Source organism: Anolis sagrei, chromosome 2 (assembly GCF_037176765.1).
Source record: "Anolis sagrei isolate rAnoSag1 chromosome 2, rAnoSag1.mat, whole genome shotgun sequence".
NCBI lineage: Eukaryota > Metazoa > Chordata > Lepidosauria > Squamata > Dactyloidae > Anolis > Anolis sagrei.
This window is the reverse complement of record NC_090022.1, coordinates 168,074,939-168,135,886: the sequence shown is the minus strand read 5'-3', so window position 1 is coordinate 168,135,886 and position 60,948 is coordinate 168,074,939. Positions and strand designations below refer to the sequence as shown.

Below are 60,948 nucleotides of genomic sequence, written 5' to 3'. Positions count from 1 at the left end.
TTCTGTGGTAAATAAGAGGAGACAGTGTTTATCTTGTGAAAATCTGTATTACAAGAGAAAATCTAATTGATCACTTTTGGGAGCACAAGAGAGCTCATGTGAGATACAGAGAAAGTTTATGCAATGGCAATAAAACAGGAGTGAAGAAAAACTGTCCTTCAGGGCATCCTGAGACAACGCCTCTTTCTTTTATTCTTACTTGAAGACCATGCTTGGAGACATGCAGTAGGAAGGAGGTTTGAGCTTAAGAAAACAGAAGCAACATATCTGCTAATGGGAAAGTATACCAGGGTTGTGTCTATTTCTGCTTTGACATTCTTATCTCAGGTAAGTCACACTGGATCCTCACTTGTGTAGACTAATCTAGTGGAAAACCAGAAAGAAATGAGGATTGTAAGATGAATTCAGGTGTATAATATAGACTATACAAAGAATATCCTCCTTATGAAGAGGAAGGAGAGGAAACGCAGTTTATGAATCTGGCTACTTTGTGATGGTAGTGTGAAAACAATGTTATATTGTAGCTCCGTTAAGAAAGAGAATGGCAAAGATTTGACAGTGGAGGAAGTGATGAGACTAAAGTTGGAAATAAAAATCAGTGCAACCTCTCCACACCTTGACTCTTTTCTCTTCAAAGGTTCCTTGCATGCAAATGCAGAAGAGCTGTACAAATGCTGACAAGTGAGTATATGTGTGTGTGTTTGTGTATATGCACACATAAAATGTTATAAATACAAAAGAAGATTGTAAATATATATGAATGAAATTTTACCCCTGTTTTGGACATTTGAGAAATTTGGGGATGCGCTTTTGTCAATTGGCTCAGTATTTCTGGGCATGTAGAATGGACTGAAAATTTCAAAACTTATTTTTTCAATCAGTAGTTGAGTGTGAGATCTTCCCCGAAAACTGAGTACACAGATTCCTTTTGCCAGCTCTATTTTCTGGAATGTTTTAAGGGGATACACAGCATCACATTTTCAATGTGCAGTCAGCGAGAACCAGTAGAGAAGAGAAACACAACCATCTTTTTTTACTTATTGCCTACATTTTTGTTTGGAAGGATGTGGGGCTTCTGGATTTTGTTAGAATCTTCATTCTACTCCCATCTCCATATCTGAGCAATAGCATTTTTCCTGGGGTTATCATAACACCAACAGTTCATCTACCTGGTAGAATTAATGATACTTGAAATCTATGAATTTGAGAAGAATATTTCCCATTTTCAAAATTTCCATCACAACTTCTTTTCGTTTCCTTTGAGCTACTTCATGTATGTCAGATGTATCACTTGGTGAGTGCAGCATCTTCATACCATGCACAGAAGAGTTAACCATGAATAGCCATGTAATGGTCTGGATGTCAAGAAGGACTTATGAGGAACAATCACTAGTTTTCCATTCCATCTTTACAGGTGTTTCACCTATATAAGGGATGCATAACACAGTGACTTGGTATTCGTTAGCTAATCAAGTATGTCTGCCACAAAAATTAATGACAAGTTACTTTCTGTAGTTGCAGTTCCTCTATCAGGCTTAGCAAGGTCAGCTGAAGCTGAAGAAAGAATGTTTTTGGCTTAGAATGGCTGGAAGATTCTTCCTTTGTTGCTTAGGATTGGATATTTTTCTCCCTCGTTGCCGGGGAAAACCAGCCAATACAATTGATATTGTATGAATTGAGTTAATGTTCTGTTTATCTGGGGGATTCCAGAGGGCAGCCTTATATATATATATATATATACACACATAGACATACATAGACATTCATAGAAACATACAATCTTCAAAATTCAGCAGGAGGACAGCAGTTGTGATGGATTGCTTAAAGCAGTTAAAGGATGTGAACTAATTTTCCTTTTGTCTTGGGTTTTACTGCTGCATTCTGCTTAATATCTGAACACTATCAATAAACTATCAATAAACTCCATGGAAGCCTCCTAGACCCTGAAACAGTGTCTGACTGCTGTCTGACTGCTGTGATAGATTGGATGAGGGCTAACAGATTGAAGCTTAATCCAGACAAGACAGAGGTCCTCCTGGTCAGTTGTGGGGCCAACCGGGGTATTGAATCATAGAATCATAGAATCATAGAATCAAAGAGTTGGAAGAGACCTCATGGGCCATCCAGTCCAACCCCCTGCCAAGAAGCAGGAATATTGCATTCAAATCACCCCTGACAGATGGCCATCCAGCCTCTGTATTGGGTGGCAACCTGTGCTCGATGGGGATACACTCCCCATGAGGGCACAGGTCCGCAGCTTGGGGGTCCTCCTAGACTCAACGCTGTCTCTTGATGCTCAGGAGTCATCAGTGGCCAGGAGGGCCTTTGCACAATTTAAACTCGTGTGCCAGCTGAGACCATACCTCGTGAAGTCTGACTTGGCCAGGATGGTCTATGCCTTGGTTACATCCAAATTGAACTATTGCAATGCGTTCTACGTGGGGCTGCCCTTGAAGATGGCATAGAAGCGCCAACTGGTACAACGGGAAGCAGCCAGGCTCATTACTGGAGCAAACTATAGCAAACTATAGGGAGCATACAATGCCCCTTTTAAAACAGCTTTCAGCTTCACTGGCTGCCAATAAGTTGCCGAGCCAAATTCAAGGTGCAGGTTATGACCTATAAAGCCCTGAATGGTTCAGGGCCCGCATATCTTCATGATCGCATCTCCCAACCGGTGCAAACTTTAAGATCTTCCGGGGAGGCCCTCCTTTCACTCCCACCACCATCACAAGCATGGTTGGTGGGGACAAGAGAGAGGGCCTTCTGAGTGGTGCCCCCCTCCCCGTCTTTGGAATTCCCTTCCTGGAGAAATAAGACAGACCCCATCCTTCCCCTCCTTTTGTAAGAGCCTGAAGACCTGGTGGTTTAAACAAACTAGTCCTCAGACGACTAGTCCTCAGACGACTAGTTCTAGCTCTGCCCCAGACACTGTTGAAATTGACCATATCTTTTTCTCCCAATTATCCAGTTCACATTCTTCTATTAGGCCCTGGAAATGTACAGCCATAGACTACCTAATTTCCCGGGCCCTCTAAAATCGCACTAGCTCGGCCCGGCCTTTTAAACTGCCTTGAACAGGCAGGATTATTTAAATATATGTGCTATTGTGGTTTTTAATGCTTATATTGTCTTGTTAATTTGATGTTTATGCTGTTTTCTTTGTATGTATTGATGATGTTACTTAGAAACTGCTCTGAGTCCCCTCAGTGTGGTATTTAAACAAAGTTTTGTTGTTGTTGTTGTTGATTCATTTTAATGGAGCTTCAATTTGTCTGGAAACTGTGTATTGGGCCCCTGAAATCATTACAGCCACCACAGCTACGTTGCCATATATTAGATGCTACCGCAAGAGATTTTGTATATGAATCACTTTGGGAACCAGTTTGTTGTTTTTCATTTTGCTGAAACAAAAGGTTAGAAGTCATGAAATAAAATGGATAACATTTACAGGACTTATAACATCTATCCAAAAGCAAATAAAATTTTCAGTAAAGCCAATCTAAACAATTTGGTTACTTGTCAAGTCTCGAGTGAAGAAAAATCATGCAATCTCTTATCTGAATATGAGCCATTTATTTCTGACAATAATATTTTCTCAACTTCCTTTCACATTTGAAGCTGTTCAGACACAGAATGGGTGCAGCTCTGGTACATCTGGTAAGTTGGAGAGGGTGAGCATCTGCATGTATAGCTTCCATTTGTGATGCTTGTTTTGGTAGGGATGGGATGGGCACACAGAAAATGGGCATGAAATGGTGATTGTGAAATTTCAGATGAACTCTTAAGACATGGTGGGGGTGGCGGGTGGGAATAATGAGTCAATAATACACTCCCATGGACTTTTTCTAATTGTGGATAAGTAGGTCATGTAGTAATTAAGAGTTATAAATTTGGCTATGGATTGGCTTCCTTCTTTTTGAAGGTCAAAATAAGTGAGGCCTGGTGCTGAAGTCGAAACAGGTCATTGGTATTCCTTGCTTCTTTGATTCCAAATTTTCTTCATGACATGCCAGAGTTCATTTGGTTCTTTCATAGTTTTTCTCTCCTCAATTACACTAAGTAACACAATTTTTGTTCCTGGGTTATTAATGTCATTTCCAGATTAGTTCTACCATAAAAACATGGGGAAACTACAAAAACTTGAGACATCCTGTAGCACATTTTGCTATAGTTATTCAATGAATATCTTAAAGAGTCTCAATCAATTCAAGATAGTTTATGGCAGTTACAAAAATGAAGCTTCAAGGGTATAACAACTACTTTCAAAGTAAGTTCTGCACAATTAAACAGGAAATAACACTTTCAAACCAGGAACAGACATTTATTTCAAATTTTGTTACATAGTGTTACAAATATCAGTAAAACACTACACAGAAATATTCATCATGCATCATGAAGGGTACTTCTTTGTAGTGACTTACTAATATATATCTGTAATGTGGGTGGGGAGGAAGACAGAAGGTGCAAATGAACGGAAGGAACTATTCAGTCCTGAAACCTTTTTAGACATTCAAGTAAAATGAGAATTTCCTCAAAAAGGAAAGCGAAGAAGTGAAATTATATGTATAGCTGTAGAACATATTTGAATATCTCAGGTTTTATACTGACACTTTTTAGTGTGCCTTCATAGTGTCAGGTCTACTTCAATCTTCTTACTTTCCAGGCTTGTCATTGCTATTTGTGGACTCTTCCTCTTCTGTGGCATAGCCTGCCTCTGTGTGCGGTGTTGCTGTCTTAAGTGCTACCATGCAAGAGAAGAAACAAATCATCCACCCTATGAGGTCACAGTCATTGCATTTGATCGAGACAGCAGCACCCTTCAAAGCACCATAACTTGTGAGTGGCATAACTGTGTTCAACCCGGAGACTCAAACAGGAGAGTAGAAGCAATCCTGGAAGGGAGAGGTAGTGGTGGATGGTTAACTCGCAAACTTAGCAACGAGAACTTCCTTTCATACAATCATAGAATTGGAAGAGACCCCAAGGGCCACCCAGCCCAACCCCATTCAGCCAAAATAATCTGGTCAAAAAAATCTTTGGACACCATACATTTTGATGTAGTTGGAAGGCATTTGCTACTCTGCCTTCCACAATAAAATGTTTCTGACAGAAGGCAGTCTGGTGTAGCCTCCCTGTGGCTAGGAGTCTCATTATATGGCGGTGCAGAAAGTCTTTGGATAGCTCCTTTGGAGCCTGGAAGAAGACCAGAGAGTGATTCATTAACATAGTGACATAAAGTGCATCTACACTGTAAGATTAATACAGTTTGACACCATTTATGACTATGGCTCAATGCTGTGGAATTATGTGAGTTGTAGTTTGGTGAGGCACCAGCACTGTTTTGGCACAGAAAGTTAAAGACCTTGGCAAACTGCAGCTCCCAGGAGCCATGACATTTAAAGTGGTTTCAAATGGCAGGAATTTTAGTGTAGATACACCTATAGAAGCTATCCTCTCACACTAGCTTAAGAACATTTAATAGGTATCTGAAAGTAGTTTCATTTATCAAACACTATTATTATTTTACATCTTGGGTTGAATTTTGTTGGCTATTTTGGACTTTTTAATGTGTTTGGTTTGCCATTTACTTACAAAACATATTGGTGGTTTTTTTTTTTTTACAAATCTTGTTGAGCAGTCTTATATAATTGTACTGTAATTGTAATTGTGCAGTTTAAAACAATCTGAATATTGAAAAAGCCCTTCCCTTGATTGTGGGTCAAAATGCTGTCTTTAATGCTTCTGTTCTTTTCTCTCTATTTTCAGCCCTCCAATCAGTGCTTGGCCCTGCTGCTATGAGAATACTAGCAGTAGCTCATGCTCAAAGTGCTGTGCAAGCAAGATCTCAAACTGCTGGAACAGAGACACCACCAGTGTATGAAGAAGCCATCCACATGAATAGATTCACTGTGGCCAGAAGCAGAGAAAGACCCCCTGAACTTCAGCCAGTGTCAGAGGAGAAATCGACAACCAATGTCCATGAAACCAAATGAGTATAGCCAGTAGGGGTGTGCAAATGTTCTTTTAAAATTAGTTTTTCAGATCAAATTTGTTAGATTTGTGCATACGAATCAATATTAGAAACATGCAGGAAAGGTGTGTGTGTGGGGGTGGGGGGCAGATTTAAGAATTGAGACACTCACCAATCATTTTTGTTAAGATTCTGTAATGTTTGGATGTCTCCTGAGGTCAGTTTAATTTTCAGTATAAGCATTAAGCAACATTGGTAAAGCCAAGAAAATATAAAGTGTTTTAAAAAACCAATCCTTTATCTTTCGCCCTATCTCCATAAGCAAATATACTGGGGGCGGGACTAGCAAACTTGGGTTCTACCCAAGTTTGCTAATCCTGCCCCCAGTATCTTTGCTGATAGTCAGAAAGAGACTTGGCAGCCTTTGGGGCGAATCTTCTACAGACTCTTCTATTTTTGTAGTTAAATGTAGTGTCATGTAATTTTGAATACTGTAATTTTCTAGTTATACAGTGCAACAAATAATTTCATGAAGAATGCAATGTACAAGTTCATAGTAAATGTGACAAGAAAAAAAACCCTGAAATATGTGTTTCTTCTCTATCCTGTACACTTTACACTGACAGATGCATCATCCTCATTTTGAAATCCAGCAGGACATTCCATGAGAGCCATGCCATGTCAACATGTTTTCAAATTTTATGCCCATTTTCTTTTCCATTTGGAAAAAAATAATGAAAACTATCAAAATGCGACCAGTTTAATTCAACAAGATATTTTTAAAACTTGGAATGAGTAACTGCAACCACTCAATTTTAACTACTGTAATGAGCAATGGGAACAGTGACTATTTAAACCTAATTTTCCAAGTCCTGAGAAATGTGGCTGGAGAATCTCAAAGAATACATTCAAGTAGGTAACAGTACTGGCAGGAAATAGTGTTGTCCTCCACACAAGACAAAAATTATTATTCAAATACAATGTTTTAACTGTAATATTAGTTTAATTAATTATTAGACCATAGGTCTTTCACATACTGGACAAATAAATAAATACATTAAAACCAGATTATTAATACAATATAAAATACACCATTAAAACACAACATAAACCATTAAAATGCTACATAAATCAAAGGCGAGCTGCACCCATAAAATACTACCAGAGGCGGCCCTAGGTAATTTTCAACGGTAAGCAGACAGTATTTTGGCGCGCCCCCCCCCCAACCAATCACTAATATATATTTTCTGTTTGTCATGGGAGTTCTGTGTGCCACATTTGGTTCAATTCCATCATTGGTGGAGTTCAGAATGTAGGTGAACTATACATCCCAGTAACCACAACTCGCACATGTCAAGGTCTATTTTCCCCCAAGAGCGCCTCAAGAGCGCCCCTGGGCAAAATCAACTATACTGCAAATGCTTACTTTGCATAATGGGTTGAGCCGCCCCTGAATACTACATATGAACTAGCTTACGCATAGTTAAAACTGAATTTTACTTCATTTCTATTAAAACTTAAGCAAGGAACACTTTTGATATAGACCACACTATGATTAGATAAAAGCACTCCCAGAACAGTTGACTGCAATATCAGAAACTAATATTGCTGCCAGTATTTTTAGTTTTGAGTGGGGCGGACTAATTTCCAGAACTGCTTCAGAGCACATCAATTTCTGGCCGATGGGTATTGCATGTATACGAGACTCAATGTAATCTATGACATGCCACCTGCCCAGAATTCAGAAGTGATATATGACCAATTGTCTCATTGACAGCTTGATCTACAGGAGTGCTCTGCACAAGAAATGAGATCTACATGTCCCCAAACGTTGCTAAATGTTATTGCTCACACTAGTAGCCCATGTCTGGCTTCATATTGGTAGGCTAAATTAAGAGATCTTTGGACTAACACCCAAATATCTACTTGTAACTAGAACTGTTAGCTCTAGAACACCATTCAGGATGATATCCTTCAAACCTATCTCTTGGGATGTTTGCTACTTTGCTTGTGAAGGTGGAATATGGGCAAGTGGAGGAGGAAGGTGACTAGTGTGGGCAACAGTAGAAAGCACCAGATTTGTGATGTTCCTTGAATAGAACAGAGGTTTGCTTGTGAAGAAGATTTTAGTGCTTTGAGATTAGAGTATGCAAAAAGGGGAAAGGAAGATAGATATTCACATGCTTCAGTTGCTGTTTTTAATTCTTTAGCCAGTCAGAGAGACTACTTAGGTCTTCCAGTGATTCAGCTGGAAGGGGCAACATGATTCTTCAAACTAAGAATTACTGTTAGGAATTCCCCCTTCAGTTCCTTATTTTTTTAAAAAAATGTTTTAATTAAATGTCAGCAAAAGCAGACATCACCAAAAGGAACAAAGATAAAAGATACACTTGAACCAAATAAACATAACAGAATCAAATTAAATAATAACGAAGATACTACTTCCATGTCTTGTTTAGATTTCCTTTCCTTTGAGGTAGAGATTCTTTCTTAATCTTCTTGTATTCCATTTGGCAAAAAGAAAACTTAAATGCTTCAAACTACAAGAAAGGAGATTCCATTTCCTAACTGTGAGAGCTGTTCAGCAGGAGTGTGGTGGAGGTGCCCTCTTTGGAGGCTTTTAAACACAGGCTGGATGGCCATCTGTCGTGAGTGCTTTGAATGCGATTTTCCTGCTTCTTGGCAGGAGGTTGGACTGGATGGCCCACAAGGTCTCCTCCAACTCTATAATTCTATACTTTTTTTAAAAAATTTTTTTTATTAAGGTATTTGAAAGTAACATCCAGGCCCATAGCCAGGATTTCGATTCGGGGGGGGGGGGCTGAATTTCTTTCAGGGGGGGTCGGGGGGGCTGAGTTTTGGGGGTGGGCTGAGTCTGAGTGAAAGAGGGTCTACCCTAGCAAACCCTTTGTATCGTTACCCCAATACCCCCATGCATATGGGATATATTGAGTATGGTGATCAGATCATGATATGAATAAACATAACAGTTTAAATAATGCACCAGTAAGGCCTTTTCGTGAACCACCATGAGAATTTCGGGGGGGGGGGGGGGCTGAAGCCCCTCAAGCCCCCCCCCCCCCCCCCCGCTACATGCTTGGTAACATCAAAAGAGGGAGAATAATAAAAAGAAGATAGTAAAGTAGGAAAGTAAACAACCCCCCCCCATTCCCCCAGAATCAACTCTATGATTCTATATTTAATGTTATTTTTATGTTCACAGAGACTACTACTGCTTCTTTATTTCTCCTAACTTTAAAGACTTCTTTTTTTAAGTCCTTTTTATTTCCTATATTTTGTTTACTATTCCCATAAATTCACCATTTATATTTTATTTATTGGTAATTTGTTTCAGAAAAAAATCTCTAAGAGTTGTTTTTTTCTTTCAAATTATTCTTCTGTATTCTTAAGGTATTTTGCAGGAAAAAATAATTTACACACACACAAAACCTTGCAAAAAGAATGAATTTGCGCAGAAAACTGTATTTTAAGATAAGCAAGATGGCATGCAAAACAGGTTTTCACAGAAACATATTTTTAAAAAACCTCAACTTACTCCAAAAATGGTTGCAGTTAGGCATTTTCTCGTTGGGTGTCTTGATGTGCTGAGAGAGAGAGGATCCTTTATGACAACTAGACAACTTGACAACTATTTTTGACATTCTAATCTATTGATTAGATTGCCTGCATCGTGAAATAATGTTGAGGCAATGCCCTTTTATGAGTTTGTGTGGCAAACATTCAGACAGAAGAGGGCAGAAGAACAACACCAATAACAACAACCGTAACAACAATAATAATGATGATTATGTCCTATTGATTTTGTTTCATGATTGCATACGTTGAATTGAAACGATGGGATACATACTCAAAGTAAAATTCAATATGATATTAATAGTCTCCTTTCTCTGCTGTTCTGAACTTTTATATTTCCTCAACATGATGCTATTTTCTGCATGATGAGCATATCAACATGTAAAGAAAACATTAAGCCATTTCATAAGTGGGTGTCTGTTAGGGTGGCCCAATCACACATCCTTTAAGGCAGTGGTGCATGACCCTCCAGATATTTTGGACTTCAGCTCCCAGAATTCCTGACCAATGGACAAGCTGGCTAGGACTTCTGGAATTTTGAATAACAAACACCTGGAGGGCTTACAAGTTGTGCACCACTGAATTAGGATGAGCTGGTCAAGAGCCAATATGCCATCTGAGGACAGGACCTCTAAGAGTTATTTAGACTGTGGTGCCCAGAATTAGACACAGTATTCCAGGTCTAATCAAAGAAGAACAGAAGGACAACCATTACTTTCCTTGAGCATAGTCTAGATCAAGGGATTGAGATGCAAGACCTCAATCATGAAAACCAGGTTGAAAGCATCTGAGTAAGAATTAAGGGAACAAGGACTGTAAAAGATATAGTTGTGGGTGTCTATTACAGACCTCCAATTCAAATGGAAGTACTGGATGAAGCTTCCTTGACCAGATGACCAAACATGCAGAAAGAAGAGACATAGACATAATAGGGGACTTCAACTATTCTGATATTTTTTGGAAAACAAACTGCCAAGAGTCCAACCAATTCCTCACTTGCTTTGCAGACAATTTTATTGTTCAGAAGGCAGAAGAGGCAACAAGGGGATCCACTATTCTGGATCTGATCCTAACTAATATTGAGGTTCTGGTCAATGGAGTGGAATTGGTGGGATCCTTAGGTGGGAATGACCACGTGCTCCTAGAGTTTGTGATACAAAGGAAGGATGAAACTAAGAGAAGTCAAGCATGCATTCAAGACTTTAGAAGAGCCAACTTCAGGAAATTTAAGTAAATACTGAGCGTGGTTTCATGGACAGGAGTACTAAAAGGGAAGGGAATTAATGATGGGAGAAGTGTAGAAGTGTAGAACAACAAGAATGGATGTCCAAAGAACTTTTATTTGAGCTAAGATCTAAAAGAGACATGCACAAGAAAAGGAAAAGGAAGAAAATCACAAAAGGGGAATTCAAACAAATAACCAACATATGTAGAGAAAAGGTTTGTCAGGCTAATGCACAAAATGAGAGAGAGATTAACAACAATAAAAGGGGGGGTCCTTTGGTTATGTCAGTAGAAAAAGGAAGAGAAATGAAACAGTAGGGCCTCTGTGAGGAGAAGGTGGTGAAATGCTAACAGGCGATAGGGAAAAGGTAGGGCTGCTCAACATCTTCTTTGCCTCAGTCTCCCAAAAGGAGAAACAATGCGCCAGGAGAAGGGGGCAGCAGGAATGCCAGGAGAGGGCCAACAGCATGGTAATGGCAGTGCAGAATAAATCCACTATCTAATTAATTTGCCACAAACCAGGGATTTCCTGGTTTGTCGTGAATTGTGAGTTGGCCAGAATGTCATCTGGACAGCCCCTTTTTTATTGTGGAAGTTTCCGCAATAATGGGTCTGTTTGGATGGGTGGGCCTTGGATTATCTCAGTCCACACTGCCATAAATTCCAGTTCAAAGTAAGAAATGTGATATTTTATTCAGCTGTGTGGAAGGGGCCTTAGTTGCTGGAAAATGGAATTGTATGTTTATATTATTATGAGTTATATATAAAATTATAGAATCATAGAGTTGGAAGAGACCTTGTGGGCCATCCAGTCCAACCCCCTGCCAAAAAGCAGGAAAATGGCATTCACAGCATCCATTTTGCAACAAAAAAAAATCTCAAGCAATATGCAATTAAAAATAAATGCTATACAAAAAGCAATAAAATTAAAAATCTATAATCCATTTTAAAAGCTGGTTCTCTTTCAATGAACCATGGGCCCCTTCCACACAGCTGAATAAAATCCCACATTATCTGCTTTGAAGTGGAATATATGGCAGTGCGGACTCAGACAAGCCAGTTCAAAGCAGATATTGTGGGATTTTCTGCCTTGACATTCTGGGTTATATGGCTGTGTGGAAGGGTCCATGGAAAGTGACACCACTAACCACTCCATAAATGAGTACCTAAAACTAATTACTTCTAAGATCTGCTTCACTCTGCGCCACCCCCCTGGTTATTAATCTATTTGGTCTATCTATTATTGCCTATTACTTGTATGCAATGTAATTTCTAGCAAACACACATTTTCTTGACTTTTGTAGGCGTAGAGTCTTGTTTTTCAACTGCATGTTCCAAATCCTGTTTGTTCCAGTCAAAGCTGGATATACCTCTCCTCCCTTGATTAAGTGTTTCTTGGAAGCCTTGAACTTAGTGACCTGAAGGAAATGGAAAGACAACTGGGCCTATGAACATGCAAATGATGAATTCAAGAATGCCTTCAAACTAGGAACAGACTTTCCCAGCATCATGCAAACAACCATTATTTGCCCTGTGTGGCATAGAGCAACTTAGATAATATACCACTTTACTTTAGCATGGGCACCACATAGACACTAGATGTCAGCCATGTCCCAACCTCAAGAGATTTCAGACTTTTTGTGCATTTTTCAGTTCTTTGATGATGGTGTATTGTATATTGTGTGTGCATATTTGCCTTTAAGTCACCTGCCAACCTACAACAACCCCATGAATTTCACAAAGCTTTCTTGGTCAAGGCAGATGGTATGCCAGTTCCTTCCTTGGCATTTGGGGCACATCTAGGTTAGTGTGGCTGTCAGTCAGCCCCTCGGTGTATAAACAATGCATGGAGATGATCTGGCTTAATCTGGAGAGGAGGCAACCTTAACACAACTTCCTCCTGGATTAAGCTAATTCAGAGGAAAACCTGAATCCTGAGCTGGGATTTATGGGTTTTTTCCCCTCTAAAAACAGGAGAAAGCCCGGCAAGTTCTTAAATGGAAATCTGAGCAAGAAAGCTGGGCAAGTTCTTAAATGGAACCAGCTACTGGGCCACTTCTTCAATGGACTCAGTTGATGGGCAACTTCTTAAACAGAACCAGCTGCAGCAGTCTTTGCAGCTATCCTATAATCCAGGTATGGGCAAACTGTTTTATGGCATTGAATTTTGCCCTGTAAACCACCTTGAGTCGCCGGAAGGCTGATAGAGTAAGTAAGTAAAGGAAGTAAGTAAGTAAGTAAATAAATGTTTTGGACTTCAGCTCCCAGAAATCCCAGTCAACTTAATGGCAGTTGGGAATTGTGGGAACTGAAGTCCAAAATACCTGGAAAGCCAAGGGTTGCCCGTGCCTGTTATAGTCCCTGGACTCGGGTAGCCTGGAACACAGGATAGCAGTTGCCTCCTGTCCCTCCACCCATTGCCAACCACAATACCCCCACCTGCTTCATTCTTGGGGTGTGGAAAGACAACCATATTTGGAACAGTATGTGAAATTTACACAACAGGAACATGGGAGAGGATCTGCCACTTTAAACAAGTAATATGATCAAATAATGTAAATCAAGGAGGACGCTCCTTTTCTCACCTATAGTATGCGTTCAAAAACAGGGCAGAAATAGGGGATCTGTGGTTGCCTAGGTGACATTCTAACTTCTAGATAATGAGGATATAGCGGGGGGAGATTTTCTTCTCTTCATTTTCATCACGTTATAGGGAAGAACCATGGCAGTATGTATGGTATCAGATTGCTATCTGTGGCAGGTGTTAGGAGCAAGACAGGTCAAATGCAGAAATAAACACACACCTTCATCAGAGTATATATGTGTAAAAATTGTCAATGAGCGTGTTAGCCCCATATTGTAGTCTATGAGGCTGAACCCTCTTCTCCTATCCTTAGAGCAGGATCATAGAATCATTGAGTTAGAAGAGACCACAAGGGCCATCCAGTCCAGCAAATATTGGACTAATTAAATATTGGAGTAATATCAGGGTGAAAGCATTTCCTTGAAATTTATACACATTTTGACCAGAATCATGGTGGCAACTTTTCCTAGAATAAATGCATTGGATCAATTGAATGCATCATGTTTATCCACAACTCAGCAATTGGTCCTATAGATCTATTCTAGACGGAACTAAGCAATTGGATCTAGGTGTGGAACATGGCTTCTTATGACGTCATCATATGGGACTAGATTCAGTGGCAAATGCCGATCTGGTCCTGGTCACCCACAGAGCCGATTGACTCTGATCACATGTGATGCCAGCTCCGTGAGTGAAGGAGGGTTGAACCGGCATGCCACCATCCTGGCAACATGGGAGGCTTCCTGTGTTGCTATTTCTTCAATGGGGGAAGCAAGGCACACCACGCTTCCCCCTGTGTGAAGAGCCGCCAGAGGAGCCTGGTGAAGCAGGGTGCAGTGGCTTCCTGACGTGAGTGATTTATGACATTGTAGTTAGGACTATATAGGAGGCCAGGAGTAGAGGCTCTTGTATTCCGAACAAAAAATCCCTCCCTGTTTCTATGTTTCCAGGATTGTAGATGTGTAACAGCTGACATTTCAAAGAAAGAAGGCGGCGGGGGGGGGGGGGGGGGAAGGTCCCACAAAGAACAGGTGGGAGGGATGGTGGCCATTGCCTAGCTTAAAGTGTGATTTCCCACTACCTCTGAGGATGCTTGCCATAGATGCAGGCAAAATGTCAGGAGAAAATGCCTCTAGAACATGGCCATAAAACCTACAACAACCTAGTGATTTCAGCCATGAAAGCTTTCGACAATTGAAATTGTTTTCCTTTGACCATAACATGACTCATGAGAAAAGAGGATAATGACTGCTAAAGTGGAGGGCAGGAGGAAAAGAGGAAGGCTGCATTCCAGGTTGTTAGATAAGTCATGTCCTGAGTCTGAGCAAAATGGGTGAGGACAGGATGATTAGGAGAGCTCCCATTCTTAGGATTCCTATAAGTTGCCATGATTCATAACACAGCTCAACAACAAGAAAAATGTATTGGTGTCTTGGTTTTTTAGGCCTGTTCCTAGAGTTATTTGGAGCAGTGATTCAGATACATTTATTGAATAGACAGCATCAGTTGGCCATTACCCAGGGGACACCCAGATGTTTTGCCATTCTGTGGGAGGCTTCTTTCATGTCCCCGTATGAAAAGCTGTAGCTGACAGACAGGAGCTCACCCCACTCTCCGAATTCAAACTGCCGACTTTTTGGTCAGAAGTCCTGCCAGCACAACGATTTAACCCAGTGGTTCTCAAACTAAGGCCCGGGGCCCGGATACGGCCCTCCAAGGTCATTTACCTGGCTCTCGCTCAGAGCCAACCTAAGTCTTGAAAGCACACAACAACAACAATCCTATCTCATCAGCCAAAAGCAGACCCACACTTCCCATTGAAATATTAAAAAGTTAATATTGGTTAAAATTGTTCTTCATTTTAATTATTGTATTGTTTTAAGAGTTTTTGCACTACAAATAAGAAATGTGCAGTTTGCATAGGAATTCATTCATGGTTTTATTTCTCCAAATTATAATCCGGCCCTCCAACAGTTTGAGAGACTGTGACCTGGCCCTCAGTTTAAAAAGTTTGAGGACCCCTGTCTTAGAATGTATGTCATGATGGCATACATTCTGTATCTCAAAAACTGGAGCTGATAGGAGAAAATTGGTGCCATTTTGGAAATCAGCAGGTCAAATATACCCAGGAATGAGGTTACTGTTTGAGTCACTGAAATGTAAGTGGGCCAGAGAAGAGGAGGAGAAATAAGAAGATCTTTGGGATCTCTGGGATGCTTTTCTCTGGGAAGAAGTATATCCCGCTCTCTGGGAAGAAGTATATCTCTGGTGGGAATGAGAGAGAGAGAGAGGGCCTTCTTGGTGACTGCCCCTCAATTCTGAAATTCCCTTCTGCCAGAGAAGTTAGAATGGCCTACTCCTGGCTATCCATTGGGCAACAAGGTAAAATCTCTTTATTCACACAGGCTTTTAAAGAATGAATTTTTAAAGATCCAGGCAAAGGGTGCTGTGGTTTTAGCAAGAAGAAGAAAGAAGAAAGAAGTAGTAGTCGTTCATTTTTCTATCCTGCCTCCATCTCCCCGAAGGGACTCGGGGCAGCTTACATGGGGTCAAGCCCAGGGCAAAATACAATTAAAAACAGAACAATGGCCAGTTAAAATAGCATAAAACAGCATAAACAATAATAAACAAACAACAGCAAACTAATTTTTGGAGGAGGGGGGAAAAGGGAACTATTCAAACTGGTTAAAGGATAGAGTGGTTCAAAGGTGGATAGAAACGTATAATAGCATAGGAAATAGCATGGAAACAGAGCAATTTAACAGGATCGGTTCAGCTTAACTCATATATATATATATAGAGAGAGAGAGAGAGAGAGAGAGAAATATAATATAGGAATTCAGGTCAAGATTTAGGTCATGATACAATCATTTGTCATAGGGGTCGTCAGTTTCAACAGTTTGTTTTCAATTCCATCAATATTTAATTCTATTTTAAGCTTTGTATATTTTTAGGTTTTAAATTATACTGATTTTACTGGAAGCCACTATGGGCCTCTTTCTTTTAGAGAAAAAAAAACCAGGATGTAAAGAGGAAAAAGAAGAGGAGGGGGAGAGGAAAGAATAGGAAGATAAAAAAAAGAGAAGGGAGGGAAGAGCAAGAGAAGGGAGAGGAGGAAGGAGTAGAAGAAGAAAAAGAAGGGAAAGGAGAAGAGGAGAGGGAGGAGGAAAGAGAAAAAGAGGAAGAAAAGGGAGGGAAGCAGAAGGTAAGGGGGAAGGAGAAAAAGAGGAAAGGAGGGGGAAGAGGAGGAGAAAGTAAAAAAGAGAAGGAAGAGGGGGAGAGAGGAGGAGGAAGGAGAGGAGAAAAAAGGTGGAGGGGGAGGAGGAAGAAGAGGAAGAGGGGGGAAAGAAAAAAAGAGGAAGAAAAGGGAGATAGGGAAGCAGAAGGGAAGGGGGAAGGAGAAAAAGAGGGAGGGGGAAGAGAAGGAGGAAGACGAGGAAAGGGAAGAGGAGGAGGAAGGAAATAAGAGAAGGAAGAGGGAGAGAGGGGAGGAGGGAGAGGAGAAAAAAAGGTGGAGGGGGAAGAGGAGGAGGAAGGCAAAAAGAGAAGGAAGAGAGAGAGAGAGAGGAGGAGGAAGGGGAGGAGAAAAAAGGTGGAGGGGGGAGAAGAAGAAGAGGAAGAGGGGGAGGAAAGAGAAAAAGAGGAAGAAAAGGGAGGGAGGGAAGCAGAAGGGAAGGGGAAGGAGAAAAAGGGGGAGGGCGGAAGAGGAAGGCGGTGAAAGGGAAGAGGAGGAAGGAAATAAGAGAAGGAAGAGGAGGAGAGAGGAGGAGGAGGGAGAGGAGAAAAAAGGTGGAGGGGGGAGGAGGAGGAAGAAGAGGAAGAGGGGAGGAAGGAGAAAAAGAGGAAGAAAAGGGAGGGAAGCAGAAGGGAAGGGGGAAGGAGAAAAAGAGGAAGGGGAAGAGGAAGAAGGGGAAAGGGAAGAGGAGGAGGAAGGAAAAAAAGAGAAGGAAGAGGGAGAGAGAGGAGGAGGAGGGAGAGGAGAAAAAAAGGTGGAGGGGGAGGAGGAGGAAGAAGAAGAGGAAGAGGGAGGAAAGAGAAAAAGAGGAAGAAAAGGGAGGGAGGGAAGCAGAAGGGAAGGGGAAGGAGAAAAAGAGGGAGGGGGAAGAGGAGGAGGAAGGGAAAAAAGAGAAGAGGGAGGGAGAGGAGGAAGAAGAAGAAGGAGAAAGAAAAGGTGGAGGAGGGGGAGGAGGAGGAAGAAGAAGAGGAAGAGGGGAGAGAAGAGGAGGAGAAGGTTGTCAAGGCGACTACGCAGGGCAATTAACAAGGATGGAAACGTCTCTTGAAATGCAAACAGTGGTTAAGCATGACCTTGGCAAATACACTCGAGCGGCTTATATTTATTTTTTAAAAAACAACTTCAAAACAAGCAAATCCACAGAAATCCTCGAGAGCCCTGTCATCCTATGTCGAGGTCGTTGTTTGGTGGTGGTGGTGTTCCGAGGCTCAGCCTTGGGGCAGAGACGATCCCCCGACCTGGGCAGGCGCAGGCTCAGCAGGGACAGCTCATTGGCCAAGATGCGTCCGGGCTGCACCAAGGAGCCTCGCCTAAGCCTCCCTGCGTCACGCGGCGGCGGCTGTCTCGACGTCTGTCTCCTCGCGCTCCTCCCTTTTGCGGCGCTGCCTAGACCCGCCTTTACGCAGGAGGAGGGAGGGGGGCAGGGGGGCGTGACAGCCGCATGTAGGTCGCCTCAGAAGACAAGCCATCGATCGAGAGGGTTGCTGCTGCTGGGTCATCCTTACAAAACATCCGATGAAGGGAGCCTCATGCGGGCCTCCATGGGCTGGCAGTGGGGTCGTGGGGAGCCCCTTCTAAACAACCTCCCCTCCTTGGCTTTCAATTACAAAGGCAACCAAGGCGTTTCGGCCCCGTTGTTGTGATGAATACCCCACTTTTTCTCTCCGTAAGGAGACTCCAAGAGACTTACATTCAGGCCCGTAGCCAGGATTTTGTTTGGGACGGGGGGGAGGCTGAGTCTGAATGAGAGAGGATCTACCCCAGCAAACCTTTTGTATCGTTATCCCAATACCCCCATGCCAGAGGCGGCCCTAGGTAATTTTCAACGGTAAGCAAACAGTATCTGGCGCCCCCCCCCCCCAACCAATCATTGATATATATTTTCTGTTTGTGGTGGGAGTTCTGTGTGCCATATTTGGTTCAATTCCATCATTGGTGGAGTTCAGAATGCTCTTTGATTGTAGGTGAACTATACATCTCAGTAACTACACTTGCCGCACTTGCTCCCTTGCCTGGCCCGCTTTGGGTCCAGAGGCATGCCTGAAGACCCCGGTGTGTGCACCAAAAGTCACCTCTTCTCCTGACTTTCTCCTCAGCCATTGGGACCCAGAGAGGGAGAGGTGGAGATGCCCACCTTTCCTGAAGGTAGGTGCAAAAACAAAGGAGGGAGCGGAGGTGGGAGATACCTCCAGCCGGAGGGGCTCTCTCTCTCTCTCTCTTGGTCCCAATGGCTGAAGAGAAAGTCAGGAGAAGAGACTTTTGGTGCGCACGCTGGGGTCTTCAGACACTCCTCCAGACCCGAAGTAGGCCAGGCATGGCGGCTCCGCTCCTTGGCCGACCTGCGGATTGGGGAGAGGAGAGGAGGCGGGTGGAGCGCCGGGGATCAGGAAAGGGAGCCGGTCATGGGGAAGGGATCGAATGCGGAGAACAATTGAGCACTGGCTCTGCTTGTGCACCCGGTGGCCAGGTGGAGCAGGAAGAAGAGGGGCTAGGCGAGGCTCAAGGGCCCGGCCCCTTTGGGAAGAGGATCGCCCGGCAGCGAGGCAAGAAAGCCGAGGCTCCCCCCGGACTGCTAGGGCTATTGTGAGCTGAGGGGGCGCTCCTCAAGTGGCAGTCAAGGGGCATTTACAGAAGCGCCTCTGTGCCCCTGGCAAAAAAAAGTGTTCTGCGACCACTTACTTCGCGTAATGGACGAGCCGCCCCTGCCCCATGCATATGGGATATGAATAAACATAACAGTTTAAATAAGAAATGTTATTTATTTACTTTCATTAACAATATGTATAGAATAGAATCGTAGAATCCAAGAGTTGGAAGAGACCTCATGGGCCATCCAGTCCAACCCCCTGCCAAGAAGCAGGAATATTGCATTCAAAGCACCCCTGACAGATGACCATCCAGCCTCTGTTTAAAAGCTTCCAAAGAAGGAGCCTCCACCACACTCCGGGGCAGAGAGTTCCACTGCTGAATGGCTCTCACAGTCAGGAAGTTCTCCTCCGTCACAAGCACGGTTGGTGGGGACGAGAGAGAGGGCCTTCTCGGTGGTGGCCCCTTGCATCTAGAACATCCTTCAAATGCATTCAAATGAAGTCCAAGAAGTCCAAGTCCAAGAATAGGTAGAGAAGGAAGAAGAGAGAGAAAGGAAGGGAAAGAAAGGTGGGGGTGGGGGGAGGGAGGGAGGGAAGAGAAGGAAGGAATGAGAGAAAGAAGAGAAAGAGGGAGGGAAGCTTAGCCACAGCCACGCGTGGCGGGTACAGCTAGTAAATAAATAAACAAATAAATAAATGGACTGTCTGCTTTCAACCGGATTAAAGGGCAGTGCAGAAGGGGCCCAAATCATCTGATGCGGCCCTCCCGATGCTGGACTACAACTCCATGCCTTGGTCACCTCTAGATTGGACTACTGCAATGCACTCTACGTGGGGCTGCCCTTGAAAACGGCTCGGAAATTCCAACTGGTCCAACGGGCAGCAGCCAGGATGTTAACTGGGGCTCCTTACAGAGAGAGGTCAACCCTCCTGTTCAAGGAGCTCCACTGGCTGCTGTTTATTTTCCGAGCCCAATTTGAGGTGCAGGTGCTTACCTACAAAGCCCTGAACGGTTTGGGACCATCCTACCTGCGTGACCGCATCTCTTTCTATGAACCCACACATTCACTTTGTTCATCCAGAGAGGCCCTGCTCGTGATTCCGCCTGCATCGCAGGCGTGCTTGGTGGAGACTCGAGACAGGGCCTTTTCCGTGGTGGCCCCCCGACTCTGGAACGCCCTCCAAAAGATCTTAGACAGGCCCCTACATTGGCAGTCTTTAGAAAGAACTTGAAGACCTGGCTGTTCCGATGTGCCTTCCCAGATTAGGAATCTCCAATACCAAGTCCCAGAAGCACTTTAGTAGAACTAAGATTGCTGCACACCGCACACTGCACTTACTTTATAATCCTACATACCTCCTGCCACATCAGCACTTTTAATCTTGTACCCATTACTCTGGACCGGCCCAGTTTTATAGTGTCTTGATGTATTGTTTATTGCTTGTTGTTAATATTGTTTAACTGTTTTTAATTTGCTTTAGGTGTTGTATTGTGTTGTGTTTTGAGGCCTTGGCCTATGTAAGCCGCATCGAGTCCTTCGGGAGATGCTAGCGGGGTACAAATAAAGTTTAATAATAATAATAATAACTCGTTTGTTTCCTTCACTATGAGACATCATGACTTACAAAAGAGATGCATCATTTTTTGGAAGCTTTCCTGATTCTAGTGTGGCCTTCACCCAAGAAACGTATCCCCCTTTGATTCAAGCAGGAGCCTGCCTCTCCTTTGATTCCACCCCCTACACCCCCCCCCCGCGCAGAAATGGTGCAGTCCCAAAATGCGGGCGGCAGAGGCCGATGCGGGCTTTTAGCTCGGTGACGTCACAATGCCCGGCTTGAACCCTGGGTGTTTGTTGTGAATCTTGTGATCAGCTGAGCGAGGGAGGGAGGGAGACAGAGAGAGAGAGAGAGAGAAGCAAGGAGGCCGCCGTCGCGAAGGGGTTCTGAGTTCGCCTGAGACATGAAGTTCCAATACAAGGAAGACCATCCTTTCGAGTACAGGAAAAAAGAAGGGGAGAAGATCCGAAAGAAATATCCAGACCGGGTGCCTGTGAGTGGAAGGGGGGGGGGGGGGGAGGGGAACAGGCGGATGGGTGGGCGGGTCTATATTTTCAGGGTGTCTGTTGTCCTTCAAAGAGCTCCACTGAGACCGGACGTCGTTGTTGTTGTTGTTGTTGTTGTCCTCTAATCCCCCTCGCGCCCCCCCCCTCCGTTGGCCGGGGTGCTGCTTGGGAGCCGAAAGGGGCGGAGCTCCGTTTCCCCCTCTCCCCTTTCCTAAACATGGAAGCGGGGAGGACAAAGGCTGGGGGACGAAGTAACCTTTAGTAACCCGAAGCAGGCGCCCCAGGAGGGCTAATCCTTGGCACTGTGGCAAGTGTTGCTATATTTCTGTATTTCCCACACATACCTACTGCTTTTGGTCAGCAAACAAGTAGCTTACGGCTAGACCGCATCCTGGGGATGTTTGCTTCCGGTTTTTTGGTAGCATTATAGCCCTTCTTTCTAGCACAGCATTTCTCAACCTGGGGGTCGGGACCCCTGGGGGGGGGGTCGCCAGGGGGCGTCAGAGAGGTCACCAAAGACCATCAGAAAACACAGTATTTTCTGTTAGTATGGGGGTTCTGTGTGCCAGGTTTGGCCCAATTCTATCGTTGGTGGAGTTCAGAATACTCTTTGATTGTAGGTGAACTATAAATCCCAGTAACTACAACTCTCAAAGCTCAAAGTCTATTTTCCCCAAACTCCACCAGTGTTCACATTTGGACATATTGAGTACTTGTGCGAAGTTTGGTCCAACCACCATGTCAGACTACACAGAGAAGCCATTGAAATCCACAAGCATGTGGACAATTTCAACAGAAAGGAAGAGACCATGAAAATGAACAAAATCTGGCTACCAGTATTAAAAAACTCTAAAATTATAACAGCTAAACAACAGAGAGGAAAAGCCAGGCACAGATTAACACCTCCCAGCAACAGATTTTCCCAGACTCAGGCAGGCCTTCAAATGCTAATGAAGGTGATCAGCTAAACATTCACACCTAATTGCAGCAGGGAAGAGCTCCTTGCCCCACCCCAGCCATTCCACAGATATATAAACCCATTTTTCCTACTTCCAACAGACCTTCTCAACCTCTGAGGATGCTTGCCATAGATGCAGGCGAAACGTCAGGAGAAATGCCTCTAGAACATGGCTCTATAGCCCGAAAAAACCCACAAGAACCTAGCAAATCCACCATTGTTTGAGTCCACAGTGATTTCTGGATGTAGGTGAACTACAAGTCCAAAACTCAAGGTCAATGCTCACCAAACCCTTCCAGCATTTTCTCTCGGTCATGGGAGTTCTGTGTGCCAAGTTTGGTTCAATTCTATCATTGGTGGAGTTCAGAATGCTCTCTGATTGTAGATGAACTATAAATCCCAGCAACTACAACTCTCAAATGACATAATCAATTCCTCCCCCCCCCCCCCCCTCCCCAATCTCACCAGTATTCAAATTTGGGCATATCATGTATTTGTGCCCAGTTTGGTCCAGTGAATGCAAATACATCCTACATATCAGATATTTACATTACAATTCATAATAGTACCAAAATGACAGTTATGAATTAACAATTAAAATAATGTTATGGTTGGGGGTCACCACAACATGAGGAACTGGATGAAGGGGTCACGGCATTCGGAAGGTTGAGAACCAGTGTTCTAGCAGGTTTGAAATCAGGATAATAGAAGAGGCCTCATGGGCCATCCAGTCCAACCCCCTGCCAAGAAGCAGGAAAAACGCATTCAAAGCCCCACCAATAGATGGCCATCCAGCATCTGTTTAAAAGCCTCCAAAGAAGGAGCCCTCCAACACTCTCCGTTCCACTGCTAAACGGCTCTCACAGTCAGGAAATTCATAGAATCAAAGAGTTGGAAGAGACCTCATGGGCCATCCAGTCCAATCCCCTGCCAAGAAGCAGGAAAAACTCATTCAAAGCCCCACCAACAGATGGCCATCCAGCCTCTGTTTAAAAGCCTCCAAAGAAGGAGTTTCCACCACACTCCAGAGCAGAGAGTTCCACTGCCGAGCAGCTCTCACAGTCAGGAAATTCTTCCTAATGTTCAGATGGAATCTCCTTTCCTGTCGTTTGAAGCCATTGTTCCACATCCTAGTATCCAAGGCAGCAGAAAACAAGCCTGTTCCCTCCTTCCAATGACTTCCCCTCACATATTTCTATATGCCCTCATCATGTTTCTTCTCAGCCCACTCTTTAAGCCACTCCTCATTGGGCTTGTTCTCCAAACCCTTCATTTTAGTCACCCTTCTCTGGACACATTCCAGCTTGTCAACATCTCCCTTCCGTTGTGGTGCCCAGAATTGGACACAGTATTCCAGGTGTGGTTCTCACCAAGGCAGAATAGAATAGAAGGGGGAGCATGACTTCCCTGGACCTAGACCAGGGGTCCTCAAACTAAGGCCCGATGGCCAAATATGGCCCTCCAGGGTCATTTACCTGGCCCTTACTCAGGGTCAACCAAAGTCTGAAACAACTTAAAAGCACACAGTAACAACAAGAACAACAATCCTATTTCATCAGCCAAAAGTAGGCCCATATTTCCCATTGAAATGCTAAGAAGTTTATAGTTGTTAAAATTGTTCATCTTAATTATTGTGTTGTTGTTAGGTGTTTTTTGCACTACAAATAAGATGTGTGCATAGGAATTCATTCATGTTTTTTTTTTCAAATTATAATCCAGCCCTCCAACGGTTTGAGGCACTGTCACCTGGCTCTCTGTTTAAAAAGTTTGAGGACCCCTGATATAGACCCTAGACTCCTATTTATGCAGTCCAAAATTTCATTGGCTTTTTTTGCCACCACATTTTTGGCTCATGCTTAACTTGTCCACAAGGACTCCCAGATCTTTTTCACACATACTGCTGCTATCAAGCCAGGCATCGTCCCCCATTCTGCATCTTTCCATTTCATTTTGTTCTGAGTTGTCATTTGTAGCACAGTAGTAGAAAATCACCAGCAGTTTTTCATTCAGTTGTTCATTCAAATATGTTTTATTTACTAGTACTCTGTTGGCTTTTGTGCTGTATTAGTCATTATAGGCAGTCCTCAAGTTACAAATATCCAATTTATCTACAGCATCTAGTTAACAACAAGAGGAAGTGAAATGAAATCTACTTCTCAGAAGGGAAATTCACTCCTGAAAGTTATCATGGGGAAAAAGTATCTCCACTGAAGCTTTATCAGCAATCCTTGTTTCTAGGACAAGACAATTTTTTCAAAATCCAATTATCTCAGGGACGTAAAGTGAGATGAAATCTTTCGAACAGGAGCATGGGCAGCAAAACAAATGCTACAAACCCTTCGCTGTGCTATCCAAAACTGAATTAAAATGGCTGGAGTTACAGTTAAAATGTACCTGACTTATATAAAAAATTAGTTTAAGAACTAACCTACAAAATCTATCATGTTTGCCTGTATAAGGATTTCTAGACATTATTATTATTATTATTATTATTATACTTTATTTGTACCCCGCTACCATCTCCCCAAGGGACTCAGTGCGGCTTACATGAGGCCGAGCCCACAATACAACAATAAGACATAGCAACAGTAATACAACAATAAATAAAACTCATAAACAGAAAATAGCAATACACATTAACAATAACACAACGACGAATGTACTAATTAAATTTTTTAGAAAAATAATGCTGGGCGTGACCAGGTTTATAAACAGGATAGAAATTTTGGAGAGGGATAGGGCGTGCAGACAATCATAAATCACTACTAAAGTCTCTTAAAATCAGGAGACATTTCCAAAAGTCAGCATTCTCTATATTGCTGATATCTCTCAGAACTACCTCTAGATAAAGCTGGATTTCAAAAAGTATAAATCCCATCTGTAAGCCTGAGGGGACAGGAAAGCTAAATGTGTGTTCAGTTAGCAGGCACTTGTTGAAAAACACCTTGCTCAGGATATAGGCTCCGTGGTGGGATATTTTTTTAAAAAAAATAGGCATGTTAACAAAATTGCATAAGTGATACAAGGCTAGAAATACCCACTGCTGCATGATCAGTTGTTGAGAAGCTATTAAAAGCCATGTAGTTGGAATTAGGAAACTAAACTATTTATCTAGCCTTGCACATTTGGTTGCATTTGTTGGACAGTAAAGAGCTGCAATTAAAGGAAGAATGAAAAAAGTTACAAAGCTGTATCAGAAGGGAAATGGGCCTAGCTGACACCTCTGCAGTGACATCTCACAAGAGAATGCGATTGCTTAGTGGCAGAGTGCATACTTTGCAGCCCTGAGGTCCCAAATCTAATCCCTGGTATGATCAGATGCTGGCAGAGTCCTTGGAGTACTACTGACAAGCACAGTAGGTGTGTGTGTTGCTGTGTTAAGTGTAAAGGTGACTATTCAATAAAGATATAAGTACAGTTGACTCTGTGTCAGCTGCATTTGTTTGTTGATTTTATCTGTATTTCTCCCAAGGTGGGAAGCATCTTTCATCCTTCCCCTTTTGGCACGAGATAATTCTCTCTGTGTGAAGACAGACTAAAACAACTGGTGAGAGCTTTAACCAGAGACAGATCTACACTAACCCACCATACCAGGCATATGATGGATCAGCCCAGAGATGGGCCTGACAGGCAGACCCCACCCAGCTGCTGTAGGGATGGGAGAGAGTCCCAATACTCAAATTGGTTTGGTGCCACTGGCCAGCCACCCTCTGGTCCTTGATGTTGCCACAGTCTTCTGGCATAGCATGGATTCTACAATTGGTCATCACCTGCAGTGACATTGGCCAGGGAGACGAGGGAGGGTGAAGGGGAGAAATCATCCCCTCCTCTCTCCCTCTCTTTCCAGAGCACCCCATTGCCCTGGCCAACGTCACGGAAGGTGACTGCAGTAGGACCCATGTCATGTCTGGAGACTGCCACAGCATAGTAGGAAAAAGGGATATGCTAAGTGACATCCCATGTCCTTGGCCCACCTGACCCCAGGAAATGTGGGATGACAGTGAGGACAGTTGTAGCTAATTCTGTTTAGATGGGCCCAAGGCTGTAGGGTACTATGAATTCTGGATCAAAATTTGGAGTATCCTTAACTCTGGTTAACATTAAGGTGGTTTTGTTCTGTTACCCCAGAGTTCATCCAGGCCTACTGTGTTTCTTTCTTCTCCCTCAATAGCTTGTTGGTTTCAGGCCCAGCTACCTGCACTGCAGTGTACTAGCTCAGGATGTAGCCTTTCAGCTTTTTGAGAAAGTCTGGCTGGCATAAGTGTGTGGTTACAGCAAAAGCAGCCCAGCAGTTGCCTTATCTGGAAAGAACCTGTATATAGTCCTTTGGTGTTCCTGTGCTCCTTTTTTACTAAGCAAGTAGGACATGCATCACAGATGGCTGCAGGGAGAACTGTTTCTGCACTCTGGCTTCCAAATAGTGTTCCAGAACACTTCATTCCTTCTGCTCGCCCATCATTGTGGTGGTAAATCTGTGTGCAGAGAGCATGTCCTGCACTTCATAATGACACCCTTTAAAAAAAAGACCTGCGTGCATTTTTGTTAACATTTTCATTTCCCAAAGACTGAAGATCCCTCCCTCTTGTATGCTGTCATTTGATTAGATATGGATCGGTATCTAGAGAACTAAGTTTACTATTAACATTTATGTGGTATGTGTGTCCTTGTGTGTTTAAAAGAATAAAACCAAATGCTTTCAGACTTCAGATCTGGAACACAGAGATAACATAGGGAGGAAGAAAAGGAATGGAAATAAGATCACCAATTTTGGGGTCATTATTTTATATTTTATATGCCATATATAAACAAATATTTGGCATATAAAGCATATACCAACATACCAAGCATATACCAAATTAGTAAAATTGCAGTCAATTGGTTTTTTAAAATTAAATGTTTACTTTGGTGTGTGCTTTCCAGATAATACTCAAGTAGACACTTTTTATTTTTAATTTTTACATTGTATGTTATTTACACTGTTCTGGGATATTTTGGGCCTTTGGGGAACTCAGCTATAGGGGGAATCCTGATGGTCAGAAAATTGGGGCATGAGGTTTTTTTTCTCATTCTACCTCTGACTTTCTTTGGGCATTTGGCAGTGTGAAAATAAAGAGGAGAGTGGCTCTGCTTGCTAGCGCCCTGGTCAATATCAGATCTCAAGGTCAATCCATCCTCTCTCTTCCTGCCTGTATTGGATCTTTCAAAATTTCTTTCTCGATTAAGCTTTTTTGGGGACGGAAAGTCTTTTTTCTCATAGCATGCACTGTACATCCATGGCCCAATTTCTCAATGACCCCCCTCCCTCGATTTTATTTATTTATTTATTTATTTATTTACTTTTCTCCACAGTTGCATTGCATATGCTACATATTTTGGTTGCATTATAATTCAATACAGTGGTGTTCTTCTCTCCCCCCCCCCCCCCTCATCTTCTCTGCTAACTTCCTGTTTCCTGGACAAAAGATGATATTGCTTTGAGAATGTATGGTATCTTCCAAGATAGCAACTCTAGATTGGATCCTATGTCTAATTGTTGCTACTAGATAACAATTACAATTATTACTGCTTTTATTTATCAACCAAGGGCATGACAAGAAGATGGAAAGACTTGAGTCCTTATATCGGGAGAAAGGCAGACTAAAAATAAAACAAAGGGCTGTTATTTTCTCAATCAGGGTGCCTGCTGCTGTCTGTATTAGCCTGAAAAACTCCCACAGTTTATCTCTGAACCTAGGAATCAAAGAGAAGCTGGAGCAAAATACCCAATAATTTGGAACCATTGTGTAAATAATAGATTTTCTTTCAGCTTTGAGAGGGTCAGCTTTGACACAGTCTTATTTAGGAAAAGATGCAGTTAAGAATGATCCAAAAATGCTTTTTTCCATCCATGTACTTGGATGAAAAAAGAAAAGGATATAGGAGGTAGTTTACAACATTAGTTTAACCAGTGTCATTGGCGTTCAATTTCTGCTTTTTCAGCATAGCCTTGAAGTCATAAGAAGACCTTTGTTGGATCAGACAGAAGTTGTCTGTATTCCAGCAGTATACCTTTTCCCCAACTGGCTAGTCAGATGCCTCTGGGAAGCCTATAAGTAACATAGCAACTGCTATTCAGATGATCAGAGACCTCTAATCCAAAAGCATCCTAGTGGTTGTCTTGGTCATATATTCAGGATGTTCATTTCATAGTTTCACTAGATTTGTCATTTAATCCTGGAACAAATGTAGTGATTAATCAAAAGTATGCTCTCAGGATCAGTTACCAGCCATGAGATAGAGCTTGTATAAAGTTGTGAAGCTCCATTTGTCTACTATAGAAGTGTGGGTAGGTGGGAAACAAGGCTATGAAAGAAGAAGGAGCCAGCTTTCTTGAAAATGAATTCTAGCTTCCCGCTTGGGGAAAAAAGGGGAAGGGGAGGCTTTTGAAAAACTTTATACAATGTACCTCAGTTTCAAAGCACACCTTTCTTCCTTTCTAACTGAGGGAAGGCTAAGTTATAGGTGGCAAACCATTACCTATGCTCCTAGACTGCCCAATCCTTATGTAGAGTGAAGCTGAAAGATTTGTGATAAGGATGGGTGGAAGGCATTATTTATCATTAACATATTTTTATCCTCATCACTTGTATTATAGAATCATAGAGTTGGAAGAGACCTCATGGGCCATCCTGTCCAACCTCCTGCCAAGAAGCAGGAATAATACATTAAAAGCACCCCCGACAGATGGCCATCCAGCCTCAGTTGAAAAGCCTCCAAAGAAGGAGCCTCCACCACACTCCAGGGCAGAGAGTTAGATGCCTCTGGGAATCCTATAAGTAACATAGCAACTGCTATTCAGTTGAACAGAGACCTCTAATCCAAAGGCATCCTGGTGGTTGCCTTGGTCATATATTCAGGATGTTAATTTCATAGTTTCACTAGATTTGTCATTTAATCCTGGAACAAGTGTAGGGAGGAATCAAAACTGCTGAACATTCTTATAACGTATCACTATACTCTATAATGTCACTAGAATTATTTCTGCCTCAGAACTTGACTAACCTCTAGTTCCTAGCTAACTTCCTGGCTAAACTTTATTCTTCAGTTGATCTCAACTGATGAACATAATCACACTTTCTAATCATAGTAAACTTTTCAGCCAATCAGTATTCCATTGCTCTTATCCCCTCCCAACAGATTACTTACATTAATTTCACTACTATGCATATAATACATAACAATATTTTTTCTCTAATATGTCTTCAAGGTAATATTTACTGAACTCCAGCACATCACCACAAAGAACTACTATCCTTACTGGAGATTCCAGTTAATTTGCAACACCAAGTCTGGATGACTGGAAAACATTCATACTCAAAAACAATACTCAAAAAACAGGGGAATTCCAGTCAGGAAACAATCAGGGTCAGCTAAGACCTCCCAATTAAAGATTCCCTCAGGCAGTAAGAAGCCAGACCTTGAAGCTGCAAGGCTATTTAATTCTAATCACGGTGGTCAATTGAAACATTCTCATCTGCCTCAAACAGACAAGAGTTCCTGGACATTCCACAGATAGATAAACCCCACTTGTTCTAGTTTACAACAGACCTCACAACCTCTGAGGATGCCTGCCAGAAAACTCACAGCAACCCAGTGATTCTAACCAAAAAGCCTTTGACAATACACTCTTCAGGTGGTTTTCAGAGGAGTGGAGGCTATAAGAAGTCCTTTACATGGGGTAAAATCTTTTAACTCAGTTTCACTCCACATTTGTTGAAATCAGGGAATGTTCCAGATATTTGCTGAAACTCTGAAGCAGCCTCACACATGGAAATTCATGTGTCCTAAACCATTCCAGCTGTTCACACATGCCAGGTCCATTATTCCATTTACCAAATACTACATGGCACAGGGAAAGGCGGGTGACACTTATCTGTGTTGTTGTTTGTCACCAAGGCAGTAGCTATGGAATGCCTTTGCTGATCTTAACAAAGGAGTTGGCACAACCAGGGAAAAGGAAGGGATGACCACCTTATTTTACCATGTCACATGGGTGCCTTTGCTGATTTGGCACAGTTACAAAGACACTCACATGTAAACAATTCTGAAAAGATTGTGAGGAAGAATCAAAATTCAAAGTTGAGATTAGTTCACTTATGGCTGGTTAAGGTACTTTCATGGGGGTGGGATCATCACATAAATTTGTTCTGTATTCCTTCAGTTCTGTCAAAGTTTGTAAGGTAGATAATGTACAGTCTTTTCCTAATTATTCCATTATTTCTTTTCCTACTATTTTTTATTTGTTTTTTTCCAGGTTATCGTGGAAAAGGCACCCAAAGCTAGAGTACCTGATTTGGACAAGAGGAAGTATCTTGTTCCATCTGATCTGACAGGTAAATTAGCCTTGATCCATTTTTTTTTCTCATTGCATTCCTCAAAGAATCCTTTTTAAAAGCTCTTTCTAGAAAAAGGTGCAGGAAATTTCCATCCTGACTAAGGCTGCATTTACGCCACCTAAAAGTATATATGACTTAAGTGCTACTCTGGATACCATGAGCCTGCTTGAATCCTTTTTGGAGTCCAGGTGGCTGGCTGGACCAATAACAAATTGAGGCTGTTGCCATTTTGCTAAGCAAAAACAGCTGCCTTGCAGAGCCTTCTTGGTGACATTGCATTTGCTGAGGTCAAAACAGGGTTCCCAGCCATATGATCAGCAGAAGTGACATCACCAACAAGGCTCTGCCAGAGAGCTACTTTTAGCCATGAACACAGCAGTGGGTCTTTTTGATGTGTGCACTCAAGATCACCCCAAATCCAACTTGATCCAGTTGTCCACACATCAGAAACGCCAAGGTCACTCTGGAGTTTTCTGAAAGCTCTGAAATAATTCGCAGTTCTTCATGGGCCGAATTAATGGCTAGAAGCAATGTTTCTTCAGTGAAACCGGTAAGTCATGTGTATTGCTTGTAGTACTTACAAGATTTCATTTATTTAGCCCATGGAGACATGACCTAAGAAAGGTTTTTATGTCACTTATTCTTTGCAGCACAGGAAAAGAAACACTGTCGAACTGATTCTAATGCAGCAGTTCATAGCACTTTTAGTTTAACATGCTAAATCAAGCATCACTAGCCTTTTTGAAAAACAGTTAAAAGTTGTCAGCATTCTGATTCGTTCATTACTAGGGATCAGAATAGAGACTGCAATATCTCTGTCTGGTTATCCCACCATGGAAGCAAATAATAAACTTGAAGCTGGTTTGTGGCAATGTCTTTGAAGAAAACCGTAAAATGTGTACATTTAAAATGCAATTTTTGTAAACCTAATAATTAAACAAGACAGACAAAATATGATGGCACACCAGGAAGATCTAATGAGAAACTAAATGTGTCTGGCTATTTTCCCAGTGACCATCGGTATGCCCTAAATTACTTTAATTCCCCCAAAATAAAACTCTACAAACAAGATTAAATTCAACAATTGTTTACTGAATAATCAAGGTATAAAAGTACAGTTTGATTATGATGGTGTAACTCTGAGGTAAAAAACAACTATAATTTCTACGAGGTAAGTACTCTATGGCATGTACTATCTATTCTATATAACATTTACTATATAATCTATGGGGCATGTATATAAGGCAAATATAAACTATCTATCTATGAAACATGTATTATCTATGAACTATGGCAAATATTATCTATTCTTTATTACAAATACTCTAAGGCAAATATAACTATTCTTTATTACATGTATTATCTATGAACTCTATCTATAAGGCAAATATTATCTATTCTATGGCAAATATGTGATAAGGATGGCCTGTTCAAATTGCTAGGCCAGACCAGACACTATCTGGCTAACTAACTTCAAGCTATGACTAACAAAGAATGCCATAAGAAGTTCTATCACCAGCCCATTCTGGTTCTGAGTCAGAATGGGCTGCACCAACTGACCTTGGCCTCTAGGGGAAACCTAAGCTTCTCCCCTATACTTGGCAAAATGGAACAGTCCAACAGGCAAACAGGGAAATAAACAGGCCGAGACTTCACACGAAACATTTTAGCACAGTAGTGAAGCAACAGAGAGCCATAAAATTACAGATTTGTGTGTGTGTGTGTAAGGAGCGACTTGAGAAACTGCAAGTTGCTTCTGGGGTGAGAGAATTGGCTGTTACCCAGGGGACACCCAGATGTTTTACCATTCTGTGGGAGGCTTCTTTCATGTCCACGCATGAAAAGCTGTAGCTGACAGACAGGAGCTCACCCCACTCTCCGAATTCAAACTGCCGACCTTTTGGTCAGAAGTCCTGCCAACACAACGATTTAACCCAGTGGTTCTCAAACTAAGGCCCGGGGGCCGGATACGGCCCTCCAAGGTCATTTACCCAGCCCTCGCTCAGGGTCAACCTAAGTCTGAAATGACTTGAAAGCACACAACAACAACAACAACAACAACAACAATCCTATCTCATCAGCCAAAAGCAGGCCCACACTTCCCATTGAAATACTAATAAGTTCATATTTGTTAAAATTGTTCTTCATTTTAATTATTGTATTGTTTTAAAGTGTTTTTTGCAGTATAAATAAGATATGTGCAGTGTGCATAGGAATTCATTCATTTTTTTTCAAATTATAATCCGGCCCTACAACAGTTTGAGGGACTGTGATGTGGCCCTCTGTTTAAAAAGTTTGAGGATCCCTGATTTTACCTATTGTGCCACCGGTGGTTCCATTACTTTGGATAATCATTACATATTTGAAAGCTTGAAATACAACACTGACATTTTTTCTCTTCTGCTTCCCTCATTCCCTGCAAATTCTAGTTGGCCAATTCTACTTCTTGATTCGAAAGCGAATCCACCTGAGGCCAGAGGATGCCCTTTTCTTCTTTGTCAACAACACCATTCCTCCCACCAGTGCTACTATGGGACAGCTGTATGAGGTAAATGAAAGATCTCTCTCCTTCCAAGAGGTAGTATTATTAGAACTGAAATATCCACTTTTTTTAATGCGGATGCTTCTGGGACAAGGGCTTGTCTGGATCTGGCCTTAGTGCCCTCTGTAAATGTTGATGCTTCATCTTTTGATGCTAACTGAGGAAGGGCTATGATATCCAGCATATAAACGGGCTCTTGGGTTGGCCTGGCGTGATTGAAATGCATTCTTAATGCAGTAATGGATTGTTCCTCACTGACATTTCAGAATGTTATTTACATGAGTGTTACTTGAGTTCTGTTCTGGTATCCCTTAGAGCTCTTGTGATTTATGGTTTCTTGTTGCTAAAACTAAAGGGTTGGAAATCAGGTCTTTAAAATGCTAGGGTGGAGCTAGAAGGCAACAGGAGCATCACATGTTCCAAATTAGTTCCTATTTTTAATCTTAAGGCACCTATCTTGCTGTGGAGATATAAAGGAGGATAAGACTGAAAATTGCAGTTCTTAGTAGCTGAGAATATGCTCTAGCCAGCCACTGTTTTGCAGCCTAGGAGGCTGTCTGTAATGTCATCTGTCATGCCTTTATGTTTCTCATACAACCAGAACTCAGGTTCACTTAGTGAAACTAATTGGTTTTAGTAATTATAGTAGAATCAAGAAAGACAACACAGGAGATTCATTTCTACAATGTGTCCTTATCTTACAGAATTCTCTACCACAGATGTGTTGATTGCTATTAGTTTAGATGCCTTCAAAGATGAGGATACTGGTATTTGTGTCTGGTAAATTGAAGGCCACATTTCCCTATGTTTACAAGGACTAAAGTTCAGAATGCTCAGTGCTGGGTCAAGCAAGAGAAGAGTGGCTTTCATCTTTAAGCTTCCCTGTTTGAGTTTGCTAGAAATATCTGGCTATTCAGAGAGTGCTTCACTTGGCCCAGCAGGAAACTCCTTATTTGATGGCATGAAGAGGGGAAAAACACACATAATTGAGAGGTTACACTAAAATACTTGCAGGAAACAGTAAATATTATGGAGGTTCTGGCATCCATTTTCTTTGTGGAACTATGTGAGGAGGAGGAGGAGGAGGAGGAGGAGGAGGAGGAAGAAAATAAAAATAATTAATAATTTAATAATAATTTAATTTAATAATTTATGAAGCACAATTAACATTTGTGCTTCATAAATTTCATGGCAGATGTATATGAGAAACATATTGCCCTCACTACTCTCTGTGGGGTTTTTTTTTAACCATAAGGGGAAATAATCACTTTTGGGCAAAACATTAACTAAGTTTGTGGAGAAGGCAAGATCTGAATGTGGACTACTAGTTCTCAGGTTTTTTTTTAACCATGAAACTCACTCTTAGGACTTCGATATAGATTAAAAGGCAGGCAGATTGCTCGCTACTGATTTCAACTGAGGCGTTATGTTATGTCTGTTTTGTTGTTCTGTCTTGTTGATTGTTAACTGTTGTGGATTGATGCTGTTGATCCTGTTTGTTGCATTGTTATGTTTTAATTGCACTGACACTGTTTGATAATTGTACCATGTAAACCGCATTGAGTCGCCTGTTAAGGGCTGAAAAATGCGGTATAGAAATAAAGCAAATAAATAAATAAATAAATAAATAAATAAATACTGTGTAAGCCAGTAACCTTGCTTTCAAAGTCTTGACAGTCTGAAAGCAGGCTGTTTAAAAAAAAGTCCCAAGGGTTGCTAATTCATATAAGAATAGAGATACCTTGAATTGTATTAATAAGGAGGTAATGCCATGAACATTAATCTATGAGGAATCTTATAAAGTGATTACACATATTCTGAAGGAGGATAGTTGAGGCAGCCTAGTTACTAATTATCTCCCTCGGCTGCCTAAAGAAGGATGTTTTCTATTATTAACCAAACAAGAATGTGTCATCCTGCAGGGTAAGTTATTAAGGTCACTTCCTAGAGATGATTAGAATCAACTTCTGAAGTGAAGTCACTGGCTTGCTAGTAGGATCAGTCAGGTAATAGACTGGCTCATTCAAAGCCTTCCTCCAAACCCAGTTAATCATGTCTGAGATGTGGTGCTGTGCCAACCCTGACCTTTTCCAAAAGCAATGTCAGTAGGTTGTACTGAACACACATTCTAGTACGGTAGACATAGACCTGTCCAGGCCGGCCCCCAAGTTCCTAGCCTGGGATGCCCACAAATGCTCGTCCTGCCCTATGGTTCCTGCTGAAATCCATCCTCTACCCTTGGATTTGGGTCATAAGCCTACAGGTGACTTTGATGTGGACACATTTATTTTCTAATTAGTGTATCTTCCCGGTGTTGCCTGGATATCATTGGGACTGCTGCCCACCTTTCTCCAGCTCAGAAAAGGACTACCTCACAATGTCTCCATGGCAATGGTGGGCAGGCTCTCTTTGTATCTCTTTCCTTCCTACCTCCCTTCTCCTCATACACAGTCACCTTTCTTTCTCAGTGATATCATGGAAGGTGACTTCATCTAGCAGCAGCCAATTCTTCATGTAGCAACAGCCAATCCAGTGACATCACAGAAAGCCACTTCACCTAACAACACCTTTGTGGTACAAACATGCATTGGACTCTTATAGTAAGAGATTAGTTCCTTTAGTGTGACACTCTTATGTTCTGGACTTAAGAAAGCCAGTCAGTGGGTTGCTGTGTATTTTTCAGACTGTATGGTAGCATTCTTTCTTGATATTTCTCCTGCATCTGTGGTCGGCATCTTCAGAGGTTCTGTTGGCAATTAAGCATGTGGGGTGTGTGTGTGTGTGTGTTTGTGTGTATATATACATACATACATACATCTGTCCAGGGTGGGAGAAAAAATTCTTATCTGATCAGTTTAAGGCTCACCGTGATCTCTAACCTCCACAGTAGTGGTGGACTCATTAAGATGGTCCGCCCCAGGAGACTTATGGATCCAGATGGACTCCTGAGGTCTCTCGGGGATCTTCCTGTCCTGGAGACTGACAGTCCTGTTGACGCTCTGGTAGATTGCTATAATAGCAAGATGTCTAGAGCGATTGACACGATCGCTCCCAAACATCCCCTCTCGTTGCATAGAGTTACACCAACTCCTTGGTTCACTGAGGAATTGGCTGTGATGAAGCATACGAGGAGAGGTTCAGAGTGCATATGGAGGAAAACTTGTGCTGTCTCTGACCGAGCATGGGCTAAAGCCGCTATTAGGGCTTACTCCGCGGCTTTGTGGACAGCCAAGAAAGCTTTCTCTACTGCCCGCATAGCGTCTTCATCTAATAGACCAACAGAGTTGTTCTGCATTGTTGAGGAGCTCTTCCACCCACCTGAGGTGGGGGAGATCCCTGAGGACTCGGCAACTCAGTGCAGTGATTTCACGTACCATTTTGAAGACAAAGTCGCTCAGATATGTTCCGAGTTGGATACCAGTTTAAGTGCAATGCCAGATGAGGTAACCGAGGCACCTGTCTGTTCAATCTTATGGGATTCTTTTCATCTTGTTCTACCTGATGATGTGGACGGGATCCTTGGGGCTGTGAGAGCGACCACTTGTGCCCTGGACCCTTGCCCTTCCTGGCTAGTTAAGCTGGCCAGAGATGTGTTGTTAGATTGGTTTGCGTATATAATAAATGTTTCGTTGGTCCAAGAGAAATTCCCGTCCTGCCTTTAGCAGGCGGTAGTAAAACCAATACTGAAGAAGACCTCCCTTGACTCTTCTGTGCTTAACGACTACAGACCAATTTCTATCCTCCCTTTTCTGGCCAAGGTGCTAGAGCAGGTGGTCACCTCTCAGCTTCAGGGATTCCTAGATAACACTGTTTTTCTAGATCAGTTGCAGTCTGGTTTCAGGCCTGGGCACAGTACCAAGACGTCTTTGGTCGCCTTGGTGGATGATTTCCGCAGGGAACTGGACAGGGGGAGTGTGACCCTGCTGGTTCACTTGGACGTCTCAGCGGCTTTCGATACCGTCAGTCATGGTATCCTTCTGGGTCGGCTCACTGGGATGGGACTTGGGGGCACGGTTCTGCTGTGGCTCTAGTCCCAGTTGGTGAAGCTGGGGGACACTTGCTTGGACCACTAGCCATTGACCTGGGGGGTTCCGCAAGGCTCCATTCTGTCCCCTATGCTCTTCAACATCTACATGAAACCTCTAGGAGAGGTCATCTGGAGTTTTGGAGTTTGGTGCCATCTCTACTTAGATGACACCCAACTCTACTACTCTTTTCTATCAGAATCCAAGGAAGCCCCTCAGATGCTGGACCAGTGCCTGGCTGCTGTGACAATCTGGATGAGGGCGAACAAGCTGAAGATTGATCCTGACAAGACAGAGGTCCTCCAGGTCAGTCGTACATCTGACTGGAGTATAGGATGGCAACCTGTGTTTGACAGGGTTGTACTCCCCCTGAAGACACAGGTCCGCAGTTTGGAGGTCCTCCTGGATTCAGCGCTGACACTTGATGCTCAGGTGTCGGGGTGGCTGGGAAGGCTTTCACACAATTAAAACTTGTGTGCCAGCTGTGACTATACCTCGTGAAGTCTGATCTGACCACGGTGGTCCATGCCTTAGTTACTTCTAGATTGGACTATTGCAATGCACTCTAAGTGGGGCTACTCTTGAAGACTGCCCAGAAACTTCAATTGGTCCAACGTTTGACTGCCAGATTACTAACTGAAGTGAATTACAAGGAGCGGTTTACCCCCCCCCCCCCCCCCCCCCGTTTAAGGAGCTCCATTGGTTGCCATTCATCTTCCGATCCCAATTCAAAGTGCAGGTTATCACCTACAATATTCCATATTTTGTCTGTCCCAACTACAGTTCCGTGCTCATGATGCACTTTCGCCCTGCCCTTAATGAAGGTCTAACCCCATTGTTCATTCCTTTTGAGCTCCTCCCTCAGAAACACATTCTCCCACTACCTATCTCATCCAGGGTTTTATCAATTTTATCCTTGTACATTTGGCCAACCCACTGTGTTCTATTTCTCTATCATGTTATTTTGAAACTGTTCATTTTATTTTGGTATTTCATGTATTTATTTTGTTGGTATTTTTGCTTCTTAGTATTTTATTTTGCTGTACTGTAATTTTGGGCTTGGCCTCATGTTAGCCACCCCAAGTCCCCTTTGTGGAGATGGTGGCAGGGTAGAATTAAAGTTTATTATTATTATTTATTATTATTATCTGTTGAAGCAGGTGTGAATGTTACAGTTAAAGAGCTTGAATAGCATTCAGTAGCCATAATGCTGCACAGTCAATCAGTGAGGGTTTCTGCATAGAGGTAGCCTGGACTTTGTTGCTTGGAGACATTCTCTGTTTGGGATGTGTTAACTGGCACTAGGTTGTTTGCTGCCTGGAGGTCCCCTGCTTCTGAGTAGTGTTCTTTATTTACTGTCTTGATTCTGGTGTTTTTTTTAATACCAGGAACCAGATTTTGTTCATTTTCATGGTTACTCTCCTTTCTGTTGAAATTGTCCACATGCTTGTGGATTTCAATGGCTTCTACGTGTAGCCCGACATTATAGTTGTCAGAGTGGTCTAGAGCCAGTCAGGTTTACTCTGCTCATTGGCCACAAAGGCAGTCAGAGCAGCTTATAAAATGTGACATCTGCCTCAGAATGTGATGGAGGCTCCTTCTCAAGTGGCTTTTCAACAGAGGCTGGATGTATTGTCGAAGGCTTTCATGGCTGGAATCACTCAGTTCTTGTGGGGGTTTTCGGGCTATATGGCCATGTTCTAGAGGCATTTCTCCTGTCGTTTTGCCTGCATCTATGGCAAGCATCCTCAGAGGTAGTGAGGTCTGTTGGAACTAGGAAAAGGGGTTTATATATCTGTGGAATGACCAGGGTGAGACAAAGGGCTTTTGTAAGTTGGGCTAGGTGTGAATCTTTCAACTGATCACCTAGATTAGCATACAATGGGCTGACTGTGCCTGGAGCAAACTCATCTTGAAAGGTGATTAGATGTCCCTGCCTGTTTTTCTCTCTGCTGTTTTTGCTGTTGCAATTTTAGAATTTTTTTTAATACTGGTAGCCAGATTTTGTTCATTTTCATGGTTTCTTCCTTTCTGTTGAAATTGTCCACATGTTTGTGGATTTCAATGGCTTCTCTGTGTAGTCTGACATGGTGGTTGTGAGAGTGGTCCAGCATTTTTGTGTTCTCAAATAAAATGCTGTGTCCAGGTTGGTTCATCAGGTGCTCTGCTATGGCTGACTTCTCTGGTTGGAGTAGTCTGCAGTGCCTTTCATGTTCCTGGATTCTTGTTTGGGTGGTGCGTTTGGTGGTCCCTATGTAGTCTCACCCTGGTCATTCCACAGATATATAAACGCCCTTTTTCCCAGTTCCAGCAGACCTCACCTCTGAGGATGCTTGCCATAGATGCAGGTGAAACGTCATGAGAAATGCCTCTAGAACATGGCCATATAGCCCGAAAAACCCCACAAGAACTGAGAGGCCGGATGGCTATCTGTCAGGTAGTTCAGTTGTGCTTTTCCTGCATGGAAGAATGGGGTTGGACTAGATGGCCTATGTGGTCTCTTCCAGTACTATAATTCTATGATTCTATCTCTTTTTCTCCCCCAGTTCAATACAAGAATTTTTTTCCTGAGTCCCCTTAGGGGACTATTATTATTATTATCATCATAAGCATAATCATCATCGTGATAACATTTCAGCATGTTGGTTTGCACCACCTTTGATGGGATCATCTTCTTCCTAATTAAACGTATCTTCCCCTATGAATGTCAAAAGTATTCCAGTTTGTATAACGAAAGGATGATGCTAGGTGAAGTGGCCCTGGGGGGAAATGGTGACATGTATATGAGGGAGGAGAGGAAGGAAGAAAAAGAGGGAAAGAAAAGAAAAGAGAGGGAGTCGGTGAGCAAAAGAAAGAAAAAAGGAAGGGAAGAAGAAAGGAAGAGGAAGGACAAGAGGAAGAGTTATTTGGAGAGGGGAGAAAGGAGAAAAAAGGAAAGAGAAAGGGATGAACTAAGAAAAAGAGGGGAAGAGAAAGGAAGAGAAAGGAGAGAAAGAGAAAGAAGCAGGGAGATGTATGAGGGAAAGCTGGAAGGTAGGGAGGGAGGGAAGGAAAGAAGGAAAAGAGAGAGGGAGGGAGGGAGGGAAATGTATGAGGGAAATAGAGGAAAGAAAGTAAGAATGTTGCCTTAAAGCAGTGGTTCTCAACCTTCCTTATGCCGTGACCCCTTAATACAGTCCCTCATGTTGTGGTGACCCCCAACCATAATATTGTTTTCATTGCTACTTCATAACAGTCATGTTACTACTGTTATAAATCATAATGTAAATCTCTGATATGCAGGATGTATTTTCATTCACTGGACCAAACTGGGCACAAATACCCAATGCAACCACATGTAAATGCTAGTGGGGCCGGGGGAGGATTGATTTTGTAATTTGGGAGTTGTAGTTGCCGGGATTTATAGTTCACCTATAATCAAAGAGCATTCTGAACTCCACCAGTGATGGATTTGAACCTAATTTGCCACACAGAACTCCCATGACCAACAGAAAACACTGGAAGGGTTTGGTGGGTATTGACCTTGAGTTTGGGAGTTGTAGTTCACCTATCTCCAGAGAGCACTGTGGACTCATGCAATGGTGGATCTGGACCAAACTTGGCACAAATACTCAATATGCGCAAATGTGAAAACTGGTGGAGCTTGGGGAAAATAGACCTTGACTTTTGGGAGTTGTAGTTGTAGTTGCTGGGATTTATAGTTCACTACAATCAAAGAACATTCTGAACTCCACCAACAATAGAATTGGCTCAAACTTCCCACATGGAATCCCCATGACCATCAGAAAATACTGTTTTCTGAAGGTCTTTGGTGACCCCTCTGACACCCCTTTGTGACCCCCTCAGGTGTCCCGACCCCCAGGTTGAGAAACACTGCCTTAAAGGCATTGTGAGTGGGCCTTCTCAGAGTTGGAGAAGGGTAAAGTAGGTAGGCAGAGTCCCAAAGACAGTTGGATAATACCGGGTATATATACTAAGACAGGAGTCCCAAACATTTTAAGCATAGTTCCCAGTCCCTCAAACTGTTGGGGGGCTAGACTATAGTTTGAAAAAAAATTGAACAAATTCCTATGCAGACTTTACATATCTTATTTGTAGTGCAAAAAAAACTATGAAAGAACAATACATTATTAACATGAAAATGGTTTTAACCAACATAAACTTACCAGTGTTTCAATGGGTAGTGTGGGCTTCCTTTTGGGTGATGGGAGAGTTAAGTTAATTAGGATTGTTGTTGTTATATGTCTTCAAGTCAACCCTAAGTCTAACGTTTAGGCAAGGGCTGAGTTAAACGACATTAGAGAGCTTTTGGGCCTTAGTTTGGGGACCCCTACACTAGTGGTTGACATAATTTGGCTGAGTTCCTATATCTTTTAAAGCTGAATTTTACTGTTTATTTACCTGCAGTGGTCATTCAAAACCTGCACTCGAGTCTGAGTCTAAAGTTACCAATAAGCAAAACTTTAGTGTATTCATCTTTGCAGGCCACTGTGTCCATGGTAACTGGCCTAATTGTCAGGCTGTCACCCTCCGTAGTTTGTGACCTGTTTAAAAATCCTCAGCTAGAATCTTTCTTATAATGTAAGCTGCCTTAGGATTCTGGTGTGTGTGTGTGTGTGTGTATGCATTGAAAAAAATAGAGGAGCTTGTTTAACTTCTAAAGAGAAGTAAACCAATAGTTCCTCTAAAATTAATGCGAAAAAAATTCCTAAGAATTATGAAGAGAATAAAACTCATTTTTCACTAATTTATTTATTTATTTACTTACTATACTTGTATACCACCTTTCTCAGCCTATCGGTGACTCAAGGCAGTTCAGTGAGAGCTTGCCATGATCTGGGGGTGAAGGGCAGAGAAGAAAACAGGTATCAGATCTCAAATATGCAAGGATCTAGCAGAGATTTATGAAGAAACTAGCTGTACCCGCCATGCTTTGCTGTGATCAGCTTTCCTCTTCCTCTCATTCTTTCTTTCTTTCTCTCCTTCCTTCCCTTTTTTCTTTCCTTCCTTCTTTCCTTCCTTCCTTCCTTCCGTCCTTCCTTCCTTCCTTCCTTCCTTCCTTCCTTCCTTCCTTCCTTCCTTCTTTTCCCTTCCTCCCCACCATTTGCTTCCCATCCTCTTTCTTCCCTTTCTTTCTTCTCTATCTATTCTTGGACTACAATTCCCAGCAGTCCTCCTGATCCATCTACCTACCTACCTACCTACCTATCTCTATCTAATCTATCTATCTGGAAGATTGCTGGAAGTTGCAGTCCAGGAATTGGAAATTGCAAATATGCAGGGATTGGGATGCTCTCAAAGAAATCCAAGGAGAAGAAAGCTTGCAGATTGGAAGCAGTGAATTTGGATCATCCTCCTCTCCTAAAGGACCTGTTATTTGGCCTATTTCGGTTAGTGTGGGACTAGTTAGGATATATTTCTGTTTTAGATATATTTACTAGCTTATCCACTTTGAGTCTAACATTATCAGGTTCCCTGGTTACATTATGTTGTTGTCTGGAGAACTTCACTGAGTGACTGTGATTTGATGACTCCTCTATCTTGATTCCACCCCCCCCCCCCCCCCGCCCCAACTGCCTTCTTCTTTTCCAGGATAACCATGAGGAAGATTATTTTCTCTATGTGGCTTACAGTGATGAAAGTGTGTACGGGAAGTGAGTTTGCAAGCTTCACAGACTGAAAGGACTGTTGTGGGGAAAATGGTCTCTCTGATGGAAGCAAGAAGAGAGAGAAAAAACTGGACAACCCTCCTTCCACATATTCCCATGCCATCATTTCTTGCACCTTTATTATATATTAGATATAGTTTTTACTATTGTTTTGTTTAAACACTATTTGAAAAGTAAGGTGATTGGTGCTTATGAGAGAGAGATCTGTTTGCCAAGTACTCCCACTTTCCATTCAACTAACAGACCCTTCAGAGCATCCAGTGGAGGAAAAGGAAGAAGGTGTGTGGGAAACCCTGATCTAGTCATATGAATCATGTGTTTCCCAGCCAGTTTGCCAAAGGGAATTAATAGCAAGATACCCAACCCCTAACTGTCTCATTACACCTGCCATTTAATTTATCAAAATACAAAATGGTAGCATTATCTTCACAGTCCCTAACAGCTGAAGAAAGAGTAAAATGGACCCTTATTTCCGAAGCTATTTATTCTTTGTCTTCCCTTCTGTTCTCTCTTCACCCTCCTTCCTTTTTCATGTTCAGCATCTTTAATTAGTTTATATATTACACTAGCAGTCTCATAGCTACTAGTAATTGATGTCACTACTTATGAAGGAAACGGAGCAGAGTTCTACTAGGCTTAGCCAATCTAAACAACAAAATTAGGAGGACACCCAATTGTTTCAGGGTGTAACCAGGTCTTGAGCATCTAGCATAAAAATGTTCTCATCACTTGCATGTGTGTTTTGTGATGTTATGCTTCCTTGCTTGTCAGTAAAAGAGTGTTCACCCCTAAGTCACTATCACATCTCCAAAACCTGTAATATTCCTTTAAACACCATTAATGCAGTGGGGGATAGGGGGACACGAGTTAATTTTCATAGGCTTTTGCCATAAATATACATGAGGAAAATATTATTCTTATTCTGAAGAGCTGCCATTCATGCCTTCCTCTATTCCATCCCCACCCTGATAAACCCTGATTACACAATAGTCACAAAGCAGGCCTTTTTGTAGCAATGCCAAAGCAATTTTTGTCTCAAATGTGACAGTAATAATTCCCCTCCTTCTTTTCTTATAGCTGATGTTCTAAATTGGGGATTTATGGTGAAAACTAGGAAACTTTATGTTGAGGCTTCTAGTGAATTAAATATTGTGCTAAATTTTCCATTTTATAGGACTATTGAGGATGTGTAGAAAAGAGACTATAAGTAAATAAAATGGGACGTATATATAATATTTTGCCCCCTAAGAAAATATATATGCTGGCTGGGGTGAGGAGGAGATAGGTTTTCCTTGAGAATCTTGAACTTTTAATCTGTAGAAGTATTTGTGAAGTTATGGAAACTGACAACAACCTAGACTCTGCTTCTGGTTCATATTTTTGATGTGTCATTCTTCTAAAAAAGGAGATATCAAGAGATCCAGTGGAACAGTCTATATTAAGTGGCATCTGAAGAGCCCATAATATGAAATGACATTCAGTAACAAACTGAGGGGCATTATCAGAAGTCAAGGGCTTTCATAAGAAAACTAGAAGTTCTACCAACACTGAGTAAGAGGCATGTACTACAGTCATAGCAGTCAATGAAGGCTAAAAGAAGAAGACCAGGGAGTTTATTTGTGCTTTGAATTCTAGCTTTGCTGCCTAGTTCTGACGTACCTTTTGAGGAAACTAGTTTTAATTAATATTCTTAATTCCTTCCATTCCAAATTGCATTTGCTTTTGCTTGCTTAGTCTTTCTGTTTTCAGGTTGTCTTTTAAGAGGCACATTCCAAATCCACAACCACCCATGTCAAGATATGCCTGGGGCCCCAATGCACATGGGTATTCAGCTGTATATTTTTGCACCTAACCTCAGGAGAGAAGCAGTAAATGCTGAAAGAGAACTTGAGTTATCCCCTCCTCCATGCTGCTGCTGTTGCTGCTGCTGATTAAACAATGTTTATGGGATTTCAGCATTTGAAGAGTACTGAAATATGATGTTTAAAGGTTTTATTTTAACTGGATTGTAGAATTTTTCATTAGCTCAGTTCCAGTTTGTAAAAGATGGTGTTGATTATTCTTTCTATGTCATTAATTGTAGGCAGCTTCAAGTTCTTATAAAAAGTTCATGCTATATCGGCTCAATCAATAAACACACACTTGAAAATGTGAGATCAAGTGGGATTGTACTTTTTTAAATAAATTTGATGGATGCCAGAGCTTCTTAAATATTAAATTTACAGAATGGATTTAAACAAATTTATTGTTGAATTACCCTCCAATCCATGGGTGTTATACTTGTAATACTGAAAGATAAAATATTCTCCTTACTATATTTGTGCCCCCCCCCCCCTTAGATTTGTATCCTACCATATCAGGGTGATGTATGCATATTAGTTTTACTTAATTCTTATAGTTGTTGTAGGTTAGACTGAGAAAGGAAATGACTGGCTCAGATTCACCCATAGGGTGTGAGGGTTGGCAAATGTGAATAAGCAGAATCTTTACCACAGTATTTAAACCAAGATATTATTATTATTATTATTATTATTAAACTTTATTTGTACCCTGCTAGCATCTCCCGAAGGACTCGATGCAGCTTACAAAGGCCAAGGCCTCAACACAACAGCAGTAAACAACAACAATAGAAAAGAAAGCAAATTAAAAAACATAAGCAATAACAAAACATTACACTATTACACAATAAAAACCATGGCCGGGCCAATGATGGGTACAGGTTAAAAAGTGCTGGGTGTGACAGGAGGTGTATTGGAATTCTGGGCAAGTGCAGTGTGCAGAGAGTCTTAAACTCTAGTAAAGTGCTTCTGGGACAAAGTGCTGGGTTATCCTATTCTGGAAAGGCACATCGGAATAGCCAGGTCTTCACGTTCTTCCTAAAGACTGCCAACGTGGATGCTAGTCTAATGTCTTTGGGGAGGTCGTTCCATAGTCGGGGGGCAACCACAGAAAAGGCCCTATCCCTCGTCCCCACCAAGCGCGCCTGCGACGCAGGTGGGATCGCAAGCAGGGCCTCTCCAGATGACCGAAGGGAGCGTGTGGGTACATAAGCGGAGATGCAGTCACGGAGGTAGGCAGGTCCCAAACCGTTTAGGGCTTTGTAGGTAAGCACCTGCACCTTGAATTGGGTTCGGTAGGTAAACAGCAGCCAATGGAGCTCCTTAAACAGGAGGGTTGACCTCTCTCTATAAGGAGCACCAGTTAACATCCTGGCTGCCGCCCGTTGAACCAGTTGGAGTTTCCGAGCCGTTTTCAAGGGCAGCCCCACGTAGAGCGCATTACAGTAATCCAATCTGGAGGTGACTAAGGCGTGGACCACCCTGGCCAAATCAGCCTTTGCGAGGTATGGTCGCAGCTGGCACACAAGTCTTAATTGTGCGAAAGCCCTCCCGGACACCGCCGACGCCTGAGCATCAAGCGTAAGTGATGAATCCAGAAGAACTCCCAAGCTGCGGACCTGTGACTTCAGGGGGAGTGCAACCCCATCCAGCTCAGGTTGCCACCCTATATCCTGATCCGATTTACGATTGACCAGGAGGACCTCTGTCTTGTCGGGATTGATCTTCAGCTTGTTCTTCCTCATCCAGATAGCCACAGCGGCCAGGCACTCGTTCAGCACTCGAGGGGCCTCCTTGGAATTAGGTGGAAAGGAGTAGTAGAGTTGTGTGTCATCTGCATAGAGATGGCACCTAACTCCAAAACCCCGGATGATATACCCTGCGATATAATAAAATGTCACTCAGGCTTGTGAAACAAGTAACAGTACCTTTACTTTAGTTCAATGGTTCAAACAGGGTAACAATATATATTTCAGTCTCTTTGAATTCAGACAGAGAATAGAGGAATAAAATCACTTTGTGCGCTCGGCCTTATAAGATTTGGGATAATTACAAACCAAAATTCTATCAGAAAACGTCACTTTGGATTTCCCTATTAGAAGCAATCCACAGAAGAGAATGGGGCAGAGAAAACTGGCCAACATACAAAGATATCCTTAAACTACAGAAGGGTATCTACACAATAAAAAGTCAAGAAGAATTAAGTCTAACATATAAGAATATAACATGGCTCCAATACAGACAAATTCAAGAATTCTATCACAAAGACAAAAAATTAGGCTTCTTAGACAAGGATACAATATAGGATAAAATAATGGTGACGGAAAAGAAGACAATAGCAAATATATATATAACTTTGTTACAATGGTCTACAGAACAAGAACAGGTCAAGGATTGCATGATCAAGTGGACGACCCATATTAGAAGACCAGTAACAATGGAAGAACGGGAATTAATGTGGAAGAAGAAAACAAAGTACACTTATTCATTCAACCTTCAAGAAAACTGGTACAAGACGATGTACCATTGCTACATCACACCACAAAAAATGGCCAAATTTTATAAAAACATTAAGGATTGTTGCTGGAAATGCCATATGCACTTTTTTCCTACATGTGGTGGGGATGTAAAAATACAAAAAATTACTAGAAAATGATTCATGAAACTATACAGAAAATTTTGAAAATAAAATTCCAAATGAATTTATTTATTTATTTACTTTACTTTACTTGTATACCGCAGTTTCTCAGCCCAACAGGCGACTCAACGCGGTTTACAACAAGGATAAGAATCAATCAACGATATACAATTTAAAACCATAAAAGCATAATATACAATATTGACACAACAATAGACAACACAATGCATCTCATAACTAGAGTCGTGATCCAATCCGTCGTCCAAATTTCCATTCCTGTAATCATCACATTCATTGCACTGTTTAACCGAATGCCCGTTCAAACATCCAAGTTTGTAATCTTCTTCGGAACACCATTAGCGAGGGGGCTGATCTTACCTCCATAGGAAGGGCGTTCCACAGCCGGGGGACCACCACAGAAAAGGCCCTGTCTCTCGTCCCCGCCAGCCGCACCTGTGAAGCAGGCGGGATAGAGAGCAGGGCCTCCCCAGAAGATCTGAGGGTCCTGGTGGGCTGATAGGCAGAGATACGTTTGGATAGGTAACTTGGGCCAGAACCGTTTAGGGCTTTATAGGCCAACGCCAGCACTTTGAATTGAGCCCGGTAGCAAATCGGCAGCCAGTGGAGCTGGTGCAGCAGAAGAGTTGTATGCTCCCTGCGCTCCGCTCCTGTTAGTATCATGGCTGCCGCACGTTGGACTAGCTGGAGCTTCCGAGCCTGAGTATCACCTACTGGGAATAACAGAAATGAATATGAATAAGAATCAAGATATCCTATTTAATTATATGATAACGGCAGCCAGAATTGTGTATGCAAGAAATTGGAAGACTAAAGAAAATCCAACGGAAGAAGATTGGAAATTAAAAATAATGGCTGTAAAGAACATAGATAGGTTGACTTATTTTTTGAAAGACTATCAAAGCAAACCCAAAAATCCTACAGATTAAATGACTCTTTTTTCTTCTTTGAAAACAAAAGGAAATGAAGTAAATATGAGAAGATGTAGAAATTAATGACAATCTATCTATATATATATAACAATGCTCAGTGCATAATGAGTTCCCTAAAAACAAAAAATCTACAGGTCCAAATGACCCCAAATTTGGCAACAAAACTCTTCACAATCCAAGGAGTGACCATCACTGAAAAATAACCCCACAAAACACCTTTAAATTCAAAAAAGGAAGAAGACAACACATCTCCCCTGCCCCCTCCCCCTCACGCTGAGGATACAGAATGAGGGTTCCGAAGCAGCAGCAGCAGTTGCTGTTCCCTGCATGTCTCTCTGGCCCCTAACACACACTAAGGCAAGGGATCAAAGGGCAGAGGCTGAGGAGGAGAGGGAGGGAAGGAAAAATTGGGGGGAAGGCCACACTCTGTGCACACACTCTGACTCTCTGCCCCCCCCCCCCCCCCCCACACACACACACTCCCACAGCACAAGGGAAGGAGGAAGGTGCCATGATGGGGGTGCCATGCTTCTCTGCAGCAGTTTTTCTGTAAATATAAGTCTATTGCAGAACTAGGGCAATATGGCAGTATCACAGCAAGAGTAATTCAACAGCCTAGTTGCCCTCTGCTAGCCATAGCAACACCTGCACAGGGCCATAGCAACACCTCTTTGGCCTTGTTGCCTTACAACCCTTGGGCAGGGTGCCTCCATGGCCCCACAGACCTGTTGCAGTTTAACCAGAGGCATCCAAATGATGTATCTGGTAAAACCAAATTACTGTAATTCGGTTTCCCTGCCTTATTCTGAATTAATGAAACAGCTGGTAAGATCTCTACGTGGGGTTGCCTCTGAAGACTGCCCGGAAGCTGCAGCAAGTCCAACACTCGGCAGCCAGATTACTAATGGGTGCTGGGTACAGGGAGCACACCACTCCGCTGTTACACCAGCTCCACTGGCTGCTAATTAGCTTCCGAGCACAATTCAATTCTGCTTTGGTTAGACCACATCTGGAATATTGTGTCCAATTCTGGGCACCACAATTCAAGAGAGATATTGGCAAGCTGGAATGTGTCCAGAGGAGGGCGACTAAAATGATCAAGGGTCTGGAGAACAAGCCCTATGAGGAGCAGCTTAGGGAACTGGGCATGTTTAGCCTGAAGAAGAGAAGGCTGAGAGGAGATATGATAGCCATGTATAAATATGTGAGAGGAAGCCACAGGGGGGAGGGAGCAAGCTTGTTTTCTGCTTCCTTGGAGACTAGGACGCGGAACAATGGCTTCAAACTACAAGAGAGGAGATTCCATCTGAACATTAGGAAGAACTTCCTGACTGTGAGAGCCGTTCAGCAGTGGAACTCTCTGCCCCGGAGTGTGGTGGAGGCTCCTTCTTTGGAAGCTTTTAAGCAGAGGCTGGATGGCCATTTGTCAGGGGTGATTTGAATGCAATATTCCTGCTTCTTGGCAGGGGGTTGGACTGGATGGCCCATGAGGTCTCTTCCAACTCTTTGATTCTATGATTCTATGATTCTATGCTGGTGTTAACCTATAAAGCCCTAAACGACTCCGGCCCTGTTTACCTCTATGAACGTATTCTCCCCTACGTACCATCAAGATTACTAAGATCATCTGGAGAGACCCTGCTCTCGGTCCCACCGGCCTCACAAGCGCGCCTGGTGGGGAACGAGGGACAGGGTCTTCTCAGTGGTGGCCCCGCGACTCTGGAACTCTCTCCCACCGGAGGTCAGAACCACCCCGTCTATCCTGACATTCAGGAAATGGGTGAAGACGTGGTTGTGGAGACAGGCTTTCGATGAATGAGACAGCACCCTAGGATTGTGGATGGAAGATGAGGTATACTTGTTTTTAATATGATGACTGACCACCGTAGTTTTAAATATAGTTGTTATTTTAAATGTGTTATTGTAATTATGAACTATGATATTTTACTGATTGTATGTTTTCATGGTTGTAAACCGGGCTGAGTCCCTCTAAGAGGTGAGAAGCTCGGTATAGAAAACTTTGCAATAATAATAAATAAATTTGAAATAGGTAAGATCCAGGTCCTTCCAGGTGTGAGCCCTGTGTGGAATGAGCACAGGGACCGGGCCCAAACCACACAGCCATCTTGGTTTTTCAGGCTCCGGTAGCCCCCCCCCCCACCCAAAAAAAATGAACGAGCACACACCCCCTTCCAGCAAACCCCGAAATAACCCCAAACATTAAAAAACTTACCCAGCTGCCATTTTCTTCCTCCTCACACCTTCCTGGCATGAGGAAAATGACTTTTAAAAAATTGGGGTTGCTTTGGGATATTATTGTTATTGGGATGCAAGGCCTATCTACTAACGCCCCCCCCCCCAAAAAAACCTTTTTTGGGGGGGTGTACTCAAATCCATGCCAAAGAGGGTTTTAAAAAACTTGCTGTGGCACAGATTTGAAGGTAGTCGGGAAGCACCCTAAAAACCTGAAGCACCCTAAAAATCCCTGATTTACAGCCTGGCAAATCAATTCAGAAGTGAGATCAACAGAGATCATAGAATCAAAAAGTTGGAAGAGACCTCAAGGGCCATCCAGTCCAACCCCTTGCCAGACATAACATTTCATAACATAACATTTCATAACATAACATTTCAGACATAACAATTTCAGACATAACATTTCAGTCTACTATATTAGGGAAGCAGGAATATTGCATTCAAATCACCCCTGACAGATGGCCATCCAGCCTCTGTTTAAAAGCTTCCAAAGAAGGAGCCTCCACCACACTCCGGGGCAGAGAGTTCCACTGCTCCACAGCTCTCACAGTCAGGAAGTTCTTCCTCATGTTCAGATGGAATCTCCTTTCTTGTAGATCTTAAGGTATCTCATTTTTAAAAGATGCATTTCAAATTTCAGACATAACATTTCAGTCTACTATATTAGGGAGGGAAAGACATTGAAGAGGTCTACACTATTTTTTATAATGCCCAACATGAGATAGATTTATGAAAGAAATCCTTGAAATGACATACATAATTTTATTGATAAATTAAATATTAGGTAATATTAGGTAATACATAATTTTATTGATTTTTCTGCAGTTCTACATGATGAAATGTTTCATTTCATTTCCTGCTGAAGACACTATGCTAATATACCCACAAGATGGCAATATTGCCACAGTATTTGAACAGCAACCCTTTGGGATATATTTTATTTCTACCAGGTCACTATGCTTACATATTTAGAATATCATTCAAAATTTTGAGTTCTATTGGTTCAGAGACTGTCAGAGAATTCTCTTATACCTGTCATGGTTGTGTATATGTGGGGGTTTAAGCAGATGTTGCTTATTATTAATTTCTGTGACAAGTAACAGTGGCTGAAACTCGCTCCTCCATACAACCATTAAAGGTACAGGAGCCCAGTCCAGTTTTTTCCAGCAACCCTATATGTTGGTGGTACCATAACAACTAAAGTGATAAAAAATACTGTACTGTACATTGCAGACATAAAGCTTGTTACATGAAATCAAATTCATGTATTTTGCAGTCATGAAAGCTTTTGAATGGAAACTTACCCCCAAGTAGCATATGTAGTGCTCAGCTGTGCTCTATATACTTAGTAGGGAAATGTCCAAATTGTTAAGAATTGCAGTAAGACCTTTCCAGTTCACTTTGTTCTCTCCAGATGTGTCCCCACAACAGTGTACCATGCTTTTCTAGGCTGAAAATAATACCCCAATCTTTACCCCATGATTCATAAGAAGGGTGGCAGTGGGTATTTCTATGGTACACAAACACATACTGGGAAAACCTTTCTAGATGTAATGCTACCCATTGGGCTTAGAGGCAATTGCTAATTCCCAGTTTATTCTAATACGTTTTATTGATTAGTCTATTGGCCATGTCAAAACATTTGACAAACACATTTAACACATACAGCATACGGGGGGCGGAGTCAGCCATGGCCGGGTAAAGACGTATCCCTTGTTGCTCCTGAGTGAAAAGCAAAAAGCAGTGAAAAATGGGCCGATGGATTAGAAAGGAGTGGAAAGTAGTGGAGCACCTAATGAGCAGAACAAAATCTTCAAAAGGCAACTGATAAGCTCATATTAAGTTCATGATTTATGAGTGCTGACCGAGATAGAAAGCGAAAGTAGTTGCCATTACTGAGCACGTAACAAGCTGAAAAAACAGCTCAGCAGCTTGAATAAATATCCAGATAATTACAAAAAGACTTTGAGTAATAACTCTAATTGAAATTGAAATTGGAAGGTTACAACAGATTATAAAAGGCAGTACGTCATTCTGTTCCTCCTTTGAAGAAATAAGTGGAGAGAGTTGTTTTTCTCCACTCGAGAAGTGATAACGAGGGATAAGGAGCAAAGCCTTTCCTACAGAACTGCAAACTGCAAAATTACAATTGAAAGCAGTGGAATTCCCTGAAATCATAGGCAAGCATAGCAAAGGTATACATAATTAAGGCATCTTCTGGACTATGCAGAATGGAGTAAAACCAATTAACTGAGGCTTTGTAAACAAGTGCATTTGCAAGGTTGGAGAGGGTGGCCCCAGAAACTCCCCAGGTTCCCCAGACTCCCCATAGAATGAATACAGTCAATAGAAGTCCCCGTCCCATCAAGGGCAAGCAATTAAAAAGGACCCCCCCCCCCCTTTCTGGGGCACCTACATCGACATCACTGCCGTCCCTAACTGCAGGAGCAGAAGGAAGTAGTGAAAAGAAAGAAATGGATAATACCAGCTGTTAAGAAAAATAACAGAATTAATTAAAGAAGAGACAAGAAAACAAGGGAGTTGAATTTGATGTTTGAAAAAGAAAGAGAGACAAGGAAACAAGAGTGAAGGAAGATATTCAGGCAATGAAACAGGAGATCCTGGCCCACGCTAAGGAAATGAAGGTGCAACTGAACGCAGAAAGGAAAATCTCAGATGACAAATTTCAGACTATACAAGGAACTTTGCAAACAATACATGGAGACATACAAACAATTAAATCAGAAACTGAAAAGAACAAACAAGAACAAAAAGCACTCAAACAAATGCACCAAAGTGATAACAGGCTTTCAGATATGGAAAGAAAGTTTGTGTATATGCAAGATAACCAGAGAAGAAACAATGTAATAATTAAAAATTTTCCAGAGGGGAACAAAAACGAAGATTTGAAAACTGTAATTTTGAAGTGGTTGCAAAAAATTACACCAATGCTAAATTGGTCAGAATTGGATTTAGAACGAGTTCATCGCCTTCCGGCTAGAAGAAATAAAATAACACCTAGGAACATAATAATTCAAATTCATAACTTTACAAAAAAAGGGGGAAAAAAAGAAGATTTGATGAAAATACTAAGGAAGAACCCAGAATATTTAAAGATGGGAGAAGCAAAGCTGGAAATATTGAATGATTACTGTCCTCAAACTAAAAACTGGAGATATTCAATGAAGCCAATTACGATTCAGTTAATGAAGGCCGGAATATTGTATACCTGGGGATACCCCACCTTTTTCAAATTCCAATGGAGAGGCAAGAGTAGACTCTTTGGAACAAGGATTTCAACTATTGAAGGAGCTCGGCATAACAAGAAAACAAGACAGAGATTGAAAGGATGAAGAGGAGAAAGGAGAGGAGGGAGGAAGAATACCACAGAAGGAAGGAGAATTGGAGGGAATAATCGGCGCCATCGGAGGAAACGGGCTGTAAGAAGAAATTTAGAAGCACTGCAATCAAAAATTTATTTACTTAATTTTAAAAATAATAATAATGAGCACTCGAGGGGAGGGAGACTCTGGGCCACAGGATGACTTCGGGGGCCCCCTCCCCATTTGGGAAGGCCGGGGGCTATGATTGGGACTAGAAGTCCTGAAGAATGGAAGGGGAGGAAAGGGGGAATGAGGGGAGGGGGGAAGCAGGGGGGAGGGGGAATGGAGGGGAGGGGGAGGGGACTACAAGGGACAAGGGTTCACAATGGTTCAAGCCACAAAAAAGTTTTTAAAGGAAAATGGAAATGATGTCCAATAAATTAAGAATTTCAACACTTAACACTAGAGGTCTAGGGACGGTAATTAAAAGAAGGCGGATCGAAGCCCTACTGAGGATGCAGCGGATGTTCTCTTCTTACAGGAGACACATCAGAATAATCCAAATGAATTAAAATCGAGTTGGATAAGGAACTATGAAAAATCCTTTGGGTCATCAAAATCAAGAGGTGTAGCTATAATAATTGCAAAGAAATGTAATTTTGTCATAAACAAGGTATTGAAAGATGAGGAAGGTAGATATATAATAATGTATGGTGAAATAGGGGAGGATAAATATGTATTAGTAAATGTATATGCACCAAATGTAAAACAGCAAGAATTTTATGAAAAAGTGCTATATCAAATAGAGAACTATCACCAACAAAATGTAATATTTGGAGGGGATTGTAATTGTTATATGGACCAAAAAAAAGAGAGATAAAACTACGCAAATGTCAACAATTAGAAATATTGAAACAACAGACCTAAGTAGAGTGATGAACAAATGGCAATTAAAGGATGTGTGGAGATTGGTAAAGGGAAATGAAAAAAATACACATATTATTCATCTGTACATAAAGTTTATACAATAATAGATTATATTTTTGTTTCTAAAAATATGTTAAGTAAATTGCTAAATGCTGATATTGGAATTATTAAAATTTCAGATCATGCCCTGGTGTCAATTGAGATTGCCTTGAAATGTGATTATGATAAAATGAGGAGCTGGAGATTGAATACAAAAATTTTGAATCACAGAGAGATTGTGGATAGAGTGAAATCAGAATGGCAAGAAATTTGGGGTTTTAATGAAAAGGATGTATCAAAAGGAGTGCTATGGGACACAATGAAAGCGGTGGTGAGAAGGTTATGTATAAAAGAGACATTTAACCTCAAAAAAAGGCAAGAAGAAAGGAAAAGAAATCTAGAAAAAGAAATAGAAGAGATTGAAAAAGAATATGTAATAAAGAGAGATACACAAATTTATGTAAGGTTGAGAGCTAAAAAAGAGGAATTGGATAAAATGGAAATGGATGAAGTACAAGAAAATCTAATATACTTAAGGAGGGAATTTTTTGATTTTAGTGACAGGAATTCAAAGATGTTAGCTAAATCCACACAAAAAAAGAAAATGGAAGGTATGATAAGTATGATAAAAGATAAAACAGGTAAATATGTAGAACTATGAAAGAAAAATTGAAAGTTTTTGAAGAGTTTTATAATGAATTATATCAAACAAAAGCTAGCTCCATAGAATCAATTAGGAAATATGTGGAGGAAAATTGGAAGAGTAAGTTGGAGGAGAAAGATAAAGAATTATGGGAACAACCTATTAAGAAGACAGAAATAGAGGAAGAATTTAAAAGCTGGGAAAGCTCCAGGTTTGGATGGCCTGGGAACAGAATTTTATAAAAGTTTTAGAGAAGTTTTGATTCCAAAATTATTAGAATTGTATAAAGCAATAATGGAGGGAGATAAGATACCAGAATCATGGAGGAAGTCATTAATTATATTAATACCAAAACCTGATAAAGATTTAACAGATCCAGGGTCATATAGGCCCATATCGTTAGTTAATCAGGATGCAAAGATTTTATCTGCTATAATAGCTAACAGAATGAGCAAATGCATGTACAAGTATATAAAAAAAGATCAGTGTGGGTTTGTAAAAGGACAACAAATGTCAAATTTGATAGGGAGAGTATTAAATAAAATTTGTTTGGCTCAAGAGAAGAAGATAAAAGTAGGGATATTATCATTAGACATTTTTAAAGCGTTTGTGTGGAATGGGGGACATTAAGAGAGATTATGAAAAAATTTGGAATGGGAAGTAGAATAAAAGGAATAATAGATCAATATTATTCAAGAAATTCAGCAGTGGCAACTATAAATGATGGAGTGACAAATGAAATAAAAGTGACAAGGTTGCCCTCTATCACCAATTTTGTTTGCTATGGTGATAGAACTATTTGCAAATGCCATTAGGAAAGATAAGAACTTAGAAGGGCTAGGAAAAAAGGAGAAACAGAAGGTGAGTTTATTCGCCGATGATACATTGTTATTTATTGAAAACATAGTAAGTAAAATGGATAAAATAAAGGATCATTTAGAGATATTTGGGGAAACAACAGGTTTACAAGTTAATTGGAACAAGTCAGAAATGATGCTACTTAATTATACAAAGAAATAAGAAAAAGACTTTATAGAACAGAAAATGGGAATTAGAATTAAGAATAAATTAAAATACCTGGGAGTAATAATAACAAAGGATTTAAAAGAAACGGAAGAGGTAAATGTAGTAACATTGAGAAAAGTTGTTCAAAAACGTTAATAGATTATGAAAATATACATTTATCTTGGTTTGGAAAGATAGCATTAGTAAACATGAAAATACTTCCAAACATAAATTTTATATTTAGGATGCTGCCACTTCAAATTACAGAAGAAGAGCTAAATAGATGGCAACAAATGATAAATAAGTATTGCAATGGTAGTAAAAGAAATAGATTAATGGAACTTTAGACTGGCTTTTGACTACGGTATAGACTCTTGATCTCTGGACTTTGTTTATTGAACTTTCGGCATTTGACCATTGGGCTGGACCCTTTTGACTACAAAGTTATTTTTGCTATCAGTTTTTGTTTGTTCTGTAGCTGCGTGCTATCTTTGTGTTTTATATTTTGGACTATAAAAACAGCCAGCAAGTAAGTGCTGTTTTAATTAAACTGTTTGATAAAACTGCATTCTTTCTAGGGCTTATTTTGGGGGTTCGGGGGAAGGGTTGTATGTCTTCTTGGTTTTTTTTTTTGCGCTCATAAAGCCCAAAAATCCGCGATGGCTGTGTGGATTGGGCCTGGGGATTGGGTCCCTACATCCAATCCACACATAGAACACACTTGGTAAGGCCCAGATTTTACCTAAGCTTTGGGTCTTATCAGGTATCTAATTAATTTGGAACAAGGGAGGGAAATCCTGTTTTGTTCTGAATTAGTTCAGTTTTACCAGAGGTGTCATTTGGACACCTCCAGTAAAACTGAGGCAGGTCTTCAGTTAAAGTCCTGTCTGGATGGGCCATCTCTGTGTGTGTGATAGTTGCCAGGTTTTTCAGCCTTCATTCAGACATTTCAGTCTGGCTAATAGGGTCTGTTTTCTCAAAATCTCATTAATCATATTCGAGAATGATGAATAAAGAAGACTGCCATTTAGAAGACCGATATTGCGAAGTTGAAGTCATTGCTCATATGCAATGCCTATGTACTCCCATATTTGGAGACAAGAAAGAATTTGTTTTTTTAAAAGAGAGAGATGGAGATATTCCTCTCGTTGCCTGGATTCATGGTGATCTCAGGAACTATGTAAAGGAATATTTACTCTCATATAAAAAAAATCCCCCTTCCTGCTCCATTCTCCCTTTCATGTCATAGGTTTGACAGCTGAGGAAATGTGCATACTGTGTGAAGAATGTCAAATTTAAAATCCACGTACACATTTCCAAATCTGAATCAGTTACTTGCAATAGCAGATTGTCCTCTCACATGGAAATCTTAAAAATTGCTTTAGGAAATGCAGCCTGGGTTTTCTGACATAAATAGGATAAAACCTGCCTATACATCCCAACACATTATAGAGGAAAAATCAAGGAAATCAAGTTATGCTTTAATGAACATGAAAAGCCTGAGTCACTGTATGGTTTTGCAAACCACTCATTTTTCCTAGTTAGGTCAACCTTAGCGTTTGTGTATTTGTTTGCTTACTTCCTTTAGGCTTCACTGAGCAAAATACAATAAAGGATCTGGGGAGGCAAAATAGAAAGCTGTATTTGAAAGAGATGCCTGAAGCGGGGTGGGGTAATTTCATTTGATTCTCATTTTGATAAATAGGTACCACATTTGCACTTCCCACATCAATATGTGAACTGGAATGCAGTTTTTTTCTGTCATATTCTTTGCTTGGAAGTGTAAGATACAGTTCTTTAAATAAAATGCACATGCAAAATATCTGCATGTTTAAAGCTATTTGCAAAAAAAAAATGGTATTAGCAAGATTATTTCAGAAATGCATATGAGGAAAGCTGTTAATTTTTTAAAATATATTTTGTGTGTGCGAACCAATAAGGAAACAGGAAGAAATGAATTTAAGACCAAAAGGAAAAAGGAAATAGAACTGCCAGGAACGAAAAGTGACAGATTTCTCTATCCCAACATAGCTCCTTCCATTGAATAAAGCTGTGAAGAGGGAAATTAAGAACATCAGAGAAATGAGCAGAGACTGAACACTGGGCAAAGGAGAAAAGATGGATTGGAAGAATAGCAAGTGGTTCATTTTGAATGTGAAGAAAACATGGAGAAGCTTGGCCTATGGTCAATCATCTGGGATAATGAGGGCTGTAGTCTAAGAATAATCAGAGGGCTACAGATTGCAGATGCAGACTGTGGCCAGGAAATCAGAAGACGCTTACTTCTTGGGAGGAGAGCAATGTCCAGTCTCGATAAAATAGTAAAGAGTAGAGACATCACACTGGCAACAAAGATCCGCCTAGGGCATGTAAGACACATTTGTTTCGACAGGCCTTTGATCTTTGATGTTATTGTTTTTAAATTGTTTTAAATTGTTTTTAAATTGTGTTAGATTTTAGCCTGTTCTTGTAAGTCACTCCGAGCCTCAGGGGAGTGGCGGCATATAAGTCTGAATAATAAATAAATAAACCAAGAAAGATGACTTCCCTAGATCTAGACACTATACTCCTATTGATGTAGTCCAAAATCTCATTGGCTTTTTTTGCCGCTGCATCACATTGTTGGCTCATGTTTAACTTGTTGTCCATGAGGATCCCAAGATCTTTTTCACATGTACTGCTCTTGAGCCAGGTGTTCCCCATTCTGTATCTTTGCATTTCATTTTACTGCATATGCTGTATTTCACCAATTCTAAGATAGATCCCCCCCCCCCATCTAAACATCTTAAAAAACAGTCTTAGAATCGTGGTTCTTTTTTTTAATAGATTTTTCTGCCAACCTTGCAGTTGTCCCTGTTGAACTTCATTTTGCTAGTTTTGGCCCATCCCTCTAATCTGTTCAGATCGCTTTGAATTCTGCTCCTGTCTTCTGGAGTATTGGCTATCCCTCCTAATTTGGTGTTGTCTGCAAACTTGATGATCATGCCTTCTAACTCTTCATTTAAGTCATTAATAAAGATGTTGAACAGGACCAGGCCCAAGACGGAACACTGCTCTTCTTTCCAGGATGAAGAGGAAGCATTGGTGAGTACCCTCTGGGTTCATTTATTTGACCAATTACATATCCACCTAACCGTAGTTTTGCCTAGCCCACATTTGATTAGCTTGCTTGTCAGATGGTCATGGGGAACCTTTTTGAAGGCCTTACTGAAATCCATGGCATTCCCCGCATCTACCCAGTTTGTAACTCTGTCAAAAAACAGATCAGATTAGTCTGGCATGACTTGTTTTTGATAAATCCATGTTGACTATTAGTGATGACAACATTTGTTTCTAAATGTTTGCAGACCACTTCCTTAACGATATTTTCCACAGTCTCACCTGGTATCGACGTGAGGCTGACCGGATGATAATTGTTTGGGTTGTCCTTTTTTCCCTTCTTGAAGTTAGGGACTACCTTTGTTATCCTCCAATTTGCTGGGACTTCTGTTCTCCAAGAACTCTCAAAGATTATTCTGAGATGGCTTCTGCTAGTTCCTTCAATACTCTTAGGTGTAGTTGATCTGGCCCTGGGGACTTGAACTTGTTTAGAATGGCCAGATATTCCTGGGTGAGTTGTTTCCCAATTTGGGGTTGGATTTCCCCTAATCCCTCTTCCACTCCATCTAGACTGAGGCAAAGAAGGCATTAAGTAGTTCTGCCTTTTCCCTATCCCCTGTCAGCATTGCCCCATCTTCTCCTCGAAGAGGCCCTATCGCCTCCTTGTTTTTCCTTTTTCTACTGATGTAGGCAAAGAAGCACTTCTTATTGTTTGTAATACCCCTGGTAAGCCTGAACTCATTTTGTGCTTTAGCCTTGCAAACCTTTTCCCTACAGGAGTTGGTTATTTGTTTGAATTCTTCTTCAGTGATTTCTCCCCTTTTCCCACTTCTTGTGCATGTCTCTTTTGAGTCTTAGCACAGTTAGAAGTTCTTTGGACATCCATTCTGGCTTCTTTGCACTCGTCTTATTTTTCCCTTTGTTGGCACTGTTTGCAACTGCGCCTTGAGTATTTCACTCTTGAAAACTCCCATCCATCCTGAACTCCCTTGTTTCTTAGTATCAGCATCGATGGAATGCCACTCAGTATTTCCTTCAGTTTTTGGAAGTCAGCTCTCCTAAAGTCCAGAATGCAGGTTTGACTTCTTAGTTTTAAAGATGTTAGCAGTGGAACAGCTATCCTGAAGAAACAGATGGATACACTGACTATGCTTGGTATTGGGTGCATGAAAATTATTATGAACCCAGATTATGCCAGGTTTGCATCAAAGGGCTAGAATTGATGTGAAGATAGTTGCACATTGTATGCTGCCAATGCAAGCCCTTCACACATTTTGCTATAATCATTATAAATCAAATCACTTTGTCTTTTGTTTATGATATCATTTCTGTTCTAAATATGAAGAAAGAGTAATTTTACAGGGCCATGGAGATCTGTGTGATCATTACATACCTTGAT

At 41.5% G+C, this 60,948-nt stretch overlaps 2 protein-coding genes across 3 annotated transcripts; both read left to right on the top strand.

Annotated features, from left to right (window-relative positions):
- The first annotated feature begins 246 nt into the window (after positions 1-246).
- Positions 247-6,321, top strand: TMEM52B (transmembrane protein 52B). The gene is made up of 5 exons (XM_060760892.2): positions 247-327; positions 638-681; positions 3,622-3,660; positions 4,667-4,839; positions 5,770-6,321. The coding sequence occupies exons 1-5, from the start codon at positions 274-276 to the stop codon at positions 5,994-5,996; spliced, it is 537 nt and encodes a 178-aa protein (XP_060616875.2). The 5' UTR covers positions 247-273; the 3' UTR covers positions 5,997-6,321.
- A 14,672-nt stretch (positions 6,322-20,993) lies between these two features.
- On the top strand, positions 20,994-44,985 carry GABARAPL1 (GABA type A receptor associated protein like 1). Of its 2 annotated transcripts, none has more exons than XM_067464074.1 (4): positions 20,994-21,249; positions 30,514-30,592; positions 33,025-33,143; positions 37,362-37,424. In XM_067464074.1, exons 1-4 carry the CDS (start codon positions 21,160-21,162, stop codon positions 37,407-37,409), a joined length of 336 nt encoding a protein of 111 aa, XP_067320175.1. In that variant the 5' UTR covers positions 20,994-21,159; the 3' UTR covers positions 37,410-37,424. The 2 variants fall into 2 exon arrangements, with proteins under 2 accessions (XP_067320175.1, XP_060619439.1); XM_060763456.2 differs by lacking the exon at positions 37,362-37,424 and adding an exon at positions 42,755-44,985 and having other exon boundaries at positions 21,001-21,249.
- Positions 44,986-60,948: the final 15,963 nt, after the last annotated feature.

Coding starts and splice junctions, on each gene's coding strand:
- TMEM52B (XM_060760892.2), top strand. CDS start 274: ATGGGAAAGTATACCAGGGTTGTGTCTATTTCTGCTTTGACATTCTTA. Junction 328..637: donor CTTTGACATTCTTATCTCAG/GTAAGTCACACT, acceptor TTCTCTTCAAAG/GTTCCTTGCATGCAAATGCA. Junction 3,661..4,666: donor GTGCAGCTCTGGTACATCTG/GTAAGTTGGAGA, acceptor CTTACTTTCCAG/GCTTGTCATTGCTATTTGTG.
- GABARAPL1 (XM_060763456.2), top strand. CDS start 21,160: ATGAAGTTCCAATACAAGGAAGACCATCCTTTCGAGTACAGGAAAAAA. Junction 30,593..33,024: donor TGTTCCATCTGATCTGACAG/GTAAATTAGCCT, acceptor TGCAAATTCTAG/TTGGCCAATTCTACTTCTTG. Junction 33,144..42,754: donor CTATGGGACAGCTGTATGAG/GTAAATGAAAGA, acceptor CTTCTTTTCCAG/GATAACCATGAGGAAGATTA.